Source organism: Mustela nivalis, assembly GCF_964662115.1.
Source record: "Mustela nivalis genome assembly, chromosome: Y".
NCBI lineage: Eukaryota > Metazoa > Chordata > Mammalia > Carnivora > Mustelidae > Mustela > Mustela nivalis.
This window is the reverse complement of record NC_139041.1, coordinates 13,936,680-14,008,768: the sequence shown is the minus strand read 5'-3', so window position 1 is coordinate 14,008,768 and position 72,089 is coordinate 13,936,680.

Here is a 72,089-nt window from a genome sequence, read left to right as displayed (position 1 = left end):
AAGCCAGCATTTGTGATGTCACAATGCTTTGAGTTCATAGCAACCACTCCTCATTACAGCACGCCAGATCACTACAATTGTCTAGAGTAGTCGTGGGTGGTAAAAGAGCACCCCAGGCCGTTCCGAACCGCTGGAGCTGTCTCAGTCTCTCACCAAGGCAGTTAGCTAAGCGAGTCGGTGTCACCTTCTACATGGCCTAATCCATAGTGTTTGGTCGTTATTATCAGCACCAGCCCTCTGGATTCCAGAGAAAGACAAGCATCCACCATTCCATTTTAACCACGACAGGCCAAGAAACAATCAGGCCTCAAGCAAAGCCTCAGGGGAGTAAATCTGAGCCCGGCACAAGGATAAGACCCTCCCACAGAATCACGGAGCTTCTGAACAGGAGAAGGGCCACCCAAGGAAAGAAAACTGAACACCTGCAACCGTGCCAAAGACATGTCTGGAGTCTTCAACAGGGAGGACATGAGTACCACGACCCTCTCCAGAAATGCTGCCAACAAGGCCTCCCAATCTTCAAAAATGACCATGCATCAAAGGCAGACTCTACATCTTAGGTGTAGTACCTTAGGTCCAGTATGGACTAATGTACTTGGAGGCCACAGGAGCAAATGGAGAGCATTTTGGAAGAGAACCATAGCCCAAGTGAAGCCATCTGAAAGACATCTGTGCCCTTTTCAGGAAGACAACTTGTATGTCCAAAAGGACGCATTGAAGAGGATTTGAATGTGGAAGAACATTGAGCACTCCATCAGCGTGGAGCAGCTACCCCTGTGGAACTGCATGGAGATGTGGAAGTACAAGCCAGCCTTCTACCTCTCATGACCGTCAGCCAAATGATGTCATGTGATAAGCAAACAGTGCCTGTTGTAGAAGATGGGCATGTTATAATGGAGACAGAAGAGAATGAACATGTATCAACAAGGGTACAGTACAGTGTGAAAAACAGCAGATGCTTCAGGTTGGTGAGGAGGTCCTTGAAGACAAAGAACAGGAGAATGAACATTAGAGCTCCGAGCGAAGGTTTGATATTTTAGGATGGTGGGAGGTTCTCTGTCCCTAGCTGCCCTCCATAGGAACCTTGGTCCAAATTCAATAAATCATCCTCTGTCCCCACTCAATTATTGTGCCTGGTTTTGTTTTTGTTATCTTGTCTAACGATGCGCTTGCACTTATTAGAGAGAGAGACCAAGAGTTCACAATCAAGGGGGTAGAGCTCGCGAGGGAGAAGCTTACTTTCCCCTGAGCAGAGAACCTGAGACCACAGTCATTGCTAAGACCCTGGAGTCATGAGTTGATCTGAAGGATGCCTCTGAACTGATGGACACATCCTGGGACACAACCGTTGACTTCTGAGAACCTCATGGTTTTAGACAAGAACCGCTGCTCAGTCATTGTTCAGAAATGCAGGCGATAAGGGTTTTGGCCTGGGCTGGTGTTGCTTGAGCTATCCGGCTTTCTTCGAGAGCCGGATTTCCTCTTGAAGTCAGTGACTGAGCTATGGAAAAACTATTCTCCCATACCTATTTGCTAAAGTGAATTCCTTCATGCCTAGATTTTCCAGGGGGAAATGACACTATGTCTTTTGGTGTTCTGCTTCTGTGAAAGGTGATGGGACTCCTCTGTGCCTCTGACTGTGGACCTCTGTTTGTGCTACCAGATGAGGGTCATTTTCCGCCCCGATTTCTCAAATCCATGTTCAGCCCTCTTTCTTTCACTCACTCTTACTTCTCCTACAAGAGGCACCACCTTCAATTCCTGGAGATCATGATTCCCTAAGCTCATTCTTCCTTCTCTTTTAGAATTTGCTTCCTTATTTTCTAGACTAGTTCTTCCAGGTCACTAACTGGATCCTCTATCTGCCATGCATCCAGTCTCCTACCAGTCTTCTCTTCAGGAGCTATTTATGTTCGTTTATCTTTATCAGTTTATCTCTGTGGTTCAAGACTCTCTGATATCTCTATGTTTTCTGATGTACAGGAAGCGTCCTGTCCGCTGCTTTCTATACCCCATTGGGCGTGTTCTATGTAGAAGTTTCTGATTGCCTAGCCGTGATCATCTTGTTTTTTACCTTGGCATCAGTTGATTCTTCCATCTTTGCCTTGGATAAGTCTCTGTCTTCCACTCCGTATTCTGAAAGCTCATTCTTTTTCCATCGTGAGGTGAATGTCTTTAAGAAGAGGAAATCCGGGAGTGACCAAGTGCTGGCCCTTAAGGGATGATGGGTTTGTGTGTGTGTGCGTGTGTGTGTGTGATGCATGCCATCTGCTGTTGTGTTGTGGCTGACCTGTCATTGAGGCCAGACAACTGCAAGGGCCCTCCTTGCCGGGAGTTTGGTGTGTTTGGGGCCCAGACTGAATATGCTGAGGTTTCACTTAGTAGGATCTGGTGTGCGTGTGAAAGGAGACATTCCACAACCAAATAGAATGCAGGCCTGCAGAATGCTGTGTTCAGAAGAGAGCATGTGGTCAAGGCATTCTTCTTGTCTCCAATGGGAGAATTTGTTCTCCTTGGACTAAGCAACTTGGACTGAGGAAGGCAGTCCTCCACGGGTTCCAAGGTTGGGTTTTCGTGTTGGCAGGTTAGGCAGCAAATGTCTCACCATCCTGTCTTGGCCAGTAGCTCGGTCCTGTTGCTACTGGTTTGAGAGTCGAACATTTCTTATGCACCAATTGAATCATTTCCAGAAACACTGCCTCTCACGGATGCACTGCCAGGACCCACTCTCCTCCACCTACATCTCCTGGTATTGTTTCTGATCATGGTCTCCAGGCTGTCTGCACCTGGTTGCTTGTTGGTGTCCCCTGCAAGGAAAACACGGTGTTCTTTAGAGTCGATTTCTGCCAAGCCTGCTGATCTGAAAACTCCAGCCCTCAAGAATTGTGTTGTCAAGAACGCAGACCCTCTGTTCGTCACAGCCAAATGCATTGGAAAACAGGTTCCTTGTGGGTTCCCTGTGTGCCCTGTTCTCCGGTGCCTTTGTTCTTTGCATGGGATCACTGTCCTCTGATGCACGAACCACCCAAATCTCCCTTGAGCTATGTCTCCAAACTCTCCCATCGTTTCTGCGACTTCCGATTTCTTACTCTGTGCAATTTCCTGTGTAGGCTTCAGGTCAATTTCCACCCCGCTTCCGTTATTGTTGTCATCTTCCTTTTGCCTTCATGGCTGAAGACAAGCACGAGGTTATTAGACACTCCTACCATTTCACTGTCCTCCATGTCACCGCAAATTCTTACTGAGACTTAAGCAAGAATAAATTCTTCCTCATGTCTCATGTGACAGGCTTGCAGAGAGCTTTGGGCTCTGTCATATCTAACATTCTCAGAGAGAAAACAAACAGACGATTTCACTCCCTCAATAAAGTCAAGAAACATACGAAAAATCAACGGTTATTGGGACAAACGATACGATTCTAATGAGACACATGAAATGTGGTGTTTGTTTGAAGGCAGTTTTGTGAGAATACATGTTTATGGAAGAGTACAAATGATGACATTCCTTGCAGAAGATGTTCTTGAAACAGATGGAATGTGAGTTGACAAGGCATGTCAAATGGTGTTGCTACCCTTAAGAGACCCTTTCTACCTCTTAAAATTTAATTATAAGTTTTGTGTAAAACACACACAGACCACACACACATTAAGACATGCACATGCACACACATACATGAACACACACACACACACACACAGAGAAGACACGCGAAAAAGGGGAGGAAGTGAGAAATCGCACTAATGAAGCATCCCCAAAGAAAATACCATAAAAGGGAAAGGCACAGACAATTCAAGTCAGAAGTCAACCGAAATGAGAAAGTGAACTACTTACCTAACAATAATTCATTCAGCATTCAGGACAAAAGTCTCCCGTCAACACAAACATTTTGTAGGTGTGGTTGAAATTACAAAAAAAAAAATAAAATACAGTAAAATAATACAAACAACAACAACAACAAAAAAAAAAAAAACGAGAAAAGATCCATCAGAAAACAACAAATATTAAACAAACTCGACCTCTGTTGCCCATAGGAGATTTCCTTTGACTATAAAGATACACATATCTTGAAACTGAAGAAATTTGGAAACTTGGTTATGCTCTTGCCAAGGAGAAGAGAGCCAAAGTGATTGTGCCTAAGTCATCTAGAGTGATTTTATGCCTTTGAGAAACAAAAGAGAGTGGAAGGTGTTTTGTCATGATGGAGCATCAAAACATCTGAAACCTGGAAGAACTCCCAACATATATACCCGAACATGGCTGTATCTAAACGTGGAAGCATCTGAAGAGATAGGAAGGGAGATGGTGATTTTTAATCCAATATTGTTGGGGACTATGATATCCATCTTAAGCACAGCAGAGATCATCTGGATGGAAAGGTGGTACGGAATTAGAAAGGTCCACATTGGCTCTCTAGACCTCCTGAGCTTTGGGGATCCATGAGTAAGATTGCGTATCTGAGGAGCATACGATTTGTTCTTCCTAAAGGCAGACAAAAGTTTCTATATCACAGTTTTTGAGCTGGAGTCAAAATCCAGGGGTAATTATGGAAGAGAAGTCAGAACCTATCTGTGCACTTATGATCATGAAGGTTTGATAACGGGAAGATATCACTTTCAAATTGGACATACACCCAGACACTAAGTCGGAAAACACCTCACAAACTAGCAAAGAATGCAAGAAAGAAAATCCAAAGGAAAAGTAGAAAGAGCCATGAAGAAAGGAATGTCAAGAAACTTATGGGGTGATGCCAAAACATTTTATGGGGAACCATATGGGTTAATACATGCATTTCCAAAATTTAAAAACAAAAGAATAAAAAAGAGTAAATCAACCTATCTCGATGCTGAATGAACAAGAAGAAGAAGAACCAAATTCCAAATTTAACAGAAAAAATGAAATCATACATATAGTTATCGAAATAAAGGAAATACAAACAAATCAATAGGAAAAAAATCAGGAGATCTCACAATTCAGTGTCTTAATCATGAACAAACTGCAGAAGCCATTACTGGGATAAAACAGGGAGACAGGAAACAGCTTAAATTGTAAAACAACCTGAGAACTGGTAGAAAGGAAAAAAGAATAACCTAAGAGACACATTCACACATTTATGCTAGCAAATCCAAGACAGGAGAGAAGAGGATACATTATCAGACACATAGCAACTCCCAAGATTAGGTCAGGAAAGCTACAAATACTCAGCTCTCTAGTAGTGACTGAAGCGTTTGAATCAGTAATCCAACACCTGCCAACACACAGAAGGCCAGGTCCAAGTCATTTTCTTGGGCCACTCTTCTAGGTATTGAGCAAAGGCATTGCCATGTCCTCTCATCGATTCCAGAGATGAAAGATGCGGGTAGACTATAAGTCACAAGGATAAAGACACAATTCAAAGAAGGACATTTTAGTTAATCAATCCCATGTCATTTCAATAAGGAAAGATAATAAACAGGCAAGAATCCCTCATTCCATCTTAGCCACGACAGGCCAAGAAACTAACAGACCACAAGCAAAGCCACAGGGGAGAAAATCCAAGCCCTGCGCAAAGGTGAGGCCCTCCCACCAAATCATGGAGCATCTAAACAGGAAAAGGGCCATCCAAGGGAATCTCAAAAGGAACTCCCACAACCATGCCAAAGACAAGTCTGAGTCTTACACAGCGAGCACACGAGTACCTCGAGCATCTCCAGAAACTGTTCCAACAAGGCCTCCCAATCTTCCAAAAATACCATGCATCCAAGGCAGATTCTAAACCCTAGATCCTTAGTTCCAAGACGGAATCGTGTTCTTGGAGTCCACAGGAGCCAAAGGAGAGCATGTTGGAAGAGACCCATAGCCCAAGTGAAGCCATCTGAAAGACTTCCGTGCCCGTTTAAGGAAGACAACTTGTTTGTGCAAAAGGACACTTTGAAGAGGATTCGAATGTGGAAGAACCTTGAGCACTCCCTCAGGGTGGAGCAGCTACCCTCTGTGGAACTGCATGGAGATGTGGCAGCACAAGCCTGCCTTCACCCTCTCATGACCATCCCCCAAATGGTTACATGCAATAAGCAAACAGTGCCTCTTGCAGAAGATGGGCATGTTCGAATCGAGCCCCGAGAGGATGCACAATGTGTTAACAAGGGGTCAGTACAGCATCACAGACAGTGGATGCTGCAGGTTGGTGAGGAGATCCAGGAAGGCAAAAACTGGATAATGAACAACGGAGCTCCGAGCGAAAGTCGGGCATTTTAGGATGGTGGGAGGTTGTCTGTACCTGGCTGCCCTCCAGAGGAACGTAGGTCCAAATTCAATAAAACATCCTTTGGTCCCAGTCAATTACTGTGCAATGTTTTTGTCTTTGTTACCTTGTCCATCGTGCACAATCATGTATTGTACAGAGAGGCAGAGATATACCAATCAAGGGGTAGAGCTGGAGAGGAGAAGCTTACTTGCCGCTGAGCAGAGAACCTGAGAACAGAGTCAATGCCAAGGCCCTGGAATCATGAGTTGATCTGAAGGCGGCCTATGAACTGATGGACACAACCCGCGACCCAAACATAGACTTCTGAATACCTCCTGGTTCTAGACAGAACCGCTGCTCTGTCATTGTTCAGAAATGCAGGGGATAAGGATTTTGGCTTGGGCTGGTTTTGCTTGAGCTATTCAGCCTGCTTCGAGAGCTGGTATCGCTTTTCCTCTTGAAGTCAGTGACTGGGCTCTGGAAAAACTATTCTCCGATGCCTATTTGCCTAAAGAGAATACCTCCATGCCTAGATATTCCAGGGGAAATGACATTGTTTCTTTAGGTCTTGAATTCTGTGGAAGGTGTTGGGATTCCTCTGTGCCTCTGATTCTGGACCACTTTCTCTACTCCCTGATGAGGGCCCTTTCATCCTCGAGTTCTCCAATCTAGGATCAGCCCTCTTTTCTTTCTCTCACTCTTACTTCGCCTACAAGAGGCACCTCTTTTATTTCCTTGGAGATTCCTAAGCTCACTGTCATTATCCATCATTCTGCCTTCGCTCTTAGAATTTGTGTCCTTATTTTCTAGGCTTGTTCTTCCCTGTCCCTAATTGGATCCTCCACTTATGCCATGTTTCCGGACTTTGCATCCAGTTTCCTGCCAATCTTCTCTTCAGGAGATCTTTAGGTGATTTTATCTTTATCAGTTTTATCTCTGTGGTTCGAGACTCTCTGATATCTCCTATGTTTTCTGATGTACAGCGAGTATCAAGGCCGCTGCTTTCAACCACGCTTCGGGCGTGTTCTATGAAGTGGTTTCACTCTGATTGCCTAGCCGTAATCATTCCTTCTTCCTTTACCTGGACATCAATTGATTCTTCCACCTTTGCATTGTATATAAGTCTCTGTCACCTCTCTGTATTCGTTAAACTCATTCTGTTTTCTAACCTGAATTTAATTTCTTTAGGAAGAAGAGATCCGTGAGTAACCCAGTTATGGCCCTTAATGTTTTTTAGTGCATGAATGCGTTTGTTTGTGTGTGTGTGTGTGTGTGTGTATGCAGCATGCATTCCATCTGCTGTTTGTGTAGTGGCTGACCCTGTCCTTGAGGCCAGTCATTTGCAGTTCCTGTCCTTTTCTGCCGTTTCGTGTTTTTAGTGTCCGGCCTTAATATGCTGAGGTTTACCTTGGTGGGCTCTGTTGTGCCTGTGAAAGGATAAATCCACCAACTCAGCAGAACGCAGGCCTGAAGAATGCTGTGTTCAGAAGAGAACATGTGTTCAAAGCTTTCTTCTCAACCCTATGGGAGAATCTGTTCTCCTTGGTCTAAGCATCTTGGACTGATGAAGGCAGTCCTGCAGGTGTTCCATGATTGGGATTTCGTGTGGCTGTCTTGGCAGCCTATGTCCTCACCTACCTGTCTTGGCCTGTAGGTCTGTCTTGATGCTGCTGTTGTGAGATCCCAAAAATTATTATGTCCACATTGAGATATCTCCATTAACACTGATGAAGTCCATTCACGGATGCACTCTGACAACTCACCATCTTCCCACTGCGTCTCTTAGTATTGTCTCTGATCATTGTCTCCAGGCTGTCTTCTCTTGGTTGCTTGTTGGTGTCCTATGCAGGAAAAAGATGGTGCTCTTTCAGGTCGGGATGACGAAAGGTGTTTTGTCTTGATGGAGCATCAAAACAACAGAAACCTGGAAGAATTGCCAACATATACACCATGAACAAAGTTGTATCTATACGTTGGAAGCCCATGAACACAGAGGAAGGGAGATGGCGACCTTTATCCAATTCTGTTGGGAACTATAATATCAAGGTTAAGCACAGGACAGATCATCTGGATGGGAAGGTGCTAAAAATAACAGACGTCCACATGGGCTCTCGAGATCACCTGAAATTTGGGGATCCATGAGTAATATTGCTTCTCTGAGGACAATAAGATATGTTCTACCCAGCAGCAGACCTAAATTTGTCTATCGCAGGTCATGAGCTCGAGAACAAATCCAGTCGTAATTCATGGAAGAGAAGTCAAAACCTTATCCTGTGCACTTATGATCACGAAGGTATGAAAAAGGGAAGATATCACTTTCAAATTGGAAATACAGCCAGACACTAAAAGTGGAACACACAACAGACTCACGAACTACAATGAATGCAAGAAAGAAAATCCAAAGGAAAAGCAGAAAGAGCCATGAACGAAGGAATTCTAAGAAACTTAGAGGAGGATGCCAAAACATTTTATGGGGAAACCATATAGGGTTAAATGGATGCATTTGCAAAATTTAAAAACACCAAAAAGAAAGCCACCTAAAAGGACGACTGAAGGAACAATATGAAGAAAAACCGAACTCCAAAGTTAACAGAAATATTGAAATCATACTTGTGATAATCAAAAATAAGGGAATACAAAAAAACCAATAGGAAAAAATTAGATCTCACACTTGAGTTTTGACAACATGAACAAACCGCAGAAGCCATTACTGGTATAAAACAGGGAGACAAGCACACAGCTGCAAGTATGAAACCACATGACAACTGGGAGAAAGGAAAAAAGAATAACCAAAGAGGCACATCCACACAGTTATGCCAGCAAATCCAAGAACTGAGAGAAAAGGATAAATTCGCAGACACATAGAAACATCCAAGATTAGGTCAGGAAACCTACAAAATCTCAGCTCTAGTAGTAAAGGAAGCATTTGAAGCAGTAATCCAACACCTGCCAACACACAGAAGGCCAGGTTATGTCATTTTCCTGGGCCACTCTTCTAGGTATTTAGTGAAGGCATTGTCATGTCCTTTCATCAAATCCAGAGATGGAAGAGGGGGTTAAACTCTAATTCACAAAAATAAAGACCCAATTCAAAGAAGGACATTTTAGGAAACCCACCCATGTGCACTTGTCTGCCAAGCCTGCTGATATGAAAATTTCAGCCCTCAACTCTTGTGTTGTCAAGTACTCGTCCCCTTCACACCATCGGTATGTCACAGTTAACGGCACTTGGAAACAGGTTCCTTGTGGGTTCCCAGTGTGCCTTGCTCTCCTGTGCCTTCATCCTCTGCATGGGTCCCGGGCCCCTGATCCATGAACCAATCAAATCTCCCCTGATCCATGCCTCCACCCTTCTCCCATCATCTCTGCAACTTCCGTTCTCTTTTGCTGTGGCGTTTACCTTGTAGGCTTCAGATCAATTTCCACGCCACTGCAGTTTTTGTGGGCATCTTCATGTTGCCTTAATGGCTGAAGACAAGCATGAGGTTATTAGACACTACTACCATCTCACTATCCTCCATGTCACCAGAATTCATACTGAGACTTAAGTAAGAAGGAATTCTGCCACTTGTCTCTTATGGCAGTCTTGCAGAGAGCATTGGGCTTTGTCACTTCTATCATGCTCAGAAAGACAACAAACAGACGATTTCACTAACTCATGACAGCCAAGAAACATACGAAAAAGCAAGTGTATTTGGACAAACAGTATGACACTAATGAGGAATTCAAATGGTGATGTTTGTTGGAAGGCACTTTTGTGAGAACACGTGTTTCTTGAAGAGGACAAGAGATGACATTCCTTGCAGGAGATTTTCTGAAACTGATGGAATGTGAGATATCAAGGCATGTCATATTGAATTGCTACCCATAAGAAACCGAATTCCATTCTCTCGCATTTTAATAATAAGTGTGATGTGAAATACACCCAGACCCACACACATTAACACATGTGCATGAACAACACATAAACACACACAAATATAAGACATGCAAAAGATGGGGAGGAAGCGAGGAAACGTACCAATGAAGTAACCCAAAGAAAATATCATAGGGGTGAAGGCTAATAGAATCCAAGTGAAGAGCCAACCGTAATGAGAAAGTGAAGTATTACCTATCAATAATACATTCGGTACTCAGGACTAAAGTCTTCCGTCAATACAAACAGTTTGTAAGAGTGGTTGTAATTCCAAATCAAAAAAAAAAAAAAAAAGTTAGGAAAGATCCATAAGAAAACCGCAAATATTAAACAAGCTCGTCATTCTGATGCCCATATGAGATTTCCTTCGACTATAAAGATACTCATAGCTTGCATGTGAAGAAATTGGGAAGACGTAGGTTATGCTATTGCCAAGGAGAAGAGAGCCAAAGAGTTTGTGCCTAAGTCAGCGAGAGTGATTTTATGCCTTTGAGAGACAAAAGCTAAGCGGAAGGTGTTTTGTCTTGATGGAGCATCAAAACAACAGAAACCTGGAAGAATTGCCAACATATACACCACGACCAAGTATGTATCTAAACTTTGCAAGCCCATGAACACAGAGGAAGGGAGCTGGCGACTTTTATCCAATACTGTTGGGAACTCTGATATCGACGTTAAGCACAGGACAGATCATCTGGATGGGAAGGTGCTAAGGAATAACAGAAGTCCACATGGGCTCTAGAGACCACTTGAAATTTGGGGATCCATGAGTAAGATTGCGTCTCTGAGGACAATAAGATATGTTCTTCACAGCGGCAGACCTAACTTTGTCTATCGCAGGTCATGAGCTCGAGTCCAAATCCATTCGTAATTCATGGAAGAGAAGTCAAAACATATCCTGTGCACTTATGATCACGAAGGTATGAAAACAGGAAGATATCACTTTCAAGTTGGAAATATAGCCAGACACTAAAAGTTGGAAAACACAACACACTCACGAACTACAATGAATGCAAGAAAGAAAATCCAAAGGAAAATAAGAAAGAGCCATAAACGAAGGAATTCTAAGAAAGTTAGATGATGATGTCAAAACATTTTATGAGGAAACCATAGAGGGTTAAGTGCATGCCTTTCCAACATTTAAAAACACTGGAAAGAATGCCAACTAAAAGGACGACTGAAGGAACAAGATGATAAAATACCAATCTCCAAAGTTAACAGAAAAATTGAAATCATAGATGTGATTATCAAAATTAAGGAAATACAAACAAACAAATAGGAAAAAAATCAGGAGATTTTACACTTCAGTTTTGACAACAGGAACAAACCACAGAAGCCATTACTGGGGTAAAACAGGGAAGACAAGCACACAGCTGCAAGTTGAAAGCACATGACAACTGGTAGCAAGGAAAAAAAGAATAACCGAAAAGGCATATCCACACATTTATGCTATCAAATCCAAGAACTGAGAAAATAGGATATATTCCCAGACACATAGAAACTTCCAAGATTAGGTCTGGAAATCTACAAATTCTCAGCTCTCTAGTAGTGACGGAAGCATTTGAAGCAGTAATCCAACCTTTGCCAACACACAGAAGGCCAGGTCAAGTCATTTTTTTGGGCCACTCTTCTAGGTATTTAGTGAAGGTATTGTCATGTCCTCTCATCAAATCTAGTGATGGAAAAGGCGGGTAAACTCTAATTCACAAGGATAAAGACCCAATTCAAAGAATGACATTTTAGGAAACCCACCCATGTCATTTCAATAAGGAAAGATAATAAACAATATAATTCTTTTCTTTTCTCCCTGTGATTTCCTTTGGTTTTCAGAGGGCCAGAATGTTTTCCTTTGAATTTTTGTTGTTGTTGTTGCTCTTCTGTTGAAAAAGCCTGCCTATCATCCATATTACATTATTGACAGAGTATTCACGGATGCTTTAGTTGCATGGACGTCATCGTGCTCCACCTAATATATGCCACAACTCTTGAACACCCATTAAGCAGTTCTATTTTATGTAACCCTCAGCTTGGTTCTCAGAGTCCTGAGTCACTCCTGGTGGGTCTCCTTCTCTGACTTCTTCTCCTTTAGTTTTCCCTTCCTTTAATAAGTGCAAGGTATTCTTCCCGAGGCACATATTGAGGGAAGCCATATTATATTTCCCTTTGTCTGCTTGCCCTTTCCATTACCCCTCACCCAGGCAAGGGACATTCATGTCAAGGCAAGGTCCAGGGTTTCATTTACTTCGATGGCTGAGGTATACTGTGGTGCCGAAATGGACCCAAACTTCCTGATACACTAGTCATTACAAGGGCATTGTGGCTCATTCCAAAGGTCTGCTCGAATGGCCTTGCAAGCCGTCAGTATACGCCGTTCCTTTCCTTCTGACTAAAGAGACTTGATCAACATGTCTATACCCATTTCCACAACAAGTACAGTTAACTAATAATGATGGTGGGTGCGGTCAAGGCCTCTTACTTAAGAGTTAGCTCTGATGCAAAATGTCATTCTCCTCAAAGACTTTGCAAAGTTTGTTAAGTAAAAGCCGGGTAGACAAAAGACAAATCCCTAGGTCGCGTGTTTTAGAACACTAGGAGATGAGGCCACAGACGGCACAATATATCGATGCCCTCAACTTTTTCCTCGAAAAGGGACTTTCCGCCCTTTAGTCATCACTGACCCATAGGCTAACGACGCTGACAAAGGAAGCTCTTACCGACAGGATGACAAACCTCACATGGAGCTCTCATACCCATGAGGCCTCACCGTTTCTTGAAGTCTCTAGAAATTGTAGTGGAAATAGGACACCTTGCCATCTCCGATGATATGTTGGCCTAAAGGAAGCTATACTGAATGTCATTTTCTTTCCTCTTTGTCTCTAGAAAGGGGAAGTGGGACATTATCCCACAAGACAACCTGAGTTCTTGTTCAGGCTCAGAGGGCTCTTGTTCTGTCCTTCCTGGGGCTTCATATCTAAAGCCATAGGACACCAAGGTCATGGGAGAGGGACAGCTGCTTCAGTGAAGCCAGCATCTGTGATGTCACAAAGCTTTGAGGTCATAGCAACCACTCCTTATCAACCCACGCCTGATCACGACACTAGACTGGAGTATTCATGGGTGTGCCAAGAGGACCTCAAGCCCTCCCTAACCGTTGGACCCGCCTGGGTCCCTCACCAAGGTAGTTTGCGAAGTGAGTTGTGGTCACATTCTCCCTGGCACAATTTGTGGTGTGTGGTCGTGACTATCAGCACCAACACCCTGGACTCTGGATAACGGCAAGCATCCTTCATTCCATCTTAGCCATGACAGGCCAAGAAACAATCATACTGCCTGCAAAACCTCAGGGGAGGAAATCCGAGCCCTGTGCAAGGGCGAGGACTTTACACCCAAATTCGGAGCTCCTGAACAGGAAAAGGGCCACCCAAGGAAAGCTCAAAGTGAACCCTGCAACTGTGCCATGTCCAAAGACATGTCTGGATTATTCCACAGTGAGGACACGAGTACCTGGAGCTTCTCCAGAAATGGTGCCAAAAAGACATCCCAATCTTCCAAAAACCATGCATCCAAGACAGAATCTACAACCTAGAACCTTAGGTCCAGGATAGACTCATGTACTTGGAGTCCACAGGAGCCAACAGAGAGTGTGTTGGAAGAGAGACTTAGCCCAAGTGAAGCCATCTGAAAGACTTCCATGCCTGTTTCAGGAAGACAACTTGAAGGGACACATTGAAGAAGATTCGAATGTGAAAGAACCTGGAGCACTCCTCAGGGTGGAGCAGCTACCCTCTGTGGAACTGCATGGAGATGTGGCAGCCCAGCTTGCCTTCACCTCTCATGACCATCCCCCAAATGGTTTCATGTGATAAGCAAGCAGTGCCTCTTGTGTAAGATAGGCATGTTCCAATGGAGCCCCAAGAGGATGCACAATGTGTCAACATGGTCAGTACAGCACGACAGACATCAGATGCTGCAGTTTGGTGAGGATACCCATGATGACAAAGAACAGGAGAATGAAATCCATGATGACAAAGAACAGGAGAATGAATAAGGAGCTCGGAGGGAAGGTCGGGCATTTAAGGATGGTGGGAGGCTCTCTGTACCTGGCTGCCTTCCATAGGAATCTAGGTCCGAATTCAATAGAAAAAAGCAAGGGTATCAGGATAAACAGTCAGAACTAATGAGGAACTGAAATGGTGGTGTTTGTTTGTAGGCAGATTGTGAAAACACGTGTTTCTCAAAGACGACAAGAGATGACATTCCTCGTAGGAGATTGTCCTGAAACTGATGGATTGTGAGTTTTCAAGGCATATCAAATTGAATTGCTACCCATAAGAGACAGAATTCTTATCTCTCGTATTTTAGATATAAAATACAGACAACACAAACATTAACAAATGTTTATGCACACACACATGAAAACACAAAAGGAAAAGACATGCAAGAGGTGGGGAGGGAGCGAGGAATCATACCAATGAAGCAAACCCAAAGAAAATACCATAAAGGGGAAAAGCAAATGGAATCCAAGTGAGAAGCCAACCAAAATGAGAAAAGGAACTATTACCTATCAATAATTCATTCAGTATTCAGAACCAAAGTCTCCTGTTAATACAAACAGTTTGTAGGAGTAGTTGAAATTCCAAAACAAACAAACAAAATAAGGTAGAAACCATCCATAAGAAAACAACAAATATTAAACAAGCTCGACCTTCTGTTACCCATAGTAGATTTTCCTCACTATAAAGGTAGTCATAGCTTGCAAATGAAGAAATCGGGAAGACGTAGGTTATGCTATAGCCAAGGAGAAGAGAGCCAAAGTGTTTGTGCCTAAGTCAGCGAGAGTGATTTTATGCCTTTGAGAGACAAAAGCTAAGCGGAAGGTGTTTTGTCTTGATGGAGCATCAAAACAACAGAAACCTGGAAGAATTGCCAACATATACACCACGACCAAGTATGTATCTAAACTTTGCAAGCCCATGAACACAGAGGAAGGGAGCTGGCGACTTTTATCCAATACTGTTGGGAACTCTGATATCGACGTTAAGCACAGGACAGATCATCTGGATGGGAAGGTGCTAAGGAATAACAGAAGTCCACATGGGCTCTAGAGACCACTTGAAATTTGGGGATCCATGAGTAAGATTGCGTCTCTGAGGACAATAAGATATGTTCTTCACAGCGGCAGACCTAACTTTGTCTATCGCAGGTCATGAGCTCGAGTCCAAATCCATTCGTAATTCATGGAAGAGAAGTCAAAACATATCCTGTGCACTTATGATCACGAAGGTATGAAAACAGGAAGATATCACTTTCAAGTTGGAAATATAGCCAGACACTAAAAGTTGGAAAACACAACACACTCACGAACTACAATGAATGCAAGAAAGAAAATCCAAAGGAAAATAAGAAAGAGCCATAAACGAAGGAATTCTAAGAAAGTTAGATGATGATGTCAAAACATTTTATGAGGAAACCATAGAGGGTTAAGTGCATGCCTTTCCAACATTTAAAAACACTGGAAAGAATGCCAACTAAAAGGACGACTGAAGGAACAAGATGATAAAATACCAATCTCCAAAGTTAACAGAAAAATTGAAATCATAGATGTGATTATCAAAATTAAGGAAATACAAACAAACAAATAGGAAAAAAATCAGGAGATTTTACACTTCAGTTTTGACAACAGGAACAAACCACAGAAGCCATTACTGGGGTAAAACAGGGAAGACAAGCACACAGCTGCAAGTTGAAAGCACATGACAACTGGTAGCAAGGAAAAAAAGAATAACCGAAAAGGCATATCCACACATTTATGCTATCAAATCCAAGAACTGAGAAAATAGGATATATTCCCAGACACATAGAAACTTCCAAGATTAGGTCTGGAAATCTACAAATTCTCAGCTCTCTAGTAGTGACGGAAGCATTTGAAGCAGTAATCCAACCTTTGCCAACACACAGAAGGCCAGGTCAAGTCATTTTTTTGGGCCACTCTTCTAGGTATTTAGTGAAGGTATTGTCATGTCCTCTCATCAAATCTAGTGATGGAAAAGGCGGGTAAACTCTAATTCACAAGGATAAAGACCCAATTCAAAGAATGACATTTTAGGAAACCCACCCATGTCATTTCAATAAGGAAAGATAATAAACAATATAATTCTTTTCTTTTCTCCCTGTGATTTCCTTTGGTTTTCAGAGGGCCAGAATGTTTTCCTTTGAATTTTTGTTGTTGTTGTTGCTCTTCTGTTGAAAAAGCCTGCCTATCATCCATATTACATTATTGACAGAGTATTCACGGATGCTTTAGTTGCATGGACGTCATCGTGCTCCACCTAATATATGCCACAACTCTTGAACACCCATTAAGCAGTTCTATTTTATGTAACCCTCAGCTTGGTTCTCAGAGTCCTGAGTCACTCCTGGTGGGTCTCCTTCTCTGACTTCTTCTCCTTTAGTTTTCCCTTCCTTTAATAAGTGCAAGGTATTCTTCCCGAGGCACATATTGAGGGAAGCCATATTATATTTCCCTTTGTCTGCTTGCCCTTTCCATTACCCCTCACCCAGGCAAGGGACATTCATGTCAAGGCAAGGTCCAGGGTTTCATTTACTTCGATGGCTGAGGTATACTGTGGTGCCGAAATGGACCCAAACTTCCTGATACACTAGTCATTACAAGGGCATTGTGGCTCATTCCAAAGGTCTGCTCGAATGGCCTTGCAAGCCGTCAGTATACGCCGTTCCTTTCCTTCTGACTAAAGAGACTTGATCAACATGTCTATACCCATTTCCACAACAAGTACAGTTAACTAATAATGATGGTGGGTGCGGTCAAGGCCTCTTACTTAAGAGTTAGCTCTGATGCAAAATGTCATTCTCCTCAAAGACTTTGCAAAGTTTGTTAAGTAAAAGCCGGGTAGACAAAAGACAAATCCCTAGGTCGCGTGTTTTAGAACACTAGGAGATGAGGCCACAGACGGCACAATATATCGATGCCCTCAACTTTTTCCTCGAAAAGGGACTTTCCGCCCTTTAGTCATCACTGACCCATAGGCTAACGACGCTGACAAAGGAAGCTCTTACCGACAGGATGACAAACCTCACATGGAGCTCTCATACCCATGAGGCCTCACCGTTTCTTGAAGTCTCTAGAAATTGTAGTGGAAATAGGACACCTTGCCATCTCCGATGATATGTTGGCCTAAAGGAAGCTATACTGAATGTCATTTTCTTTCCTCTTTGTCTCTAGAAAGGGGAAGTGGGACATTATCCCACAAGACAACCTGAGTTCTTGTTCAGGCTCAGAGGGCTCTTGTTCTGTCCTTCCTGGGGCTTCATATCTAAAGCCATAGGACACCAAGGTCATGGGAGAGGGACAGCTGCTTCAGTGAAGCCAGCATCTGTGATGTCACAAAGCTTTGAGGTCATAGCAACCACTCCTTATCAACCCACGCCTGATCACGACACTAGACTGGAGTATTCATGGGTGTGCCAAGAGGACCTCAAGCCCTCCCTAACCGTTGGACCCGCCTGGGTCCCTCACCAAGGTAGTTTGCGAAGTGAGTTGTGGTCACATTCTCCCTGGCACAATTTGTGGTGTGTGGTCGTGACTATCAGCACCAACACCCTGGACTCTGGATAACGGCAAGCATCCTTCATTCCATCTTAGCCATGACAGGCCAAGAAACAATCATACTGCCTGCAAAACCTCAGGGGAGGAAATCCGAGCCCTGTGCAAGGGCGAGGACTTTACACCCAAATTCGGAGCTCCTGAACAGGAAAAGGGCCACCCAAGGAAAGCTCAAAGTGAACCCTGCAACTGTGCCATGTCCAAAGACATGTCTGGATTATTCCACAGTGAGGACACGAGTACCTGGAGCTTCTCCAGAAATGGTGCCAAAAAGACATCCCAATCTTCCAAAAACCATGCATCCAAGACAGAATCTACAACCTAGAACCTTAGGTCCAGGATAGACTCATGTACTTGGAGTCCACAGGAGCCAACAGAGAGTGTGTTGGAAGAGAGACTTAGCCCAAGTGAAGCCATCTGAAAGACTTCCATGCCTGTTTCAGGAAGACAACTTGAAGGGACACATTGAAGAAGATTCGAATGTGAAAGAACCTGGAGCACTCCTCAGGGTGGAGCAGCTACCCTCTGTGGAACTGCATGGAGATGTGGCAGCCCAGCTTGCCTTCACCTCTCATGACCATCCCCCAAATGGTTTCATGTGATAAGCAAGCAGTGCCTCTTGTGTAAGATAGGCATGTTCCAATGGAGCCCCAAGAGGATGCACAATGTGTCAACATGGTCAGTACAGCACGACAGACATCAGATGCTGCAGTTTGGTGAGGATACCCATGATGACAAAGAACAGGAGAATGAAATCCATGATGACAAAGAACAGGAGAATGAATAAGGAGCTCGGAGGGAAGGTCGGGCATTTAAGGATGGTGGGAGGCTCTCTGTACCTGGCTGCCTTCCATAGGAATCTAGGTCCGAATTCAATAGAAAAAAGCAAGGGTATCAGGATAAACAGTCAGAACTAATGAGGAACTGAAATGGTGGTGTTTGTTTGTAGGCAGATTGTGAAAACACGTGTTTCTCAAAGACGACAAGAGATGACATTCCTCGTAGGAGATTGTCCTGAAACTGATGGATTGTGAGTTTTCAAGGCATATCAAATTGAATTGCTACCCATAAGAGACAGAATTCTTATCTCTCGTATTTTAGATATAAAATACAGACAACACAAACATTAACAAATGTTTATGCACACACACATGAAAACACAAAAGGAAAAGACATGCAAGAGGTGGGGAGGGAGCGAGGAATCATACCAATGAAGCAAACCCAAAGAAAATACCATAAAGGGGAAAAGCAAATGGAATCCAAGTGAGAAGCCAACCAAAATGAGAAAAGGAACTATTACCTATCAATAATTCATTCAGTATTCAGAACCAAAGTCTCCTGTTAATACAAACAGTTTGTAGGAGTAGTTGAAATTCCAAAACAAACAAACAAAATAAGGTAGAAACCATCCATAAGAAAACAACAAATATTAAACAAGCTCGACCTTCTGTTACCCATAGTAGATTTTCCTCACTATAAAGGTAGTCATAGCTTGCAAATGAAGAAATCGGGAAGACGTAGGTTATGCTATAGCCAAGGAGAAGAGAGCCAAAGTGTTTGTGCCTAAGTCAGCGAGAGTGATTTTATGCCTTCGAGAGACAAAAGCTAAGCGGAAGGTGTTTTGTCTTGATGGAGCATCAAAACAACAGAAACCTGGAAGAATTGCCAACATATACACCACGAACAAGTGTGTATCTAAACTTTGGAAGCCTATGAACAGACAGGAAGGGAGATGGCGACTTTAATCCAATACTGTTGGGAACTAGGATATCCACGTTAAGCACAGGACAGATTATCTGGTTGGGAAGGTGCTAAGGAATAAGAGACGTCAACATGATCTCTCAAAACCACCTGAACTTTGGGGATCCATGAGAAAGATTGTGTCTCTGAGGACAATAACATATGTTCTTCCCAGCGGCAGACCTAACTTTGTCTATCACAGGTCATGAGCTCGAGTCCAAATCCAGTCGTAATTCATGGAAGAGAACTCAAAACCTATCCTGTGCACTTATGATCACGAAGGTATGAAAACAGGAAGATATCACTTTCAAATGGAAATACAGCCAGACACTAAAAGTTGGAAAACACAACACTCACGAGCTACAATGAATGCAAGAAAGAAAATCCAAAGGAAAAGCAGAAAGAGCCATGAAAAAGGAATGCCAAGAAACTTATGGGATGATGCCAAAACATTTTATGGGGAAACCATATAGGGTTAAATGCATGCATTTCCAAAATTTAAAAACACCAAAAAGAAAGCCACCTAACTGGACGACTGAAGGAACAGAATGAAGAAAAACCGAACTCCAGGGTTAAAAGAAAAATAGAAATCATACATGTGATTATCAAAATGAAGGAAATACAAACCAATAGGAAAATAAATCAGGAGATCCGACACTTCGGTTTGAAAGTAAGAACAAACTCCAAAGCCATTTTGGGAAAAAACAGGGAGACGAGCACACAGCTCACAGTATGAGACAAAATGATAAGTGGTAGAAATGAAAAAAGAATAACCTAAGAGGCACATCCACACATTTATGCTAGCAAATCCAAGAACTGAGAGAAAAGGATAAATCCCATACTCATAGAAACTCCCACGATTAAATCAGGAAACTTACAAAATCTCAGCTCTCTAGTAGTGACTGAAGCGTTTGAAGCAGTAATCCAACAGTTGCCAACACACAGAAGGCCAGGTCCAAGTCATCTTCCTGGGCCACTCTTCTAAGTATTTAGCGAATGCCTTGTCATGTCCTCTCATCGATTCCAGAGATGGAAGAGGTGGGTAGACTCATATTCAAAAGGATAAAGACCTAATTCAGAGAAGGACATTTTCGGAAACCAATCCCATGTCATTTCAATAAGGAAAGATAATAACAAATATAATGCTATCCTTTTCTCCCTGTGACTACCTTTGGTTTTGAGAGGGCCAGATTGTTTTTCTCTGAATTTTTGTTGTTGTTGTTGCTGTTCTGTTTGGAAAGCCTGCCTATCATCCATCAACCTATTGAAAGAGTATTCGCGGATGCTTTAGTTGCATGTATGTCCTAGTGCTCCTCCTAATATATGCCACAACTCCTGAACACCCATTAAGCAGTTCTCTTTTCTGTAACCCTCAGCTTGGTTCTCAGAGTCCTGAGTCACTCCTGGTGGGTCTCCTTCTCTGACTTCTTCCCCTTCAGTTTTCCCTTCCTAAGGTTTTCCTCCCGAGGCACATATTGAGGAAGACATATGATATTTCCCTTTGTCTGCTTGCCTTTTCCATTTCCCCTCAGCAGGAAATGGGACATTCATGTCAAGGCAATGCCCCGGGTTTCATTCACTTCGATGGCTGAGGAATACTGTGGTGCCGAAATGGACCCAAACTTCCTGAACCACTAGTCCTTGCAAGGGCATTGTGGCTCACTGCAAAGGTCTGCTCAAATGGACCTTGCAAGCCATTGGTATAGGCCGTCCCTTTCCTTCTGACTAAAGAGACTTGGTCAACATATCTATACCCGTTACCACAACAAGTACCATTAACTAATGATGACAATGGGTGCGGTCCAGGCCTCTTCCTTAAGAGTTAGCTCTGATGCAGAATATCACTCTCCTCGAAGACTTTGCAAAGCTTTTTAAGTGAAAGCCGGGTAGACAGAGGACACATCCCTTAGCCGAGTGTTTCAGAACACTAGGAGACGAGGCCACAGACGGCACCATATATCGATGCCCTCAACTTTTACCTCGAAAAGGGTCTTTAAGCTCCTTTGTTATTACTGTCCCATAGGCAAAAGAGGCGGACAAAGGAGGCTCTCACTTACAGTATGACAAACCCCACGTAGAGCGCTCAACATGGGAGGCCTCACCGTTTCTAGAGATCTCTACAAGTTGTAGTGGAAAAGGACACCTTGACGTCTCCGGAGATATGTTGGCCTAAAGGAAGGTATACGGAATGTCATTTTCTTTCCTCTTTGTCTCTAGAAAGGGGAAGTGGGACATTATCCCACAAGACAACCTGAGTTCTTGTTCCAGCTCAGAGGGCTCTTGTTCTGTCCATGTTGGGGGGCTTCTGACATAAGCCATAGGACACCAAGGTCATGGGAGAGGGACAGCTGCTTCAGTGAAGCCAGCATCTGTGATGTCACAAAGTTTTGAGGTCATAGCAACCACTCCTCATCAGCCCACACCAGATTACGACACGTGCCTGGAGCATTCATGGGTGCGCCAAGTGCACCTCAAGCCCTCCCTAACTGCTGGAGCCGCCTGGGTCCCTCACCAAGGTAGTGTGCAAAGTGAGTAGGTTTCACATTCTCCATGGCCCAATTCGTAATGTGTGGTCGTGACTGTCAGCAGCAACACTCTGGACTCCGGATAAAGGCAAGCGTCCTTCATTCCATCTTAGCCATAAAATGCCAAGAAACAAGACTGCCAGCAAAACCTCAGGGAAGGAAATCCGAGCCCTGTGCAAGGGTGAGGCCTTTACACCCAAATTCGGAGCTCCTGAACAGGACAAAGGCCACCGAAGGAAAGATCAAAGTGAACCCACGGAACCGTGCCAAAGGCATGTCTAGATTCTTTCACAGCGAAGACACGAGTACCTCGAGCTTCTCCAGAAACGGTGCCAAAAGGCATCCCAATCTTCCAAAAACCATGTATCCAAGGCAGAATCTACACCCTAGAACCTTAGGTCCAGGATGGACTCATGTACTTGGAGTCCATAGGAGCCAACGAAGACAGTGTTGGAAGAGACCCTAAGCCCAAGTGGAGCCATCTGAGACACTTCCATGCCCGTTTCAGGAAGACAACTTGTAAAAGGACGCATTGAAGAGGATTCGACTGTGGAAGAACCTGGTGCACCCCCTCAGGGTGGAGCAGCTAACCTTTGTGAAACTGCATGGAGATGTGGAAGCACCAGCCTTCCTTCATCTCTCATGACCATCCCCCATTGGCTTCATGCGATAAGCAAACAGTGCTTCTTGTGGAAGATGGGCATGTTCCAATGGAGCCCCGAGAGGATGGACAATGTGTCAAAACGGGGTCAGTACAGCACGACAGTCATCGGATGCTGCAGTTTGGTGAGGAAATCCAGAATGACAAACAACAGGAGAATTAACAAGGAGCTCTGAGCGCATGTCAGGCATTTTAGGATGGTGGGAGGCTCTCTGTACCTGGCTGCCCTCCATAGGAAGCTAGGTCAAAATTCAATAAAACATCCTCAGGCCTCAGTCAATTATTGTGCACTGGTTTTGTTTTGTTATATTGTCCAATGATGCGCATACTCGTACTGGACATAAAGGCAAAGAAATCCCAGTCAGGGGGTGGAGCTGGAGAGGGAGAAGCTTACTTGAGACCAGATTCAATGCCTAGACCCAGGAATCATGAGTTGATCTGAAGGCCGCCTCTGAACTGCTGGACAAAAACCGGGACCCAACCATTGGCTTCTGAAAACCTCCTGGTTCTAGACAAGAACTGCTGCTCTGTCATTGTTCAGAACTGCAGGGGATAAAGATTTTGGCTTGGGCTGGTGTTGCTTGAGATATCTGGCCTGCTTTGAGAGCTGGTATAGCTGTTCTTCTTGAAGTCAGTGACTGGACTATGAACAAACTATTCTCCGATGCCTATTTGCCTAAAGAGATCCATGAGTAAGATTGCGTCTCTGAGGACAATAAGATATGCTCTTCCCAGCGGCAGACCTAACTTTGTCTATTGCAGGTCATGAGCTCGAGTACAAATCCAGTCGTAATTCATGGAAGAGAAGTCAAAACCTATACAGTGCACTTATGATCACGAAGGTATGAAAACAGGAAGATATCACTTTCAAATTGGAAATACAGCCAGACACTAAAAGTGGAACACACAACACACTCACGAATTACAATGAATGCAAGAAAGAAAATCCAAAGGAAAAGCAGAAGGTGCCATGAACGAAGGAATTCTAAGAAACTTAGAGGAGGATGCCGAAACATTTTATGGGGAAATCATATGAGATTAAATGCATGCATTTCCAAAATTTAAAAACACCGAAAAAGAAAGCCACCTTAAGGGACGACTGAAGGAACAAGATGAAGAAAAGCCGAACTCCAAAGTTAACAGAGAAATTGGAATCAGACGTGTGATTATCAAAATGAAGGAAATACAAACAAACCAATAGGAAAAAAATCAGGAGATCTCACACTTGAGTTTTGACAACACGAACAAACCACAGAAGCCATTACTGGGATAAAACAGGGAGACAAGCACACAGCTGCAAGTATGAAACCACATGACAACTGGTAGCAAGGAAAAAAGAATAACCGAAAAGGCATATCCACACATTTATGCTAGCAAATCCAAGAACTGAGAGAAAAGGATAAATTCCCAGAAACATAGAAACTTCCAAGATTAGGTCAGGAAACCTACAAAATCTCAGCTCTCTAGTAGTGACGGAAGCTTTTGAAGCAGTAATCCAACCCCTGCCAACACACAGAAGGCCAGGACAAGTCATTTGCTTGGGCCACTCTTCTAGGTATTTAGTGAAGGCATTGTCATGTCCTCTCATCAAATCCAGAGATGGAAGAGGCGGGTAAACTCTAATTCACAAGGATAAAGACCCAATTCAAAGAAGGACATTTTAGGAAACCCACCCATGTCATTTCAATAAGGAAAGATAATAAACAATATAATTCTTTTCTTTTCTCCCTGTGACTTCCTTTGGTTTTGAGAGGGCCACATTGTTTTCCTGTGAAGTGATGATGTTGTTGTTGCTGTTATGTTGAGAAAGCCTGCCTATCATCCATCATCCGTTTTTGACAGAGTATTCATGCATGCTTTAGTTGCATGGACATACTGGTGCTCCTCCTAATGTATGCCACAACTCCTGACCACCCATTAAGCAGTTCTCTTTTCGGTAACCCTCAGCTCGATTCTCAGAGTCCTGAGTCACTCCTGGTGTGTCTCCTTCTCTGACTTCTTGCCCTTCATTATTCCCTTCCTTTACTAGGGCCAAGGTATTCCTCCCGAGGCACATATTGTTGGAAGCCATATGATATTTCCCTTTGTCTGCTTGACTTTTCCATTTCCCAACAGCAGGGCATGGGACATTCATGTCAAGGCAAGGTCCAGGGGTTCATGTACTTCGATGGCAGAGGAATACTGTGGTGCCGAAATGGACCCAAACTTCCTGATCCACTAGTCCTTGCAAGGGCATTGTGGCTCACTCCAACGGTCTGCTCGAATGGGCCTTGCAAGCCGGCGGTATACGCCGTCCCATTCCTTCTGACTAAAGAGACTTGGTCCACATGTCTATACCCGTTACCTTCCTGTTTCCTTCATGGCAGAATACAAGCATAAAGTTATTAGACACTACTACCATTTCACTATCCTCCATGTCACCGCAAATTAGTACTGGGACATAAGCAAGAATGAATTATTCCACTTGTCTCATATGGCAGTGTTGCGGAGAGCATTGTGCTTCGTCACATCTATCATTCTCAGAAAGACAACAAACAGAGATTTCACTCCCTCATGACAATCAAAAAACATATGAAAAAGCAAGGGTATTGGGACGAACGGTACGACTCTAATGAGGACTCAAATGCTGTTGTTTGTTTGAAGGCAGTTTTGTGAGAACACGTGTTTCTCAAAGAGGACAAGAGATGACATTCCTCACAGAAGATTTTCCTGAAATGGATGGGATGTGAGTTTTCAAAGCATATCAAATTGAATTGCTACCCATAAGAGACCGAGGGAACTAGGTTCAAATTAAATAAAACATTCTCTGGCCCAGTCAATCCTTGCACACTGAATTTGTTGTGTTGTTGTTGTTGTTGTTGTTGTTGTTGTTGTTGTTTGTTTTGTTTTTGTCAAACAATGCACATGCCCATATTGGACAGAGAGACAGAGAGATAACAATCAGGGGGTGGATCTGGAGAGGGAGAAGCTGGCTTCTCCCTGAGCAGAGAACCTGAGACCAGAGTCGATGCCAAGACCCTGGGATCATGAGTTGAGCTTAAAGCCGCCTCTGAACTGATGGACACACCGGAGACCCAACTTTTGACCTCTGAATACATCCTTGTTCTAGACAAGAGCCGCTGCCCTGTCATTGTTCAGAAATGCAAAGGATACCGATTTTGGCTTGGGCTGGTGTTGCTTGAGCTATCCACCTGCTTTGAGAGCTGGTATAGCTTGTCCTCTTGAAGTAAGTGACATGGCTATGGAGACAATACACTCCTATGCATATTTAGGTAAAGATAATTCCTCCACTGTTAGATATTGCAGGGAGATTGACACTATGTCTTTTGGTGCTCTGCTTCTGTGGAAGGTGATGGGAGTTCTCTGTGCCTCTGAATCTGGATCTCTTTTTCTGCTCCCAGATGAGGACATTTTCAGATCTAAATCTAATTTATCAAAGACAGGTTCGGCCCTCTTTTTTTTTTTTTTTTTCTCTCACTCCTAGTTCTCCTACAATAGGCACCTTTTTCCATTCCTTGGAGTCAATGACTTCCTTAATCTCATTGCCATGTTCCATCATTTTTCCTTCTCTCTTTGGATTTCCTTCCTTATTTTCCAGTCTTTTCTTTTTACAGGTCACTATATCAGACATCATTTTCTTTTCTCTTTGTCTAGAAAAGGGTAGTGGGACATTAACACCCAGGACATCCTGAGTTCTTGGTAATACTCAGAGGGTTCTTTTTCTGTCCTTCCCCCGGCTTTCTACCTAAATCCATAGGACTCAAAGGTCATGGGAAAGTGATGGCTGCTTCAGTGAAGCCAACTTCTGTGATGTCACCAAGCTTTTAAGTCATAGAAACCACTCCTCCCCAAACCACACCTGATCTACACTTTGCTGGATTAGTCATGGGTGGGCCAAGAGAATTCCAAGTCCTCCCAATCCACTGGAGCTGCCTGGGTCTCTCACTAAAACAGTTTGCAAAGCGAGTCAGTGTCACTCCCCAAGGCCACTTTCAGTCTATTGTCGTGACAGTCAGCACCAGTCCTCTGGACTACAGCAAAAGACAAGAATGCACCATTCCATCTTATCCACGATAGGCGAAGAAAGAATCAGGTATTGAACAGAGACTTGGGAGGAACTCCATGTCCCCAACATGTATGTGGACCTCCCACCCAATCAGGGCACTTCTGACTAGGGAAAGCGCATCCAAGGAAACTTCACAGGAAGCACCCACAACCTTGCCAAAGGTAAGCCTGGAGTTTTTATCAGCAAGACATGAGTTCTTCTAGCATCTCAAGAAATCATGCCAAGAGGGCTTCCAGATCTTCAAAGTTACCAAGCATGAAAGTCAGACTCTACACACTAGAACATGAGTCCCAGGACGAGATCATGTACTTAGAGTCCACAGGAGCAAGTGTGAAGTATGTTGGAAGAGACATATTGCAGAAGGAAAGCCATCTGAAAGACACTCATCCCCGTTTCAAGAAGAAAACGTGTATTTCAAAAAGGAAACATGGAAGAGGATTCAAATGTTGAAGAACCTTGAGCATTCCCAGAGGGTGATGCAGCTACCCTGGAGGAACAGATGGAGATATGGCAGCACAAGCCTGCCTTAACCCTCTCATGAAAATCCCCCTATTGCCTTCATGGGATAACCAGTGTCTCTTGCAGAAGATATGCATGTTCTAATGGAGCCAAGAGAGGAAGAACAATGTGACAACCAAAGGCCACACCAGCGGGACACAGAGCAGATGCTACAGGTTGGTGAGGAAGTACAGAAAGACAAAGAAGAGGAGAATGAACAGGGAGCACAGAACGAAGGTCTGGCATTTTAGGATAGTGGGAGGTGCTCTGTATCTGACTGCATTTCTTAGGGTCCAAGGTCCAATTAAATTGGAATCATTGTAATCTGTTTGTTTGCTTGTTTGTTTTTCGTCAAAAAATGCACAGGCACGTATTTGAGAGAGAGACAGAAATATCACATTCAGAGGGTGGAGATTGGGAGGAGAATCACACTTGCCCTTGAGCAAGGAAGCTGAGATCACAGTCAAGGCTATGGCCCTGGGATCATAGATATGAGCTGAAGGCTGCCTCTGAACTGGTGGACAACCACAGGACCCAATTTTTGTCTTCTTAATAGCTCAGAGTTCTAGACAAGAACCTCTGCTCTGTCATTGTTCAGAAATGCAGGGGGTAAGGATTTTGTCTTGAACTAGCTTGGCTTGCTCTATCCAACCTGCTTCAAGAGCTGGTATGACTTATCATCTTGAAGTCAATGACTTGGCTATGGACACACTACTCTCCCACACGAATTTGGGTAAAAGGAATTACTCCATTGGTAGCTTTTGCAAGGGGAATGACACTATGTCTTTTGGTGCTCTGCTTCTGTTGATGGTGATGGGAGTCCTCTGTGCCTCTGAATCTGGATCTCTGTATCATCTCCCAGATGAAGGACATTTTCAGCTCTGATTTCTCAAAGAAATGTTTGGCCTTCTACATTCTCTTGCTCCTAGGTTTCCTACAATAGGCACCTCTTTCCATTCTTTGGAGTTGATGATTTCCCAAGCTCATTGTCATCTTCCATAATTCTTCCTTCTCTCTTTCTTTTTTCTTCCTTCTCTTACAGTATTTGTCTTACAGGTCACTAATTTGATCCTATGCTTCTGCCAGCTTTTTTGACTTTGCATCCAGTCTGCTACAAATCTTTCCATCAGGGACCCAATACTTTATTATATTTTTTTATCAGTTTTATCTCTGTGATTCGAGACTCCCTGATGTCTTCTGTGTGTTTCTGATATACAGTGAGTATCCTGTTTGTTGCTTTTAATCCTCCATTGGGCGTGTTACATGTAGAGGTTTCACTTTGATTGCCTGGCATTGATCAATTCTTATTCTTTTTCCTCAGCATCAGTTGACTCTTCCATCTTTGCATTGTATCTAGGTCTCTGTCTTCTTCTCTCTATTCAAAAAGCCCATTCTGTTTTCTACCCCCTTAGGTTAATGGCTTTAGGAAGAAGAGATCATGGAGTGTCCAAGGGCTGGCCCTTGAGGGAGACTCGGTTGAGCGTGGCATGCATGCCCTTTGCTGTTGTGTTGTGGCTGTCCCCTGTCCTTAAAGACAGTCATCTGCAGAGGCTCTCATTGCCTGAAATTTCGAGTGTTTGGTTTCTGTGCTGAATATGGTGAGGTTTACCTTGGTATGCACTGGTTTGCCTGTGAAATGAATTGTTCAACAATTCAACAGAAAGAAGGCCTGCGGAATGCTTTGGTCAGTAGAGAGCTTGTGAGCAGGGTTTCTTCTAGTCCCCTAATGGAAAATCTCTTCTCCTTTAACTAAGCAACTTTGACTTAGCAAGGCAGTCCCCCAGTGTTCCAAGGTTGGGACTTGATTTTTGTACATGAGGCAGCTAATGTCCTCACCGTCAAGTCTTTGCCAGTAGTTTGGTCTTTATGCTGATTGTGCAAGAGCCCCAAATTTCTTGTACCCCCATTAAGTCATCTCTACGAACACTGCCTCTCTCAGATGCACTGCCAGAACACACCATCTTCCCACTGTGACCCCTCGTACTGTCTCTGATCATGGTTTCCAGGCTGTCTTGTTCGTGTCATCTCCAGGTTGCTTGTTGGTGTCATCTCTAGGAGCAAAACAGTGTTGTCTCATGTTGTCTGAAATTGATATCTGCCAAGCCTGCTGATCTGAACAATCCAACCTCAATACATTTTTTTGGCAGTAACTTGTGCCCTCCAGATCCTCTGCTGGCAACAGCCAATGGCATTGACAAACTTGCTCCTTAGGGGTTTCCCCAGTGTTCTCCTCTCTCCTGTATTTTTGTCTTTTGCATTAGCTTACTGCCCTCTGAAGCACCAAACGTCCCTAAGCCATGCTCCAATCTTCTTCCATAGACTCTGCAACTTTTTTCTCTTTTGATGTAGCACTTACTTTGTAGGCTTCAGGTGAATTTCTGCCATGTGCAGTTGATGTAGTCATCTTCCTTTTGTTTTCATGGCTAATGACAAGCCTGGAGTTCCCAGACACTACTACTATCTCCAAAGACACCACAGACTCTTACCCAGCCTTACGGAATAATGAATTCTTGCCACTTGCCTCATGTGGCATAGTTATGGAGAGCATTGGTCTACTTTGCATCTCTCAGTCTCCAAAAGACAAATAATATATTATTTTACTCTCTCATGGTAGTAATGAAACATATGAAAAAGCAGGGGTAAAGGGACAAAAAATACGACTTTCCCCAGACACACAAAATTTTGTGTTTAAGGCAGGTTAGTGGGAATACGTGTTTATAAAAGAAGACTAACTTGGACATAATTTCAAGAAAATGTTGAACGTGATAAAATATGAGTTTTCAAGGCATATAAATTTGATTTGCTATCCATAATGGCCGACCTCTTATCTCTTCAAATTTCACAATAATTGTTATGTGAGATGAGACAAGATAACGGGAAAGTAGGAAAAGGCACCGTCTCAGCCTTTACCCCATAGGATGGTGATTTCCTACCAAAAAACTCCAATAACCCAAGACATCAGCCTGAGATCCGAATTGTACATGTCTGGATCTATACAGGGGCAGAAGACACAAGTGGGCAGGAAAAGCGGAGTGAGAACATCAGACTGAGATTAAAAGACAAACAAAAATGGAAGGGAGCCACCCAAGGTGGCCAGTTGAAAAGTAATACCCCCATACTAGAGTGTCCTGCATGTGGGGACCAGCTTTAACTTGGACTGTTTGACAGCACTTGAAAAGAGCAAAGCATCATGGTGGTAAATTGTGGGAATCAGGTGGCTAAAGACAGGGGCTTAAGTCCCTGAAATCAGGACAGCCTCCCCTGACACTGAGCCAGAGGGAGTGTTTTGGGGAAAGCAGGTCTTGGTCCCTGAACCACCAGTGAGCCCAAGATCGTGTGGGATCTGGCTCCTGTGATTGGCTGGGAGCCTCACCAGTCAGCAGAAAAGTGAGCCTTGCTAACAGAGTCTGAGACACATGCACCCCTTACTTCAACTGAGAAAGTTGTGCGAAGGCCCTGCCCCGTGCTTTTAGACGAACGCCATACCATCAGAGCCTGAGATGCGTGTGTGCCTCACACACTCTGAAAGCGGTGTGCGAAGGCCCAGGCTTGTGCTCTTGGACCCGTGCCCTGCTATTAGAACTTGATATGGATGTGACCCAGACCCTTCCCTGAGAGAGGTGCTTGCAAGCCAGGCAATCTTAGACCATGAAATGCCAGGCTCTCCCAGCATGGGCAAAAATGAAAATCTCAGTGTGCCTTCACTCCTTTTAACTTCTCTGGCGGTCTGGAGCTGCGAGGAGAATGGCTGCTGCCATGGTTTGTCTACAAGCAGAAGATCTTGCGTACCCCACGACCGTGACTCAAAATCTGCTCTGCCAACAGCCAAGGGGAAATTTATATGGAAACTGCAGCACCCGCAGGGGTCCAGACTGAGGCTTCTCTCTGAGAGGGAGGTCGGGGTGCAGTTTGCTTTCCTCTAAACCTGCAAAACTATGAAAAGCAGTCAAGGCAAGAGAAAAAAAAACTGAACAAACAAAACGTTCAGAGAAGAAAGGCTTAAAAAATAAGTTTCCACAAAGCCCACCCCCTTGAGAGAGGTGGGAGGACTTAAATCAGGGAACATCATTGAGTGAAAACCACATGGCAGACCCCTCCCCCCAAAATACCAACCAGAAAAAAAAAAAAGACTACAAGAGAACAACCACCACTACTTCAGAGACACATCTTTGATTTTTAACCCTTTCCCACTATTCTGGTTCATTTGTTATATATTGATAATTTTTAACCTATTTCCTATCACACTGAGATGTCCAGTACATCAAATTCCATATTAACCTTCTAACCTGAACTTTTTGAATCATACACCTTGGTTTTTCTTTTGCATTCTATTTTTAATATTTTTAATTTAGTATAGTAAATACTATATGCATATAGTATATGCATTCTATTTTTAATTTTTTTTTTAATTTAGTATAGTTTAGTCTGGTTTATTTTTTTAATTTTTATTTTTTAATGTTAATATAGAGTTAAACTTCAAGGTAATTCCCTTTCCCCAATCAATGCTACCCCTATAGGTAAACCAATTTTTAATCCCCCTTTATCTAGGAAAGTTGAGTTTTTTAACAAAGATATCAAAAATATCAAGATACATCCAGGAAAAATGAAAATAAACTTCCTCACCCACACAGAATTTATAATCAATCTCCTATCTTTATCTTCGCCAGTGTTTCTGTATTTTTGTGTTTGTCCTGATAGTATACAATTCTTATACTCGGTGTTCTTTTTGATGAGGTTCTTCATACCCACCATCTGATACCCCAACTCCCATCTCTTCACACTTATAAGTGACTTCTTTCCATTTTCATACTTTGTGGTCATAAGTGTACAAGATATAATCTGAATTCTCTCTCATTAATTATGACTTGATTTGGACTCCAGCACATGATCTGTGATAGACAAAGTTTGGTCTGCCCTTAGGAAGAACTTATCTTATGGTCCTCAGAGACACAATCTTATGCATGGATCCCCAAAGTTCATGTGATCTAGACAGCACTTAATGACTTCTATTATTCCTTACCACCTTTCCATCTGGATGATCTTTCCTGTGCTGAAAGTGGATATCGTAGTCCCCAACAATACTGGATTGAGGTCCCCACCTCCTTTACTTTCTGTAAATGCTTCCAACATTTAGATACACCCATGTTGGTGGTGTATATGTTGGCAATCCTTCCAAGTTTCTGATGTTTTGATGTTCCATCAAGCCAAAACTCCTTCCGGTAATCTTTTGTCTCTGGAAGGCTTAAATCTCTCTATCTGGATAAGCACCATCTCTTTGGCTCTCTTCTCCTTGCCAATTGCATAAACTATGTCTTCCCAATTCCTTCACTTTCAAGCTATATGTATCTTTATAGTTGGAGAAAATCTCTATTCATGACATAAGGTCAAGTTTGTTAAGTTTTTATTGTTTTCAGTGGACAATTTTTGCTTTTTTTAAAAATTTTTATTCAGTCCAGTACCTGTTATACTGATGGAAGAATTTATCCAGAATACTTGAACTGAATATTGATAGGTAGGAGATTGACTTTCTATTTTGGTTGGTTTCTGACTTGGATTCTCTGTACCTTTCCTTTTTATGGTATTATTTGGGAGTGTTTCTTCCTTTAGTGTTATTCCTCACTTTGTCTCCATCTTTTGTGTGTCTCCTTTGTGTGTGTGTGTGTGTGTGTGTGTGTGTGTGTGTGTTTCTGGATGTTTTCTGTGTGTGTTCACTTAGACTTATAATTAAATTTCAAGAGATAGGAAGTTGTTCTTTTATGGATAGCAATTCAATTTGACATGACTTGAACCTCACATTCCATCACTTCCAACCACATTTCCTACAAAGAATGTCGCCTTTTGTCCTCTTTGATAAACACGTATTCTCACAAACCTGTCTTCTAACAAACACCAAATTTTGTGTGCCTGGTTAGAACCGTGTGGTTTTTCCCTTTTTCCCTTGCTTTTTCCTGTATCTCTTGACAACAACGAGAAAGTGAAACTGTACGTTATTTGTTTTTCTGAATGATAAATATTACCTAGCCCAATGTTCTCCAAAACATGAGGCAAGTGGCAAGAATTTATTCTTCCTTACCTCAGTAAGAACTTTTGGTGCCTTGGGAGAACAGTGAGATGGTAGTAGTGTCTGAGAACTCCAGGCTTGTCTTCAGCCATGAACACAACAGGAAGATGAATACATCAACTGGAACTCGGCAGAAATTGACCTGAACCTACAAATTAACTCCACAGCAAAAGAGAAAAGAAGTCACAGAGACTATGGGAGAAGATTGCAACTGGTGTGTCAGAGGCCAGTAAGCCAATGCAAAAGACAAAGGCACAGGAGAAAGGAGCACACTGGGAATACACAAGAAGCCTGTTTCCCAAAGCCATTGTCTGTGAACAGCAGAGGTCAGGCAGATGGGAGTAACAGGGCTCTGTTCTCTGAGGGCCCACTGAGGAGTGGGGCCCTGGGCTCTCGGCTCCTCTGGGCAGGAGACCAGGAGGCCCCCATTTGTATTCCCGTCCTCCAGAACTCTACGGAAAGCGCTAAGGGAACAAAAGCTCCTGAAAGCAAACCCGAGCGGATTGCTCACCCCGGGCCTGGGTAAGGGGGTGTAATTCCGCCTGGGGCAAAGACACTTGAGAATCACTACAACAGGCCCCTCCCCCAGAAGATCAACAAGAAATCCAGCCGAAACCAAGTTCACCTACCAAGGAGTACGGTTTCAATAGCAAGGAGAGCAGCAGAATTCCAGAGGAGGAGAAAGCCAAGCACGGACTTATGGCTTTTTTCCTGTGATTTTTTTTAGTCTTGCAGTTAATTTAATTTTTTCTTTTTCATTTTTTTTTTTCTTCTCGCCTTCGGGTAATTTTTTTTTTTTTAACTGTTACCCTTTTCTTTTTTAACGATTTTTTACTAGTTTATCTAATATATATATTTTTTCTTAGGTGTTTTCTTTTTTTAAAAATACTTTTCTTTTTTTTTTTCTTTTCTTTATTCTTTTTTTTTTCTTCCTTTTTGAACCTCTTTTTATCCCCTATCTCCCCACTCACGATTTTGGATCTCTTCTGATTTGGTTAAAGCATATTTTCCTGGGGTTGTTGCCACCCTTTTAGTATTTTACTTGCCCCTTCATTTACTCTTATCTGGACAAAATGACAAGACGTAAACATTCAACACAAAAAAAAGAACAAGAGGCAGTACCGAAGGATAGGGACTTAATCAATACTAACATCGGTAATATATCAGATCTAGAGTTCAGAATGACAATTCTCAAGGATCTAGCCGGGCTCGAAAAAGGCATGAAAGATATTAGAGAAACCCTCTTGAGAGATATAACAGCCCTTTCTGGAGAAATAAAAGAACTAAAATCTAACCAAGTTGAAATTAAAAAAGCTACTAATGAGGTGCAATCAAAAATGGAGGCTCTAACTGCTAGGATAAATGAGGCAGAAGAAAGAATTAGTGATATAGAAGACCAAATGACAGAGAATAAAGAAGCTGAGCAAAAGAGGGACAAACAGCTACTGGACCACGAGGGGAGAATTCGAGAGATAAGTGACACCATAAGACGAAACAACATTAGAATAATTGGGATTCCAGAAGAAGAAGAAAGAGAGAGGGGAGCAGAAGGTATACTCGAGAGAATTATTGGGAAGAATTTCCTCAATATGGCAAAGGAATTGAGCATCAAAATTCAGGAGGTTCAGAGAACGTCCCTCAAAATCAATAAGAATAGGCCCACACCCCGTCACCTAATAGTAAAATTTACAAGTCTCAGTGACAAAGAGAAAATCCTGAAAGCAGCCCGGGAAAAGAAGTCTGTAACATACAATGGTAAAAATATTAGATTGGCAGCTGACTTATCCACAGAGACCTGGCAGGCCAGAAAGAGCTGGCATGATATTTTCAGAGCACTAAAGGAGAAAAAAATGCAGCCAAGAATACTATATCCAGCTAGGCTATCATTGAAAATAGAAGGAGAGATTAAAAGCTTCCAGGACAAACAAAAAATGAAAGAATTTGCAAATATCAAACCAGCTCTACAGGAAATATTGAAAGGGGTTCTCTAAGCAAAGAGAGAGCCTACAAGTGGTAGATAAGAAAGGAAAAGAGACCATATACAGTAACAGTCACCTTACAGGCAATACAAAGGCACTAAATTCAAATCTCTCAATAGTTACCCTGAATGTGAATGGGCTAAATGCCCCTGTCAAAAGACACAGGGTATCAGAATGGATAAAAAAACAAAACCCATCTATATAGACAAGATGGACATCACAGATATATTCAGAATATTTCATCCCAAAGCAACAGAATACAAATTCTTCTCTAGTGCACATGGAACATTCTCCAGAGTAGATCACATCCTTGGTCCTAAATCAGGACTCAACCGGTATCAAAAGATTGGGATCATTCCCTGCATATTTTCAGACCACAATGCTCTAAAGGTAGAACTCAACCACAAAAGGAAGTTTGGAAAGAACCCAAATATATGGAGACTAAACAGTATCCTTCTAAATAATGAATGTGTCAACCAGGAAATTAAAGAAGAATTGAAAAAAATCATGGAAACAAATGATAATGAAAGTACAACGGTTCAAAATCTGTGGGACACAACAAAGGCAGTCCTGAGAGGAAAATATATAGCGGTACAAGCCTTTCTCAAGAAACAAGAAAGGTCTCAGGTACACAACCTAACCCTACAGAAGCTCGAGAAAGAACAAGAAAGAAACCCTAAGCCCAGCAGGAGAAGAGAAATCATAAAGATCAGAGCAGAAATTAAGGAAATAGAAACCAAAAAAACAATAGAACAAATCAACGAAACTAGGAGCTGGTTCTTTGAAAGAATTAATAAAATTGATAAACCCCTGGCCTAACTTATCAAAAAGAAAAGAGAAAGGACCCAAATACATAAAATCATGAATGAAAGAGGAGAGATCACAACTAACACCAAAGAAATACAAACTATTATAAGAACATACTATGAGCAACTCTATGGCAATAAATTTGACAATCTGGAAGAAATGGATGGATTCCTAGAAACATATAAACTTCCACAACTTAACCAGGAAGAAATAGAAAGTCTGAACAGACCCATAACCTGTAAGGAGATTGAAACATTCATTAAAAATCTCCAAACAAACAAAAGCCCAGGGCCAGACGGCTTCCGGGGGAATTCTATCAAACATTTAAAGAAGAACTAATTCCTATTCTCCTGAAACTGTTCCAAAAAATAGAAATGGAAGGAAAACTTCCAAACTCATTTTATGAGGCCAGCATCACCTTGATCCCCAAACCAGACAAGGATCCCACCAAAAAAGAGAGCTATAGACCGATATCCTTGATGAACACAGATGCGAAAATACTCAACAAAATACTAGCCAATAGGATTCAACAGTACATTAAAAAGATTATTCACCACGACCAAGTGGGATTTATTGCAGGGCTGCAAGGTTGGTTCAACATCCGCAAATCAGTCAATGTGAAACAACACATCAATAAAAGAAAGAACAAGAACCATATAGATACTCTCAATAGATGCTGAAAAAGCATTTGACAAAGTACAGAATCCCTTCCTGATCAAAACTCTTCAAAGCGTAGTGATAGAGGGCACATACCTCAATATCATCAAAGCCATCTATGAAAAACCCACCGCAAATATCATTCTCAATGAATAAAACCTGAAAGCTTTCCCGCTCAGGTCAGGAACACGGCAAGGATGTCCATTATCACCACTGCTATTCAACAGAGTACTAGAGGTCCTAGCCTCAGCAATCAGACAACAAAAGGAAATAAAAGGCATCCAAATCAGCAAAGAAGAAGTCAAATTATCACTCTTTGCAGATGATATGATACTATATGTGGAAAACCCAAAAGACTCCACTCCAAATCTGCTAGAACTTATACAGGAATTCAGTAAAGTGTCAGGATATAAAATCAATGCACAGAAATCAGTTGCATTTCTCTACACCAACAGCAAGACAAAAGAAAGAGATATTAAGGAGTCAATCCAATTTACAATTGCATCCAAAACCATAAGATACCTAGCAATAAACCTAACAAAAGAGACACAGAATCTATACTCAGAAAACTATAAAGTACTCATGAAAGAAATTGAGGAAGACACAAAGAAATGGAAAAATGTTCCATGCTCCTGGATTATAGAATAAATATTGTGAAAGTGTCTATGCTACCTAAAGCGATCTACACATTTAATGCAATTCCTATCAAAGTACCATCCATCTTTTCAAAGAAATGGAACAAATAATGCTAAAATTTATATGGAACCAGAAAAGACCTCGAATAGCCAAAGGGATATTGAAAAAGAAATCCAACGTTGGTGGCATCACAATTCCGGACTTCAAGCTCTATTACAAAGCTGTCATTATCAAGACAGCATGGTACTGGCACAAAAAGAGACACATAGATCAATGGAACAGAATAGAGAGCCCAGAAATAGACCCTCAAATCTATGATCAACTAATTTTCGACAAAGCAGGAAAGAATGTCCAATGGAAAAAAGACAGCCTCTTCAATAAATGGTGCTGGGAAAATTGGACAGCCACATGCAGAAAAATGAAATTGGACCATTTCCTTATACCACACACGAAAATAGACTCAAAATGGATGAAGGACCTCAATGTGCGAAAGGAATCCATCAAAATCCTTGAGAAGATCACGGGCAGCAACCGCTTCGACCTCTGCCACAGCAACATCTTCCTACAACAACGCAAAAGGCAAGGGCAGCAAGGGCAAAAATGAACTATTGGGATTTCATCAAGATCAAAAGCTTTTGCACAGCAAAGGAAACAGTTAACAAAATCAAAAGACAACTGACAGAATGGGAGAAGATTTTTGCAAACGACATATCAGATAAAGGACTAGTGTCCAGAATCTATAAAGAACCTAGCAAAATCAACACCCAAAGAACAAATATCCAATCAAGAAATGGGCAGAGGACATGAACAGACATTTCTGCAAAGAAGACATCCAGATGGCCAACAGACACATGAAAAAGTGCTCCATATCACTCGGTATCAGGGAAATACAAATCAAAACCACAATGAGATATCACCTCACACCAGTCAGAATGGCTAAAATCAACAAGTCAGGAAATGACAGATGCTGGCGTGGATGCGGAGAAAGGGGAACCCTCCTACACTGTTGGTGGGAATGCAAGCTGGTGCAGCCACTCTGGAAAACAGCATGGAGGTTCCTCAAAATGTTGAAAATAGAACTTCCCTATGACCCAGCAATTGCACTATTGGGTATTTACCCTAAAGATACAAACGTAGTGACCAAAGGGGCACGTGCACCAGAATATTTATAGCAGCAATGTCCACAATAGCCAAACTATGGAAAGAACCTAGATGTCCATTAACAGATGAGTGGATCAAGAAGATGTGGTATATATACAGAATGGAATACTATGCAGCCATCAAAAAAATGAAATCTTGCCATTTGCGACAACATGGATGGAACTAGAGCGTATCATGCTTAACGAAATAAGTCAAGCAGAGAAAGACAACTATCATATGATCTCCCTGATATGAGAAAGTGGTGATGCAACATGGAGGCTTAAGTGGGTAGGAGAAGAATAAATGAAACAAGATGGAATTGGGAAGGAGACAAACCATAAGTGACTCTTAATCTCACAAAACAAACTGAGGGTTGCTGGGGGGAGGGGGTTTGGGAGAAGGGGGTCGGATTATGGAATTGGGGAGAGTATGTGCTTTGGTGAGTGCTGTGAAGTGTGTAAACCTGGTGATTCACAGACCTGTACCCCTTGGGATAAAAATATATGTTTATAAAAAATAAAAAATTAAAAAAAATTAAATGTTCCTGATGAAAAGATTGGAAGCAGACTGATGAAAAGTCCAGGAAGCTGGCAGAAGCCGAGGATCCAAGTGATCTGGAAGAACAAGACTAGAAAATAAGGAACAAGTCCAAAGAGAGAAGGAAGAGTGATTGAACATGACAAAGAGCTTAGGGAATCCATCGAATCCAAGGAATGGAAATAGGTGCCTATTGTAAAAGAACTAGGAATGAGAGAAAAAAAAAAACGTGCTGAACTTGTCTTTGAGAAATCAGCGCTGAAATGGCTTTCAACTGGGAGCAGAAAAAGAGATCCAGATTCAGAGGCACAGAGGAATCCCATCACCATCCACAGAAGCAGGGCACCAAAAGACATAGCGTCATTTCCCTGCAAAAGCCAGAAATGGAGGAATTGCCATTACCCAAATATGCATTGGAGCGTACTTTGTCCATGGCCAAGTCACTGACTTCAAGAGGACAAGCTATGCCAGCTCTCGAATTAGGTCGGACAGCTAAAGCAACACCAGCCCAAGCCAAAATCCATATCCCCTGCATTTCTGAACAATGACAGAGCAGCGGCTCTTATCGAGAACGAGAAGGTATTCAGAAGTCAAAGGTTGAGTCTCGGTGTTTGTCCATCAGTTCAGAGGTGGCCTTCAGCTCAACTCATGATCCCAGGGTCATGGCATTCTCTCTGGTCTCAGGTTACCTGCTCATGGGCAAGTCATCTTCTCCACTGTGGCTCCACCACCTGATTGTGATCACTCTGTCTCTCTGTCAAATATGTGCATGTGCATTATTTGACAAAAAACATAAACCAAAACCAGTGTACAAGGATTGACTGTGGCCATAGGATGTTTTATTTAATTTGAACTTAGGTTCCTTTAAAATGCAGTCAGGTACAGAGCACCCCCCACCATCCTAAAATGCCCGACCTTCGCTCCGAGCTCCCTAGTTCATTCTCCTGTTCTTTGTCTTCCTGGATCTCATCACCAACCTGTAGCATCTGCTGTCTGTCACACTGTAATGGCCTCTTGTTGACACATTGTTCATCATCTCCTGGCTCCATTAGAACATGCCCATCTTCCACAAGAGGCACTGTTTGCTTATCCCATGAAACCATTTGGGGGATGGCCATGGGAGGATTAAGGCAAGCTTGTGCTGCCACATCTCCATGCAGATCCCCAGAGAGTAGTTGCTCCACCCTGTGGGAATGCTCAAGGTTCTTAAGATTATGAAGTCGGCCATGGAGAAGGTGAAACCGAATCCCTTTGCAAACTGCCTTGGTGAGAGATCCAGGTGGCACCTGTGGTTTGGGAGACTTGGGATCCTCTTGGCACACCCATGACTACTCCAGCCAAGTGTAAGATATCAGGCGTGGGTTGCTGTGGAGTGGTTGCTTTGTCATCAAAGCTTTGTGACATCACAGTTGCTGGATTCACTGAAGCAGCCATCCCTCGCCCATGACCTTGGAGTCCTATGGCTTTAGGTAGGAAGCCTGGGAAGGACAGAGAAAGAGCCCTATGAGCCTGATCAAGAACGCAGGTTGTCTTGTGTGTCAATGTCCCTCGTCCCCTTTCTAGACAAAGAGAAAAGAAAATGATGTTCTGTAAACCATTCTTTAACCCAACATTTCCCCAGAGACTGCAATGTGTTCCTATTTCAACTAAAATTTCTAGAGATCTCAAGAATCAATGAGGCCTCTTGGATACAAACATCTCTCCATGGGATTGTTCATCCTGTGGGTGAGAGAGTTTTTTCTCAATGTCGTTTCCCTATGGGTCAGTGATGATGAAGGGATGGAAAGTCCCTTTTCAAGGAAAAAGTTTTGGGCATGGATTTATTGTGCTGTCTGTGTCCTCATCTCCTTGTGTTTTGAAACATGAGTTTTAAGGGATTAGGGGTCTTTCTACCTGGTTTTCCCTTAAACACCTTTTCAAGTCTTCAAGGAAAGTGACTTTCTGCATCAGAGCTAACTCTTAAGAAGAGGCCTGGACAGCACTCCTTGTCATTATTAGTTAACTCCACTTTTTGTGGTAATGGTTATAGACATGTTGAACAAGTCTCTTTAGTCAGAGGAAAGGGATGGCCTATATCCATGGCCTGCAATGTCCACATGAGAATAACTGTGGATTGAGCCACAGTACCTAGCACAACCTAGTGGATAAAGAAGTTGTGGTCCATCTTGGTAACAGAATATTCCTCAAGAATCAGGGAGGATGAACCTCTGGTCCTTGCATTGACATGAATGTCCCATTACTGGGTAATGCAAAATGAAAAAGGCAAGCAGACCAAGGGAAATATCATATGTCGTCCCTCATATGTGCCCCAGGACGAATACCATAATCCGTAATAAAATAAGAGAAACTGAAGTGGAAGAAGTCAGAGAAGGAGGAAATCCAGGAGTGACTCAGGACTTGAAAACCAAGCTGAGGGATACAGAAAAGAGAGACATGCAGGGAAGGAAGAAACTGCTTAATGGGTGTTCAGGAGTGGTGGCATATATTAGGAGACGCACTAGGTCGTATATGGAACTAAAGCATCTGTGGATACTTAGTCTAAAACGGATGATGGATGATAGGCTGGCTTCTTCAAAAGAACAAAACAATTCAAAGAAAAAACAATTTCAATCCAGATGAAGACACAGAAAGAAAAGGAAAAAATTATATTTTTATTATTTTTAATTATGGGAATGGCATGGAATTTGTTTCCTAAAATGTCCTTATCTGCACAAGGTCTTTATCCTTCTAAAGTAGAGTCTACCCACCTCATTCCATTTCCAGAATCGATGAGAAAAAATGGCATTGCTTGCACTACATGTCTAGAAGAGTTGCCCAGGAAATGGATTTGGAGCTGGCCTTCTGTTTGTTGGCAGGTATTTGATTACTGCTCAAACTCTTTAGCCAATAGTAGAGAGCTCAGATTTTGTAGATTTCCTGACCTAATCTTAGGAGCTGATATGGTCTTGGAATTTATCCTTTCCTCTCAGTTCTTGGATTAGCTAGCATAATTGTGTAGAAGGGTCTTTTAGGTTATTTTTTTCTTCTCTATCAGTTGTCATGTGGTTTCATACTTTCACCTGTGTGCTTGTCTCCCTGTTTTATCCAAGTAACGGCTCCTCCAGTTTGTTAATGTTTTCAAAACTGACGTGTGAGTTCCCATGATTTTTTTCCTTTGGTTTGCTTGTATTTCCTTTCATTAGATAATCATATGTATTATGTTAATTTTTTTGTTAACTTTGGAGTTCGTATTTTCTATTTTTTCCTTCTGGCGTCCAGTTAGGTTGCTTATTTTCGGTGTTTTTAATTTTTGGAAATGCAACGCATTTAACCCCTTATTGTTTCCCCATAAAATATTTTGGCATCATCTCATAATTTTCTTGACTTTCTTTTGCTCATGGCACTTTATGATTTTCCTTTGAATGTTCTTTTTTTGATTCCTTGCTAGTTTGCGAGTGTTTTGTGTTTTCCACCTATTAGTGTCTGCCTGTGTTTCCCATTCGTAAGTGATTTCTTTCCGTTTTCATACCTTCATGGTCATAAGTATACAAGAGAGTATTTGAATTCTCTTCCATTAGTTACATTTTGATTTTGACTTCAGCACACTATCTGTGATGATAAAGTTAGGTCTACCTTTAGGAAGAACTCCTCTTATGATCCACAGAGACACAATCTAATGGTTGTATGCCCAGAACTCAGGTGGTCTAGAGAGATCCTGATGACATCTGTTATTCCTTACCACTTTTCCATCTGTATTATCTGTCCTGTGCTGAAAATGGATATCATAGTCCCTAGAAATATTGGATTGAGGTGCCCATATCCCTTCCTTTCTGTTCATATGCTTCCATGTTGGTGGTGTATATGTTGGTAAATCCTCCAATTTTTTGTTGTATTGATGCACCATCAAGTTTGGGGGCCTAGTGCCTAGAAGGGGTTAACCCAATAGAGCAACAGTTCTTGGAAACTCTTAATCTGAGGACCTTCACAGGTGGCAAGATAGAGTGACACCCTGTTCCCTGGTGATTGTTATGAGAACATTGTGAGGTTAGGCTTGTTGCCATTAAAGCTGCTCACTCAAGACTAAGATAATAAGGCTCCTGTGTTTTGTGAATATTGAGATATTGCCTAAGTGTCCAAACAATGAAGGTCAAGGCTGTCTGATATCTCTGTATGTCCAGCTACTCTCAGGCCAAAATAGAAACTATCACCAGATGTACAGGAAGTGATTCCCTTACTGTGTGGTATAAATCAGAGCTCTGCAAGATAAACTTTGGCACCTGCTTGACACATTTGCCTGTGTCCTTCCTATTCCCCACATTCCCTTTATTCATTCTCCTACCCTTCAACCCAGCTCCATCTTTTCACGCTGGCCATGAGAGGTGGTGCCCCAACAGGGACCTGAAGACCAGTGGCATCTCAGTTGAGGACTTTATATCAGGGAGGAAAATCCAGGTGATCTGGAACAACAGGGGTAAAATATGGGGACAGTTCAGTCAACCTAAGAGCGTCATTTTTTGCAAGCCCTGCAAGCTCTTCTAAAGGAGAGAGGGTCAGGAGTTTCTCACGAGACTCTTCAGGGATTTTTTGAGGTTGTTAGTGATTTATGCCCCTGGTTTCCTAAGGGAGGGAGTGCAAATCTTAAACTTTGGCACCATGTGGGTCAAGAAATTAAGAATCAAATTTTGTTCACGGTGCTGCAACAGTTCCAGAGGATACAATGAACCTCTGGTCCCAGATTAGGGACCTTTTGGACCCTAAACATTCTATTGATTTATTGTCTTTAAAATCTCATTCAGTGGGAGAAGAAGGTGAGGATTTTCTAATGTGCAGTTTAAGCCCTTCTCATGGCGGAGATTGCATGATGGCATCAGCGCTGTCTCTCCCCTCTTTGGAGAAATTATTCAATAAAAGTCATATGTCTGAGAATCCTCCCAGAGTGGTTTGTTTACCGCCCCCGGCATTGATAACTTCAGAAGATGATGAAATTGAAAAGGATGATGTTTATCTTGATGATGATAATGTCTTATGGTTCCTATTCTCCAGCTCCATTGCACTCTTTTTTGATACACCATGTAAACAGCTGGTACTGAATAATACTTTAGTGCCACAGTGTACTCATGTTGGGGTTAATACTACTCCATCCTTAGGGGGTGAATCTACGAAAAAATCGGCCTATAAATCCCGGATACTGGATGGCAGGCGCCAAGTCATAAAGAGAAAGTAAGACCTAAACGTGCGGCTTTTCCTGTAATGGCTGCACAACAGAGTGCACAGTTACTTTCTTTATCAGGAGTAACGCCGTTACAGCGTGCTTTGTATCAAGCACAGCAAAAAGGGGAAATGTTGCAGAGTTTTCTGCATTCCCTGTTACTGCCAACCAGCAAAAACAAAGAATTTACACAGCTCTAAATTTCAAAGTCTTAAAAGAAATTAAAACCGCCACTCCTCAGTATGATCCTACTGCTCTTTTTAATTTACCTCTACTAGATAATTTGGGAATGGAAGCTTTGTGTCCTTGTGATTGGAAGGTCATAGCTCATGCATGTTTATCAGGTAAAGATTTCTTATTATAGAAGGCTTAATTTATTGAAAGAGCTAATGAAATGGCCTTGTATAATAGAAGATCACAGATTCCTATTACTTATGATATATTAGTAGGAGCTGGATCTTATTATAATGTTGTCATTCAAATAGATTATCCAGAGATTGTATTCAATCAAATTAATGAATGTGCTCTGAAGGCTTGGAAGAGATTACCTACTATAGGGCCCAAACTGAGGAATTATCTAAAATTCAACAGGGACATGATGAGCTGTGTCAGGACTTTGTAGCCCCTCTCTTAAAGGCTGTAGGTAAGATTGTATTGGATGGTGAAGCTGGGACTATTATAGTCAAACAATTGGCTTCTGAGAATGCTAACACTTCGTGTCAGGCTGCTATAAGCCCTTGGAGTAAAACAGGCACTTTAGAGGATTACATTCGATTGTGTGCTGACATCGGGCCTTCTTATATTCAAGGAGTTCCCATGGCTGTAATATTAAAAGTAATTTCCCCTCAAGAAATGCAGCAACACCTTATTAAATCTAAGGGAGGACAATTTAATAATCGAGTATGTTTTCAATGTGGAAATTTGGGACACTTTCTTGCTCAATGCCCCCAATTATCTAAACAAAGGCAAAGTAAAGTTTTGCCTACTCCTCCCAATAATCAAAAGAGTAAGCCTCAATCTTTATGTCCCCATTGTCAGACAGGTTATCATTGGGCAAATGACTGTCTATCCAAAACAGATAAATTTGGCCAACCCCTTCAGGGAAACTTTAAAAGGGCCCCAATGCTGCCCCGCCAAACAATAGCATCCCTCCTACCACAATTCCCCAAGCAAACAGTGCAGACTTGCCCAGAGTGAACAAATTATTCTGAGGTACTCCCTCCAGTGCTGGACTCGACTTAGCCCCAAATGTTGCTGTTTATCTTGAGGCTTGGGAACCCTCTAAAGGAATCACTACTGGAATATGGGGCCCCTTGCCAAAAGGAATTTGGGGCTTTTATTAAGCAATTCTAGCTGGACTATGAAGGGGTTAAATTTTCATCCTGGATTTATAGATGAGGATTACACAGGAGAAATTAAAATAATAATTTCCCTCTCTTCTGGGATCATGGCCTTGCAACCTAAAATATCTATAGCACAATTAATCTTGTTATCTAGAGTACAATCACAGAACCAAATTGTGAAACCTCAACGAGGGGAACAAGGATTTGGCTCAACAGATGCCTATTGGATGAGAATTATTACCTCTGATAAACCATTTTTGACCCTATATATCCATGGTCATCCATTTCAGTGCTTGATTGATACCGGAGCTGATATGTCAGTCATAGCACTCAAGGATTGGCCCTCTCAATGGCCCTTCAAAAGCACTACCACTCACATAAAGGGAGTAGGTATTGCATCAGCTCCAAAAATTAGCTCTAACCACTCACCTTGGCAAACTTCTGAAGGCCATCATGGAAATTTTCAACCTTTTATATTAGATATAGATTTGAACCTTTGGGGCAGAAATATACCATTTGATATGGGACTAGTGTTAGAGACACCTCCCATTCCTAAAGAATCACAATCTCCTAAAGTTATTCAAATCATGCACAGAACGGGGTATGAAAAAGGCAAAGGCCTTGGAAAGACTTTACAAGGCCCTATTGAACCTCTATCAATAACACCAAAAAGTGATAGACATGGCATGGGTTTTCATAAGGGCCATTGACTAGACCACATGCTATGCCTCTACTCCTGTGTGGGTTGATCAATGGCCCTTATCTAAAGAGAAGTTAGAGGCAGCAAAATTGTTAATGGATGAACAATATGCTCTTGGTTATTTACAGAAATCTACTCATCCTTGGAATAGCCCAATATTTGTTATTAAAAAGAAATCTGGGAAATGGAGATTATTACAAGATCTCAGGGCAAGTAGTGCTGTGCTACAAACAATGGGAGCCCTGCAACCTGGACTACCATCTCCAACTAGTATTCCACTTGATCATTAAATGTTAGTTATAGATCTGAAAGACTCCTTTTTTATCATTCTGCTAGCCCCAGTGTATATTGATAGATTTGCCTTTTCAGTGCCAAGTACAAATTTTTTAGAACCTCATGATAGATATCAAAGGACTTTTTTACCTCAAGGGATGGCTAACAGTCCTACTTTGGGTCAACAATATGTTTCTCTGGCCCTGACTCCATTTTAGAGGAAAAAATATCAGAATTAAATATACTGTATACATTACATAGATAACATTTTTCTTTCAGCAAAAACTGAGATATCGTTGCAACAGGCTTTAAAAAATTTGTTACAGTTTTTGGATCTGTACGGTCTAGTTGTGGCACCATTAAAAATTCAAAGAAAGCAACCTTTTGAATATCTAGGATATGTCATTCATAATAAGAAAATAAGACCACAAAACATCCAAATTAGAACACAGCATTTTACAACTCTTAATGATTTCCAAAAATTATTAGGTGATATTAATTGGCTTCGCCCATCTTTAGCCCTTACTGATAAACAATTACAACCACTATGTCAGATATTAAAAGATGATTCTCTTCCAAGTTCACCATGGCAACTAACTGAGGCAGCTAAAATTGCTCTATCTCTGGTATAACAGGCTATCTCACAAGCACAATTAACTCAAGTTTACACAACCAATCAATATATTAGAATATATTATGTCCACAAATTTTACCTATTGCTATTTTGTGGCAATTTTCAGGAATTTTTGAATGGATTCATCTTCCTTTCATTATTTAAAAGTTATGGTCCATATACACTATGGAGTATTATGCCTCCATCAGAAAGGATGAATACCCAACTTTTGTAGCAGCATGTATGGGACTGGAAGAGATATTCTGAGTGAAATAAGTCAAGCAGAGAGAGTCAATTATCATATGGTTTCACTTACTTGTGGAGCATAACACAAATCATGGAGGACATGGGGTGTTAGGTGAAAAGAGTTGGGGAAAATTGGAAGGGGAGGTGAACCATGAGAGACTCTAGACTCTGAAAAACAATCTGAGAGTCTTGAAGTGACGGGGGGTGGGAGGTTGGGGTACCAGGTGGTGGGTTTATAGAGGGCATGGATTGCATGGAACACTGGGTGTGGTGAAAAAATGAATACTGTTATGCTGAAAATAAAGAAATAAATTTTAAAAAGTTATCAATCCAACTTTACAAATGGTAGTACAATTGATAACCAAGGGACACACATGGTTGTTTCAGTTATTGGGACAAGAACCTGACTTTATCATTGTGCCAATAATTACAAAAGAACAATTATCCAGTCTATAAATGAAAGATAGTGAATGGCAAGTTGCTTTGGCCACATACCCAGGACAGATTATATTCCACTTACCTAATAATAAACTTTTACAATTTCTAAATATGACTGCTGTCATTTTTCCTAGCCTTTCCAGACAACCCCAATTATTCATGTGCCGACTGTTTTTATAGATGCAAGTAAAACTGGAGACATTGGAATCATTTTCATTTCCACCTTACGTTGTATTAGTACTAAACTACATTATAAAACCTCTTGAGTGCAGAACACTGAATTAAAAGCCTTCCAATATGCTCTTCAATATATACACAGATGGTCAATATGTGGCTAAAATTATTTCTCGATGAATTTCTGCGTTTATTCTTAGCAATGATAAAAAATTAGTTCATTTATTTTCACAGATTCAACATTTACTGACAACCAGAACTGAATCTCTTTTCATTTTCCATATTCATTCTCACACAGCCCTTCCAGGTCCACTTTCCGAAGGTAATACTCTAGCAGATGCTTCAACTCATGCTGCTATTTTTACTCCCTTAGAGAAAGCAAAGAGAAGTCACAAAATGTTTAACCAAAATGCACAAGCATTACAAGGGAAATTTAAGATTGTTATAGAACAAGCTGGACAAGTTGTTAAATCATGTCAAACCTGTCCAACTTTTTGTACGCTAACTCTTAATTCTCTCTGGCAGATGGATATTACTTTATATAAACCCTTTGGTCAGTTATCGTATTTGTATGTTTCTATGGACACCTTTTCAGAATATACTTTTGCTACTGCACATTCAGGAGAATCTTTTACAGATGTGCAGAATCTTTTTTTTTTCAGGCATTTGCACACCTGGATCATTATGACTGACAATGGCTCTGCATACACTTCTATGGCCTTTTAACAATCCTGTTTTACTTTCCACATTGCTCATTCTACAGCTATTCCATATAATTCTACAGGTCAAGCCATTGTGAACCAAAGTCATGCTAATCTCAAAAATGCTCTGAAAAAATTAAAAGAGGGGGAAATCTTACAGGGTAAACTTAAATATAAAACTCATGTTCATTTATCTCTAGCTTTATATGTTTTAAATTTTTTTGAATGTAGATACTATGGTGAAGACTGCAGCTGAGCACTTCTGGACTCCTGATTTATCACCCCTTCCATATGCCAAGTGGAAGGATCCCCTCACTCACATGTGGCGTGGGCCTGATCCTGTCCTTAGGAGGGGTCAGGGTTTTATTTGTATTTTCCCACAGGATGAGGAAGCGCCACGCTGGCTCCTGGCAAGAGGGGTATGATTTCTCCCTGATAAAGTGGAAGATGGTCAAACTTCGGCTGAGTGAGCCCAGGAGATGATGTTCTCGATGTCAAGCAACATCAACTTGGGGCACCATGAAAGCCCTTTCTTCTCGGGCTGTGGCGTTAGTAAAATCCACAGATAAGCCTGTTACCCCAACCAATTTGGTCTTAGCATTTATTGCTTTGTTAACTGCTGCCTCAGAGACTAGCCCTTATTGGGCCTACATACCCTATTCACCTGCTTTTCAGGCGGTTACTTGGAGTGATCCGTCTCCAAGGATCCAGACAAATTTTACCTGGGTTTTTAAGGCATAAGTGATAGTTTCTCACTTGATACTGCTGCTCATTAATTTAATTCACGGGCCTCACCTCAGGCCCTCCCATTTGTTTTCAGTTTCCCCGAGATATTCAACAACCAGTATATGGGAGCCTGACTGTTTCTAAGTCTTCACACACTTTAAAATACTTAGATGGTTTCAGCATGAATTATGATGAGGAGGCAGAGACTTCCATAGCTAAACCAGGAGCTAAGGAAGAACACTGGACCCTGCTGGAAGTACAATCAGGAACTTTTCCCATTCATCTGGTGGTCAGCATGACTCCATTAGATCATCCTTATTGTGCTACTTCTAGTACCTGGCGCACCAATTCATCTCCGTGGGTAGAATGTTTGTAGAGACATCCATAGGTTCTTAATTCCCATGTCATTATCACTGATGTCTCTATTACTGATTGGTATAAGAGCAAAAGTCTTAACTCCCAAATGTCTCAGATTGCTGTTATTGATTCTCTTAATGTTCATCTTAATGCTATCCCTGATAGCATGTTTTCTACACATGTTTTAATACAGGGTATTAAAGGTTTGGAAGCTTGTGGCTGCTATGGGACCTGTTACCACAGATGCACCTCTGTCTGCTTATTACCCAGGAACTGGAAAGCTGACTAAGAGCTTGGGTCCCTCGACCATCCTATTGGTTGTTGGGGCAGGAATAATATCAAGATATACAGTTAATGGAACTATTATGTATAAGTTTCGCTGTCCTCACTGTATATTGACTAATTGTTTGCTTGCTTTCAGTTTACATAGGTCTGATCAGCCTACAGTGTTATTTTTAGATATGCAGCCGCCTTGTGTTTTATTGCCTGTAGAAGTTACAGGACCTTGGTATGCTAACTATGGATACCAGTTCACTTTGGAATTAGAAAAACAGTTAGGTGAACACGTCGATTTGTTGGGTTACTTATAACAGGTATTATTTATAACAGCCACAGCCTCTGTCTCTTCTTTGGCTTTATCTCAGAGCCTTCACACTGCAAAACATGATAATACTTTGTCTAAAAATATATCTCATGCTTTATCCAATCAGGAGACCATTGACATAAAGAAATTGAGTAGACTACATGGCCTTAAAAAAGCAGTAGAATATTTTGGAAATCAATTATCTTTGCTCTGGACTCAAATGTCATTCATATGTTATGGAGGATATCAACATATGTGCTACGCCCTTAACCGTGGGTAACCACTCCTGGGAAAATGTTCAGAGACATTTGTGTGGCATCTGACATCATACCAATTTGAGCCTGGACCTAGCTGAGCTACAATCGCAGATTAATGCTATCGGACAATCACACTTGGACATCATAGATCATTCTAATATTGCTAAAGTATTCCTGAAAGCCCTCAGGGTGGTTAATCCTGGGAACATTCTATAATATGAGGCAAGTGGCAAAAATTCATTTTTTCTTATGCCTTGGTAAGAATCTGTGGTACCTTTGGAGGACAGTGAAAAAGTAGTAGTATCTTAGAACTCCAGGCTTGCCTTCATCCATGAATACACTGGAGGATGACCACAATAACTACACCTTGGTGGAAATTGACCTGAAGCATACAAAGTAAACTCCACAGAAAAAGAAAGTAGAAGTCACAGAGACTATGGGAGAAGATTGGAGACATGGCACAGGGAGATGTGGGCGGTTGGTGCGTCAGAGGGAAGTGAGCCAATGCAAAAGACAAAGACACAGGAGAGCAGAGCACATTGGAAATCCACATAGAGCCTGTTTCCCAATGGCATTGGCTGTGACCAGCATAGGGTCTGAAGGGCAAGAGTTCTTGCCAACAAAGGGTCTTAAGGACTGGAGATTTCAGATCTCTCTGCCAGGTTTGGGAGTCATTGACTTGAGAGAACACTGTTACTCCTTGAGAAGACACCAACAAGCAACCAGGTGCAGACAACCTGAAAACTATGATCAGAGACAATACCATGAGAGACAGTGGGATGATCATGGGTTCTGGCAGTGCATCCGTAAGAGGCAGTGTTCATGGAGATGACTCGATGCGGACCCCAAAAAATTTGGGGCTCTTGCACCAGCAGCATCAAAACCGAGCTACTGACCAAAGACAGGACAGTGAGCACAGTAGCTGCCTAATCTGAAACACGATATCCCTGAAATGGAACCCTTGGGGGACTACCTTTCTCAGTCCAAGTTGCTCTGTCCCAGGAGACCAGACTCTCCTATGAAACTAGAAGAAAGCCCTCCTACATGTTCTTTCCTGATCAAAGCATTCTGCAAGCCTTTATTCTGTTGCGTGGGTTGAACATCTCCTTTTACAGGCACGCCAGAGCCGACCAAGCTAAACCTCAGTGTATTCAGCACAAACACAAACACATAAATGGCAGACAAGGAGAACCTTGTCAAATGACTGGTCTCAAAGAAAGGGGACAGCCACAACACAACAGAGGGCATGTGTCACACATGTGCACACACACACACACACACACACACACACACCAGAGACTCCCTCAAGGGCCAGCCCTTGGGAACTCCATGATCTCTTTTTCCTAAATATATTACCCTCTGGCTAGAAAACAGGATGGGCTTTTCGAATATAGAGAAGAAGAAGAGTCCTATATCCAAGGCAAAGATAAAGAATAAATTGAGCCAAGGAAAAAGAACAAGAGATAATCACAGCCAGATATCGGAGTGAAACCTCTACATATAACACGCCTGATGGAGGATTGAAAGCAGCGGCCAGGATACTCTGTGTACATAAGAAAACACAGAAGGTATCAGGGAGAGTCGAGAACCACAGAGATAAAACTGATAAATAAAATAAAATAAAATAAAATAAAATAAAATAAAATAAAATATAATAAAATAAAATAGATAAATAAATAAATAAATAAATAAATAAATAAAATAAAATTCCCGATGAAAAGATTGGTAGCAGACTTGAAGCAACATCCAAGAAGCAGGCAGAAGCAGAGGATCTAGTTAGTGACCCGGAGTAAAAAGACTTGAAAATAAGGAATCAAATCCAAAGAGAGAAGGAAGAATGATGGAACGTTACAAAAAGCTTAAGGAAGTTAGCCATTCTGACTGGTGTGACGTGATATCTCATTGTGGTTTTGATTTGTATTTCCCTGATGCCGAGTGATATGGAGCACTTTTTCATGTGTCTGTTGGCCATCTGGATGTCTTCCTTGCAGAAATGTCCGTTTCTTCATTGGATTATTTGTTCTTTGGGTGTTGAGTTTGCTAAGTTCTTTATAGATTCTGGACACTAGTCCTTTATCTGATATGTCGTTTGCAAATATCTTCTCTCATTCTGTCAGTTGTCTTTTGATTTTGTTAACTGTTTCCTTGGCTGTGCAAAAGCTTTTAACTTGATGAAATCGCAATAATTCATTTTTGCCCTTGCTTCCCTTGCCTTTGGCGTTGTTCCTAGGAAGATGTTGCTGCGGCAGAGGTCGAAGAGGTTGCTGCCTGTGTTCTCCTCAAGGATTTGGATGGATTCCTTTCACACATTGAGGTCCTAAATCAACAAGACAGGAAATGATAGATGCTGGCGAGGATGCGGAGAAAGGGGAACCCTCCTACACTGTTGGTGGGAATGCAAGCTGGTGCAGCCACTCTGGAAAACAGCATGGAGGTTCCTCAAAATGTTGAAAATAGAACTGCCCTATGACACAGCAATTGCACTATTGGGTATTTACCCTAAAGATACAAACGTAGTGATCCAAAGAGGCACGTGCACCCGAATGTTTATAGCAGCAATGTCCACAATAGGCAAACTATGGAAAGAACCTAGATGTCCATCAACGGATGAATGGATGAAGAAGAGTGGTATATATACACAATGGAATACTATGCAGCCATCAAAAGAAATGAAATCTTGCCATCTGCGACAACATGGATGGAACTAGAGCGTATTATGCTTAGCGAAATAAGTCAAGCAGAGAAAGACAACTATCATATGATCTCCCTGATATGAGAAAGTGGTGATGCAACATGGGGGCTTAAGTGGGAAGGAGAAGAATAAATGAAACAAGATGGAATTGGGAAGGAGACAAACCATAAGTGACTCTTAATCTCACAAAACAAACTGAGGGTTGCTGGGGGGAGGGGGTTTGGGAGAAGGGGGTGGGAGTATGGACATTGGGGAGGGTATGTGCTTTGGTGAGTGCTGTGAAGTGTGTAAACCTGGTGATTCACAGACCTGTACCCCTGGGGATAAAAATATATGTTTATAAAAAATAAAAAATAAAAAAAAAGCTTAAGGAAATCATGGAATGGAAAGAGATGCCTATTGTAGGAGAACATGGAGGGAAAGAAAAAAGAGGGTAGAACATGGATTTGTGAAATAGGGATTGAAAATGTCCCTCATCTGGGAGCAGAAACAGAGATCCAGATTCAAAGGCAAAGAGGAATCCCATCATTATCCATAGAAGCAGAGCACCAAAAGACATAATATTATTGCCTCTGCAAAAGCAAGCAATGGAGGGATTCTCTTTACACAAATATGCATGGGAGAATAGTTTGTCCATAGCCAAATCTCTGACTTCAGGAGGATAAGCTAGACCAGCTCTTAAAGCAGGTCAGATAGCTCAAGCAACACCAGCCCAAGCTGAAATCCATATCCCCTGCATTTCTGAACAATGATAGAGCAGCAGTTATTGTCTAGAACTAGCAGGTATTCAGAAGACAAAGATTGGGTCCCAGGGTGTGTCCATCAGTTCAGAGAGGGCCTTCAGCTCAACTTATGATCCCAGGTTCATAGCATCGACTCTGGTCTCAGGTTACCTGCTCAAGGGCAAGTCAGCTTCTCCCTCTCCAGCTCCACTCCCTTATTGTGATCTCTCTGTCTCTCTGTCAAATACATGCATGTGCATCGTTTAACAAAAAACCAAAACCAAAACCAGTGTACAAGGATTGACTGGGGCCAGAGGATGTTTTATTTAATTTGGACCTAGGTCCCTATGGAAGGCAGCCAGGTTCAAAGCACCTCCCACCATCCTACAAAACTAGGCCTTTACTCTGAGCCCCCTTGTTCATTCTCCTGTTCTTTGTCTTCCTGGATTTCCTCACCAAACTGTAGCATCCACTGTTGGTCCTGCTGTAATGGCCCTTGTTGACACATTGTTCATCCTCTCTAGGCCCCATTAGAACATGCCCATATTCTATATGACGCACTGTCTGCTTATTGCATGAAGTGATTTGGGGGATGGTCATGAGAGTGTGAAAGCAAGGTTGTGCTGCCACATCTTCCTGCAGTTCCCCAGAGGGTAGTTAATTATTGAAATGGCATGGAATTTCTTTACTAAATTGTCCTTATCTGAATTGGGTCTTTATATCTGTCAATTAGTTTTCCCGCCTTTTCCCTTTCTGGATTTAATGAGAAGAAATGACATTGCCTTCACTAAATGTATAGAAGAGTTGCCCAGGAAAATGATTTGGACCTGGAATTTTGTGTTTCTGCAGGTGTTCAATTACTGCTTCAAACACTTTAGTCACTGGAAGAGATCTCAGAGTTTGTAGGTCTCCTGATCTAATCTTGGGAGCTGATATGTGTCTGTGAATTTATCCTTTTTTCTTAGTTCTTGTATGTGCTAGTATAATTGCGTAGACTGATCTTTTAGGTTACTTATTTTCCCTTTCTATCAGTTGCCATGTGGTTTCCTACTTTCAGCTCTGTGCTTATCTCCCTGTTTTCTCCAGGTAATGACTTGTCCTGTTTGTTAACATTTTCAAAACAGACGTGCAAGTTCTACTGATTTTTTACTATTGGTTTGTTTGTATTTCCTTTATTTCGATTATCATATTTATTATTTAATTTTTTCTGTTAACTTTGGAGTTCTATTCTTATTCTTGTTCCCTCTGGCATCCAGTTAGGATGCTTTTTTTAGGTGTTTTGAATTTTTGGAAATACACTCACTTAACCCTATATTGTTTCTCCATAAAATGTTTGGCTTCATCCCATAATTTTCTTGACTTTCCTTTGTTCATGGCACTTTCATTTTCCTTTGTATTTTCCATCTTTGATTCAAAACTAGTTCACAATTATGTTGTTTTTTCCACCTATCACTGTGTAGCTGTGTTTCCCATTCACAAATTTTTCTATAAGATTTCATACCTTTGTGGTCATAAGTATACAAGATAGGATTTGAATTCTCTTCCATTCATTATGACATGATTTGGACTCCAGCACACAATCTCTGATAGTCAAAGTTCAGTCTGCCCTTGGGAAGAACTTCTCTTATTCTCCTCAGAGACACAAACTTTCACATGGATCCCCAAAGCTCAGGTGGTCTAGGGAGGCTATGATGACGTCTGCTATTCCTTACAGCCTTTCCATCCAGATGATTGGTCCTGTACTGAAAGTGGATATCATAGTTCAGAAAATATTGGATTGAGGTCCCCACCTTCTTTCCTTTGTGTTCATATGTTTCCAATCTTTAGATATAGTCATGTTGGTGGTTTATATGTTGGTAATTCTTCCAAGTTTCGATGTTTTGATGCTCCTTTAAGACAAAATACCTTCCGGTAATCTTTTGTCTCTAGAAGGCATAAAATTTCTCTATCTGTTATAGACACACTCACTTTGGCTCTCTTCTCCTTGCCAATTGCATAACCTATGTCTTCCCAATTACCGCACATCCAAGCTTTGTGTATCTTTATAGTAAAAAGAAATAACCTCTGGGCAACAAAAGGTCAGGCTTGTTTCATTTTTGTTTTATTCTTGTGGACATTTTTTGCCTTTTTTTAAAACTTTCATTCAGACCAACAATAGGTTTGCAGTGATGGGAAAATTTATTCCTGAATACTTGAATGAATTATTGATAGATAAGTAGTTAACTTTCTCATTTTGTTTGCTTTCTGATTGGATACTCTGTGCCTTTCACCTTTACAATATTTTCTTTGGGGGTTGCTTCCATTAGTGTGATTCCTCACTTCTTCTGCAACTTTTGCAAATCTTCTGTGTGTGTGTGTGTGTGTGTGAGCATGTGTGTGTGTTGTCTGTGTTTTTTCACATAACACTTATAATTGAACTTAAAGATATAGGAAGTCTATCTTTTATGGATAGGAATTCAATTTGACATGCCTTGAAAACTCACATTCGATCACTTTCAGGAACATTTCCTACAAAGAATGTCAACTTTTGTCCTCTTTGATAAACACATATTCTCACAAACCTGCCTTCAAACAAACATCACATTTTTTGTGCCTGCTTAGAGTCATATTGTTTGTCACTTTTTCCCTTTCTTTTTCAAATGTCTCTTGACTATCATGAGAGAATAAAATCAATTGTTATTCGCTTTTCTGAGACTGGCAGATGTGATGTAGCCTAATGCTCTAAACAGCACTGCCACATGAGGCAAGTGGCAAGAATTTATTCTTGTATATGCATCAGTAGGAATCTGTGGTGCCTTTGAAGGACAGTGAGATGGTAGTAGTGTTTGAGAACTCCAGGCTTGTCTTCAGCCTTGAACACAAGAGGAAGATTACTACATCAACAGCAAAATGGCATAAATTAACCTGAAGACTACAAAGTAAACTCCACAGCAAAAGAGAAAAGTAGTCTCAGAGATTATGGGAGAAGATTGGAGACATGGCGCAGGGGAGATGTGGGCGGTTAGTTCATCAGAGGGCAGTGAGACAATGCAAAAGAAAAAGGCACATGAGACCAGAGCACACTGGGAACCCACAAGGAGCCTATTTCCCAATGACATTGACTGTGACCAGGAGAGGGTCTCAAGGGCCCGAATTCTTGCCAACAAAAGGTCTTGAGGCCTAGAGATTTCAGATCAACAGGCTTGGCGGACATTGACTCGAGAGAACACTGTGTCTTTCCTGCAGAGGACACCAAAAAGCACCCTTGTGCAGAGAGTCTGAAAACCATGATCAGAGACAATACCAGGAGACACTGTGGGAAGATGGTGGGTTCTGGCAGTGCATCCGTGAGAGGCAGTGTTCGTGGAGATGACTCAATGGGGTCCAGGAAATTATGGGCTCTTGGCCAGCAGCATGAAGACTGAGCTACTGGCCAAAGACGGGACAGTGAGGAAATTAGCTGCCTAACCGGCAAACACGAAATCCCAACCATGTAACACATGGGGGACTGCCTTCCTCAGTCCGAGTTGCTCTGTCCCAGGAGAAAAAACTCTACCCTAGAGGACTAGAATAAAACCCTGCCTACATGCTCTCTCCTGACCACAGCATGCTGCAGGACTTCATTCTATTGAGTGGGTTGAACATATCCTTTCACAGGGACACCAGAGCCCACCAAGCTAAACCTCAGCATATTCAGCCCAGACCCCAAACACACCAAATGGCAGACAAGGAGAGCCTCTGCAGAAGACTGGCCTCAAGAACAGGGGACATCCTCGACACAACAATAGAGGGCATGCATGCCACATACAGACACCTGTGACTCTCTCAAGGGCCAGCCCGTGGGCACTGCAAGATCTCTTCTTTCTAAATAAATTACCGTCTGGCTAGAAAACAGAATGGGCTTTTCTAATACAGAGAAGAAGACAGAGACCTAGATCCAGTTAAATGATGGAAGAGTCAATTGATACCAAGGGGGAAAAAAAAAAAAGAAGAAGACATGATCATGGCCAGGCAGTTGGAGTAAAAACTCTACATATAACACGCCCAATGGAGGATTGAAAGCAGTGGCTTTGATACTTCGTGTACATCAGAAAACACAGAAGATATCAGGGAGTTTGAACCACAGGAATAAAACTGATAAAAATAAAATAAAATAAAATAAAGTGTTACTGATGAAAAGATTGATAGCTGACTGGATGAAAATAGCAGGAAGCTGGCAAAAGCACCGGATCAAATTAGTGACCTGGAGGGAAAAAAAAAAAAAAAAACAAACAAACACTGGGAAAAAAGTAAGCAAAGCAAAGTCTGAGAGAGAAGGAAGAATGATGGAACATAAAATGAGCTTAGGAAAATCATCGACTTTAAGTAATGGAAAGAGGTGCCTATTGTAAGATAACTAAGAGGGAGAGAAAATATAGGGCTGAATATGTCATTGAGAAATCAGAGCTGAAAATGTCTCTCATTCGGGAACAGAAACAGAGATCCAGATTCTAGGCACAGAGGACTCCCATCACGATTCACAGAAGCAGAGCAATTCAAGACATAGTGCCATTCCCCTGTTAGCAATGCAGTGATTCTTTTTACCCAAATATGTGTGGGAGAATAGTTTGTCCATAGCCAAGTCACTGACTTCAAAGAATAAGCTAAACCACCTTTTGAAGCAGGTCAGATAGAGGAAGCTATACCTGCCCAAGCCAAAATCCATTTTTCTGAACAATGGTAGAGCACTGGTTTTTGTCTAGAACTATGAAGTATTAAGAGGACAAATATTTAGGGAGACAAGATGGCATGAAAGTAGCTGTAGGAGGCATTTCAACCTGTACCTTTAAATGAGCTATTTACCTACTCATGAACTCTGATCATCCATGAAATTAGCCTGAGATCAGAATTATACCCATCTGGATCTCTACAGGGACAGAAGACATCAGAGGTCAGGTAAAGCAGAGTGGAACATCAGACTGATACTGATATTGGAAGATAAACCAAAGGGGGAGTGAGCCACCAGAGGCGACTGATTGGAAAGCATACCCCTAATATGAGAATGCCCTGAATCTGGGGACCATCATAAACTTGGAGACTGGTTGAAAGCAATCAAAGAAGGCAAAGGATTGTGGGGGGTAATTGTGGGATTTGGAGCAGCTAGGAACAGGGGCTTAAGTCCCCAGACCCAGGACAGACCCCTGGCACTGAGCCAGAGAGAGTGTGGCAGAGAAACAAGCTCTTGGTCTCTAAGCCGCCTTCACACCCGAGAATGTATGGCTCCTGTGAAATGCTGGGAGCTTCGCCAGACTGCAGAATGCCAAGATGAGCTACAGAGCCTGAGACATGCATGCCCCTCACCCTCCCCTGAGAGAGGTGGGTGAAGGCTCAGCTGGCAATCCTAGACCCACGCCATTGTATCAGAGACAGAGACCAGTGCACGCTCCAAACCCTCCCATGAGAGAGATGTGTGAATGCACAGACTGGTAATCTTGTACCTGCACCCTGCTATCAGAGCCTGAGACTTGTGCAGGCGACCCACACCATCCCCTGAGAGCACGCAAGCCCAGTGCTCTTAGATCCAGAAAGACCAGGCAATCCCAGCCCAGGCCAGCAGAAAAATCTCATTGTGCAATCGCTGCTTGGAACCTCTCTTGTGGTCTGGAGATGCCCAGACAGCCGCTGCTGTGGTGCATTTGGGCACAGGCAGAACACCTTACATGAGCTCTGCAGCACCCACAGGGGTCCAGACTGAGGCTTTTCTCTGAGAGGGAAGTCAGGGTTCAGTTTGCTTTTCTCTAAACCTCCAAAAAACATCAAAAGTGGTCAAGGCAAGAGAAAAAATAAAGTTAACAACATTAAATCTCCAGAGAACAAAAGCCTGAAAACACCAGTTTCCTCATAGCCCTTGAGGGGGGCAGGAGGACTTAACTTAGGGAACTCCATTGACTGAAAACCCACCTGGCAGGTCCCTCCGCCAGAAAACCAACCAGGAAGGGAAAAAAAAAAAAGACTACAAGAGAAAAACCACCACTACTTCATAGATACAACTTTCATTTTTAACATGCATCCACTATTCTGGTTAATTTTTTAATATAGATCATTTTTCACCTATTTACCATCACAGTAAGATGTCCAGTACATCAAATTCCATAATAACCTTCTAACATAAAATTTTTGATACATACACTTGCATTTTTCTTTTGCATTTCTATTTTTATTTTTTTTAAATTTTAGTTTAGTCTAGTTTACTCATTTTTATTTTAATTTTCTATTATTCATATAGAGTCAACTTCAAGGTAATCCCACTTCCCCAATCAATCCTACCCCTATGGGAAAACCAATTTTTAATCCCCTTATATCTCACAAATGATGAGTCCTTTAACAAAGATATCAAGATACATCAAGGAAGAACTAAAACAACCTTCCTTGCCCACACTGAAAATTTATAAACACTCTTCCTTCTTTTTCTTCCTCCAGTGTTTCTGTGTTTTTGTGTTTATCCTCATAGTATATAAATCTCATACTTGGGGTTCTTTTTGACGAATTTCTTTCATTATTTGCATATATATTTTTTTCCTCTTGTCATATATTTTTATCAGTCTTTTTATTTGGCTGTTCTTGTTTTTATACCTCATAAATATTTATATATTTATAAATAACCCTCCTTATACTATATTGAACAAGAGGGGTGACAGTGGGCATCCATCTGTTCCTGATATCAATGGGAAATCTACAAGATTTTTCCAATTGAGGATGATATTTTCTGTGGGTCTTTCATAGATAGATTTTATAAAGTTCAGGAATGCTCCCTCTATCCCTATACTTTGAAGAGTTTTAATCAGGAACGGATGCTGTATTTTGTCAAATGCTTTTTCTGCATCCATTGATAAAACCATGTAGTTCTTCTCTCTTTTCTTAGGAATTTGTTCTATCAAATTGATTGATTTGTGAATGTTGAACCACCCTTGTAACCCAGGAATTAATCCCACTTGTTCATGTTGAATAATCTTTTAATGTGCTGTTGGGTCTTGTATGCTAGAATCTTATTGAGAATCTTAGCATCCATATTCATCAGTGACATTGGCATGAAATTCTCCTTTTTTGTAGGGTCTTTGTCTGGTTTGGGGATCAGGGTAATGCTGGATCCATAGAAAGAGTCTGGAAGTTATTCTTCTGCTTCAATTTTTTGAAACTTCTTCAGGAGAATAGGTGTTATTTCTTCTTTGAAAGTTTGCAAGGATTCCCCAAGGAATCCTTCAGGACATGAGCTTTTGTTTTTTAGTAGGTTTTTGAACACTGCTACAATATTGTTACTACATATCTGTCTAATCAAGTTGTCAAATTCTTCCTGGTTCTATTTTGGGAGTTAATAGTTTCCCAGGAATGAATCCATTTCATCTAGGTTGCTTAGCTTATTGGCATGTAACTGTTGATAATAACTTTTGATGGTTGATTCTACTGCCTTGGTGTTCGGTGTGATCTCTTCCTTTTCATTAATAATTTTATTAATTTGGGCTTTTTCTCTTTTCTTTTCAATTAGTGTGGCCAATGGTTATCGATCTTTTTGGTTCTTTCAAAAAAACATCTTGTAGTTTCATTGATACATTCTCCTGTATCTCCGATTTCTACCTCATGGATCTCAGATTTAATCTTGATTATTTCCCTTCTTCTGTGTGGAGTTGGTTTGGTTTGTTGTTGATTATCCAGTTCTTTAAGGTGTCGAGACAGCTGCTGTATTCTGTATTTTACAATATTTTTTTAAATATTTTATTTATTTATTTATTTGACAGAGAGAAATCACAAGTAGATGGAGAGGCAGGCAGAGAGAGAGAGGAAAGCAGGCTCTCTGCTGAGCAGAGAGCCTGATGCGGGACTCGATCCCAGGACTCTGAGATCATGACCTGAGCCGAAGGCAGTGGCTTAACCCACTGAGCCACCCAGGCGCCCTACACTATTTTTTGAGGAAGGCTTGGATGGCTGTGTATTTCCCCCTTAGGACTGCCTTTGCTGTATCCCATAGGTTTTGTAATGAAGTGTCTTCATTCTCATTGGTTTCCATAAATTTTTTCACTTCTACTTTGATCTCCTTGTTGATCCAAGCATTCTTAAGCATTCTTTAGCACTCAGGTGGTTGAGTACCTTGTGATTTTTCCTTGTGGTTGAGATCCAGTTTCAAAGCTTTGTGATCTGAGAATATGCAGCAAAAAATATCACTATTTTGATATCAGTTTAGTCCTGATTTGTGACCCAGTATGTGGTTATTCTGGAGGAGGTTCTATGTGAATTTGAGAAGAATGAGTATTCTGTTGTTAGGGTGGGATGTTCTGTATATATCTATGAGGACCATCTAGTCCAATGTGTCATTCAATGCTCTTGTTTCCTTTTTGATTTTCTGCTTGGATGTTCTATTTCTGAGGGAGGCGTGTTAAGATCTCCTACTATTAATATATCCATATCAGTATGCCTCTTTATCTTGATTAACAGTTTTCTTATGTAATTGACTGCTCCCATATTGAAGGCATACATATTTACAATTGTTAGAACATCTTGGTGGATAGTCCCTTTAAAAATGTTGCAGTATCTCTGACTACAGTCTTTAATTTAAAATCTAATTTATATAATATGAGAATTGCTTCTTCTTTTGAGGCCCATTGACATGAATGATTCTTCTCCATCCCTTCACTTTGAGTCTGGGTGTATCTTTAGGTTTAAAATGGGTCTCTTGTAGACAACATATGGATGGGCTCTGTGGTTTTATCCAATCTGCAACCCTGTGCTATTTTATTGGTGCATTTAGACCATTCACATTGAGAGTGATTATTGATATATATGTTTTTATTGACATCGTGTGATCTTTGAGGGCTTTCTTTCTGTAGATTGTCTCTATATTTCTATTCAATGCTCTTCTTAGGATTTTTCCTCTTTTATAGAATCCCCCTTAATATTTCATGCAGTGCTGCCTTGGTGGTGGAACAGTCTTTTATGCCTTGCCAGTCATGGAAACTCTTTATCTCTCCACCAATTTTGAATGTCATTCTTGCTGGATAAATTATTGTTGACTGCATGTTCTTCTCATTAAGTGCCCTGAATATATCTTACCAGCCCTTTCTGGCTTAAGAGGTCTCTGTGAACAGGTCTGATTTTATTCTGATGGGCTTGCTCTGTAAGTAAGAAGCCTCTATGTACTAGTGGCTTTCAAGAGATTATACCTACAATTATGATTCTTCAGTTTGACTATCAGGTGCCTTGATAGTTTTTTGTTTTGTTTTGTTTTGTTTGTTTTTTTGAATCTATAATCTTGGTTGGAGACCGATCGATCTCTAGTACCTGAATACTGGTTCCATTCTCGAGACTGGGAAAATTTTAATAAAGAACTTGTTCCACTATATCTTCTAGACTTCTTTTTTTCTCCTCGCTTTCAGGGATTCCAATAACTCTGACGTTGGACGGTTTCATAGCATCATTTATGTCGTGATTCTTTTTTCGTGGTTTCTAAGCTGTTTGTTCCAAGCATCCTCTTGATCCTTCCTCTCTATCTGTTTTGTCATCTGGATCACTAATTCTATCTTCTGTCTCAGTTATCCTAGCTTTGAGAGTATTTATATTAAATTGGAACTCAGTGGTAGCATTGTGAACCTCATCCCTGGTAGGTGTTAGCACCTCCCTAACATTGTGAACATCCTGTCTGGTTGCTTTCAGCTCAGTCCTTATAAATTTCATTTTGTCATTCATGGATTTCTCCAACCTAGCTATTGCCTGGATAATTGTTCTCCTGAATTCTCTTTCTGATATATTGTCTATGTTAATAGCTGTTAGCTGTGTTGCAGAAAGTCCATCCTCTGTATTTTTCGTCTGTTGGGCCTTCCTTTTTCTAGTCATTTTGGTGAGAGATGACTGAACAGATATAGCTGGATGTATCGATTGTGGTGCAGTCAAGGTGCACCCTGGAACATTTATGAGCAATTAGGATTCCCCACCCAAGTGAGAGAAAAAATAAAAGAAAAACAAAAAAAAAAAAAGAAGAAGAGAGAGAGAGGGAGAGAGAGGAAAGAAAGGGAAGATGAAAGAGAAGGTTCAGCCCAAATGGTCCCCATGGTAAGATTTATGAGGTATACAAACAAAAACAGACAAACAAAAAGACTGATAAAAGTATATAATAAGAGAAAAAACATGCAAATAAAGGAAGAATATCTTTGAAAAGAACCCAAAGTGTAAGATTTATATACTATGAAGACAAAAACAAAAACACAGAAACAATGGCAGAAGAAAAAGATGGGAGAGTGGTTATAAATTCTCAGTATGGGTAAGGAAGGTTGTTCTGATTCTTCCTGGATGTATCTTGACATCTTTGTTAAAGGCTTCATCTTTCCTAAGATAAAGGGGATTAAAAATTGGTTTAGCTATAGGGATAATATTGATTGGGGAAAGGGTATTACTTTGAAATTTAACTCTATATGAATATTAGAAAATAAAAATAAGAAAGGAATGAGCAAGACTAAACTAAAATAAAGTAAAAACAAGAAATTCAAAAAATAGAATTGCAAAAGGGAAACAGAGGTGTATGTAGTTCAGGTTAGAAGATTATTAATGAATTTGATGTACTGGACAGGTCACTGTAATGGTAACTAGGTTAAAAAATTATCTATATTTAAAAAATGAGCCAGAATAGTGGGAATAAATTAAAAATAAAAGTTGTCCTATAAAATAGTGGTGGTTATTCTTTTGTAGACTTTTTTATTTTTTTTCTTTACTGGTTTGGTTTCTGTGGGAGGGGCTGCCACGTGAGTTTTCAGTCAATGATGCTCCCTGAGTTAATTGCTCCAGTCCCCCTCAATGGAGTGGGCTCTGAGGAAATCATTTTTTTCTGGATTTTGTTCTCTGGTGGTTTTATGTTTTTTCACAATTATTTTTCCTTTTGTATGATCACATTTGATGTTTTTTGTAAGTTTAGAGGAAAGCAAATTGCACCCTGACCTCCCTCTCAGAGAGAAGCCTCAGTGTGGCTGAAGAGCCCATATAAATTTCCCCTTGGCCTTCGGCAAAGCAGGTTCCAAGTCGTGGTCCCTGGGTGTGCAGGATCTTTCACTTGTACCCAAAACCATGGCAGCGACAGCTGTCTGGGCAGAGATGTTCCAAGCAGCGATCGCACACTGAGATTTTCCCGATGGCCTGGGCTTGGAGTGCCTGTTCTTTCTGGGTCTAAGAGCACCAGGCGAGCACTCATAGATGGAAGTCTCCTCTTTCAGAGGAAGTTGTGGGTTGTTCACGCGTCTCTAGCTCTGCAAAGATGGCACAGGCTGGGCCTTGGTGAACCTCTCATAGGGGAGAGATTGTGGCGAATATCTTAGGCTCTGAAACAATGGCACAGGTCAAAGAGCGCTAGCTGGGCCTTAATACATCTCTCAAGGGAGGTTGAGGGGTTCACATCTCAAGCTCTGTAGCAGGGCTCGTGCATTCTGCCATTTGGCATGGCACCCATTCCTTCACAGGATCCAGACCCCACACAAACTCGGCATGCTGGTGGCTCAGGGAACAAGGCCTGGTTTCTCCACCCACACTGGCTCAGTGCCCTGGGACTGGGGACTTAAGCCCCTGTTCCTAGCTTCCTCGATTCCCACAACCCCCTCTCCCCACAATCCTTCGCTCTTTTGGAGTGCTTTCAACCAGTCTCCAAGTTAATGCTGGTCTCCAGACGCAGGGCACTCACGGATTGGTGTATTATTTTCCAACTCGTTACCTCTGGAGGCTCCCCACCATCTTCCAATATCAGTCAGCACTTCTCATACCACTTTACCTGCCCACTGGTGACTTCTGCCCCTGTAGAGATCTAGATGTGTATAATTCTAATCTTGGGCTGATTTCATGGGTGATCGAAGTTCTTTGGTAGATAATCAATTGCTTTAGGGTACAGGTTGAAAGTGCGCCTCCTCCTACTTCCCCGCCAATTAGCCCCATCCATCATCCGTTTTTGACAGAGTATTCAAGGATTCTTTGGCTCCATATAAGATCTCGTGCTCATTCTAATACCTGCCACGAATCCTTAATACCAATTATCCTCTTCCCTCATTCCCTGCATTTCTATATTTTCTGTAACCCTCAGCTTTATTCTCAGAGTCCCGAGTCACACCCAGTTTGACTCCTTCTCTGACTTCTTCCCTTTCAGTTTTCCTTGCCTTTACTAAGGGTCATGGTATTCCTCCTGGGGCACATACGAGAGAAGCCATATGATATTTTTATTTGTCTCTTGCCTTTTTCACTTTGCATCACTCAGTCCGGTGGCATTCATGACAATGCAAGTACCAGGGGTTCATCGTCCCTGATGTCTGTGGAATACTGTGTGGCCAATAGGACCACTGCTTTTTTTATCTACTAGTCTTTGCAAGGAAATTGAAGCTCAATCCACAGTTCTGCTTGATTGAAACACACAGACCATCGATATAGGCTGTTTCTTTTCCTCTGATTAAAGAGATGTGGTTAACATGGCTATACCCATTACCACAGAAGGTAGAGTTAATTAGTTGACAAGGGTTCCTGTCCAGGGCTCCTCTTAAGATTGGTTCTCATGCAGAATGTTACTCTCCTTGAAGCCTTTGCAAAGGTGTTTAAGGTAAAGCCAGATAGAGAGAGCCCTAACCCCTCATGACACATGTTTCAAACACTAGGACATGAGGACACAAAAAGCACAATACATCCATGCCCTAACATTTTTCCTTCCCATTCCTTAGTCATCTATGACCCATAAGGAAAATATGTTGAGAGGGACTCTCTCAACCACAGGATGACAAACCCCACAGATAGCAGTTGATACTCAAGGAGCCTCACTGTTTCTTGATATCTCTAGAAATTCCAGTGGAAATATGAAAACCTTGCCGTCTCCAGAGAAAAGTTGGCGTAAAGGATGGTATACCAAATGTTCTTTTCTTTTCCCTTTGTCTAGAAAGGCGAAGTGGGACATTAACACACAAAACAACCTGAGTTATTGACCAGGCTCAGAGGGCCCTTTTTCTGTCCATCCTGGAGCTTCCTACCTTAAGCCATAGGACTGAAAGTTTCTGAGAGTGGGACTGCTGCTTCAGTGACTCCAGCTTCTGTGATGTCACGAAGATTTGAGGTCAAAGCAACCACTCCTTATCAACCCACGCCTCATCAATACACACTACACTTGGCTGGGATAGTCATGGGTGGGCCAAGAGGATCCCAAGACCTCCAAAAGTGTTGGAGACGCCTGGGTCTCTCACCATGGCAGTGTGTAAAGTGAGTAAGTGTCACCTTTTCCATGGCAAAATTGTAGTCTTTCCTTGTGACTGTCAGCACCATCCCTCTACTCCGGAGAAAGGCAAGAATCCACCATTCCATCTTAGCCACGAAAGACCAAAAAACAATAAAGTCTCAAACAAAGCCTCAGGAGAGGAAATCCACACCCTGCACGTGGCTAGGGTCCTCCAACCCAATCAGGTCTCTTCTGACCAGGAAAAGGGTCACCCAAGGAAAGCTTAAAGGAACACCCACAACCATGCTAAATACATGTCTAGAGTCTTCTACAGCGAGACACTAGTACCTATTGCAGCTTTGAAAATCATGTCAAAACGGCCTCCCAAACTTCAAAACTGACCAAACAACATAGGCAGACTCTACACTCTACACATTAGGTCCAGGACAGACTCATGAACTTGGAGTCCACAGAAGCAAGCATGAAGCATTTTGAAAGAGACCCATAGAACAAGTGAAACCATCTGAAAGAATACATGCCATTTTAAGGATGACAACTTGTATCTCCAACATGACATAAGGAAGAGGATTCGAATGTTGAAGAACTGTGAGCATTCCCTCAGGGTTCTGCAGATACCCTCTGGGAAACTGAAAGGAGAAGTTACAGCACAAGCCTGCTTTAAACATCACATTACCATCCCCAAAATGATTTCATGCAATAACCAAACAGTGCCTCTCGCATAAGATGGGCATGTTCTTAGGGAGCCAGGAGAGGATAACAATATCTGAACCAGGGGCCATTACAGCGCAACAGACAGTGGATGCTACAGTTTGGTCAGGAGATACAGGAAGACAAAGAAGAGGATAATGAACAATTGACCTCCGATCAAAGGTCTGGCATAGCGGGATGGTGGGAGGTGCTCTGTACTTAGCTGTATACCACAGGGTCCTAGATCAAAGTTAAATAAAACACCCTCTGGCACCAGGGAATCCTGTACACTGGTTTTGTTTCTGTTTTTTGTCAAACGGTACACATGCACATATTTGACAGAGATACAGAGAGATCACAATCAGGGGATGGATTTGGGGCAGGAGAAGCAGACTTGCCACTGAGCAGGAAACCTGAGACCAGAGTCAATGTCATGACCCTGGGATCCTGAGTTGAGCTGAAGGCCACTTCTGAACTGATGGACATACCCCATGACCCAAACTTTATCTTCTTAATACCTCCTAGTCTTTGACAAGAACCACTGCTCTGTCATTGTTCAGAAATGCAGGGTATATGGATTTTGGCTTGGGCTGGTGTTGCTTGCTCTATCCGTCCTGCTTCAAGAGCTGCTATAGCTTGTCCTCTTGAAGTCAGTGATTTGGCTATAGACAAACTACTCTCCCACACATATTTGGGTAAAGAGAATTCCTCCTTTGATAGATTTTTTCAGGGGAAATGACACTATGTCTTGTGGTGCTATGCTTCTGTGGATGGTGATGGGAGTCATCTGTGCCTCTGAATCTAAATATCTGTTTCTGCTCCCAGATGAGGGACTGTTTCAGCTCTGATTTTGCAAATAAATGCTTATCCCTTTTTTTTCTTTACTTCTCGTTCTCCAAGAATACCCATTCCTTGGAATAGATTAATTCCCTAAGCTCATTGTCATGTTCCAACATTCTTCCTACTCTCTTTGGATTTGCTTCCTTATTTTCGAGTCTTTTTACCCCGGGTCACTAATTTGATCATCTGCTTCTGCCAGCTTCCTGGATTTTGTATCTAGTATGCTCCCCACTTTTCATCAGAAACTATTTTATTTTATTTATAATCTTATTTTATTTTATTTTTATCATTTTTATCTCTGTGGTTTGAGATTCTCTGATATCTTTTATGTTTTCATATATACAGGGAGTATCCTGTCCACTGCTTTCAATCCTCCATTGGGTGTGTAATATATAGAGTTTCACTACGATTGCCTATCCATGATCATTTCTTGTTCTTTTTCCTCAGCATCAATTGGTTATTCCATCTTTGCATTGTATCTAGGTCTCTGTATTCCTCTCTGTATTTAGAAAGGGCATTCTGTTTTCTGCACTGAGGGAAATATCGTTAGGAGGAAGAGATCATGGAGAGTCCAAGAGCTGGCCCTTGTGGGAGTCTCGGGTGTGTGTGTGGCATGCATTCCCTCTGTTGTTGTGTTGTTGCTATCCCCATGATTGAGGAAAGTCATTTTCACAGGCTCTCCTTGCCTGCTGTTGGTGTATTTAGGTTCTGCGCTGAATATGCTCTGGTTTAGCCTTGTGGCGTCTGGTGTGCCTGTGAAAGGACATGTTTAACCAACTCAAAAGAACAAAAGCATGAAGAATGGTTGTGGTCAGGAGAGAGCATTTGGGCAGGGCTTTCTTCTAGTCCCCTATGGGAGAGTCTGTTCTCCTGGGACTAAGCTACTTCACAGAGAAATGCAGTCGACCCTGTGTTCAATGGTTGGGATTTTATGTTGGCACGTTAGGCAGTAATGTCCTCACCATCCCGTCTTTGGCCCATAGCTCAGTCTTTATGCTGCTGGTGCGAGAGCACAAAATTTATTGTGCTACCATCAAAACATCACAAACACAGCCTCTCACGGATGCACTGACAGAAACCACCAAATTCCCACTGTGTCTCCTTCTATTGTTTCTGATCATGATATTCAAGCTGTCGGAACCTGGTTGCTTGCTGTTGTCCTCTGCAAGAGAAACACAGTGTTCTTTCGATTTGATGTCTGCCAAGTCTACTGATCTTAAATCTCCAGGCCTCAAGACTATTTGTTCGCAAGAACTCATGCCATTCAGACACTCTGCTGGTCACAGCCTATGGGTTGGTTCCTTGTTGGTTCCCAGTGTGCTCTGCTTTCCTGTGCCTTGGTCTTTTGCATTGGCTCCCTGCACTCTGCAGCACCAACCACCAACTTTTCCCCAAGGAATGTCTCCAATTTCTCCTATAGTCTCTGTGACTTCTTTTTTCTTTCACTGTGCAGTTTACTTTGCAGGCTTCAGGTCAATTTCTGCCAAGTTGCAGTCGATGTGGTAATCTTCCAGTTGTGTCATGGCTGAGGACAAATCTGGAGTTCTCAGATACTACTACCATCTCAGTGTCTTCCAAAGGCACCACAGATTCTTAGTGAGGCATAAGCAAGAATGTATTCTTGCCACTTGCCTTTTATGACAGTGTTGTGCAGAGAAATGGGCTACGTCACATCTATCAGTCTCAGAAAGACAAATAGCATACGATTTCACTCTTTCATTTAACAAGAAACATGTGAAAAAGTAAGGGAAAAAGGGACAAATAATACGATGCTAACCAGGCACCAAAAATCTGGTGTTTGTTTAAAGGCAGATTTGTGAGAATACGAGATTATCAAAGAGGACAAGAGATGACATCCTTTGTAGGAAATTTGGCTGAAACTGAAGGAATGTGAGTTCTTAAGGCATGTCAAATTGAACTGCTCTCCATAAAAGCCTGACTCCCTATCTCTCGAAATTTAATTATTAGTGTTATGTGAAACCTAATCAGACAACACACACACACACACACACATGAAACACACAAAAGATGGGGATCATGTGAGGAATCATAATAAGGGTCAAAAAACACGCAGAAAATATCATAAAGGGGAAAGGCACAGAGAATTCAAGTCAGAAACATACCAAAATGAGAAAGTTAAGTTCTTAACTATCAATGATTAGTTCAGGTATTCAGGACAAAATTCTTCTGTCACTACAAACAGATTGTTGTACTGGATGAGAATTTTTAAGAAAAGGAAAAAAAGGGCAAAAAAGGTCCACAAGAAAACAACAAAAACTTTACAAGCTCGACCTTCTGTTGCCCATAGGAGATTTCCTTCAACTCTAAAGATATACTTCGCTTGAAAGTGAACAAATCTGGAAGACATTGGTTATGCAATTGGCAAGGAGAAGAAAGCCAATGTGATTGTGCCTATGGCAGATAGAGAGATTTTCTGCCTTTGAGAGACAAAAGATTATCGGAAGGTGTTTTGTCTAGATGGAACATCAAAACATCAGAAACTTGGAAAAATTGCCAATATATATACCACCAATATGGGTGTATCTAAATATTGGAAGCGTATTAACAGAAAGGTAGGGAGACGGGGACCCCAATCTAATATTGTTGGGGCTACGATACCCACATTCAGCACAGGACAGATCATCCGGATGGAAAGGTGGTAAGAAATAACAGACGTCCTCATGGGCTCTCTAGAACACCTAAGCTTTGGGGAAACATGCATAAGATTATGTCACTGAAAATCATAAGACAAGTTTTTCCCAAGGGCAGACTTATTTTTGTCTATCACAGATCGTGTGCTGGTGTCCAAATCAGGCCGTAATTAATGGAAGAGAATTCAAATCTTATCTTGTATACTTATGACCACGAAGGTATGAAAATGGAAAGAAATCATTTTCAAATCGAAACACAGCCAGACACTAATAGCTGGAAAGCAAACACACTCGCAAAATAGTAATGAATCAAAGAAAGAAAATTAAAAGGAAAATCAGAAAGTGCCATGAACAAAAAAAAGGAAAGTCAAGAAACTTATGGGGTGATGCCAAAACATAATACGAGGAGGAATATATATTTAAATGCATGTATTTTCAAAAATTAAAAACACTGAAAAAAAGCAAACAATCTGGATGCCATAAAGAACTAGGAAAAGAAGAAACAAACTCCACACTTATCCAATTAAAAAAAAGAAATAATACATATTGTCATCAAAATAAAAGAAATACAAACAAACACATAGGAAATAATCAGGTGAACTCACACGTCAGTACTGAAAACGTTAACAAACTGGA